This window comes from Papio anubis, chromosome 12 (genome assembly GCF_008728515.1).
Source record: "Papio anubis isolate 15944 chromosome 12, Panubis1.0, whole genome shotgun sequence".
In the NCBI taxonomy this organism is placed as follows: domain Eukaryota; kingdom Metazoa; phylum Chordata; class Mammalia; order Primates; family Cercopithecidae; genus Papio; species Papio anubis.
The window spans coordinates 63,734,122-63,806,210 of record NC_044987.1 but is presented as its reverse complement, the minus strand read 5'-3'; the positions used below and the strand labels follow the sequence as shown (position 1 = coordinate 63,806,210).

Genomic DNA, 72,089 nt, shown 5'->3' with positions numbered 1-72,089 from the left:
TAATACTAACTTGAAAAGTTCTTCTAAAGTCTGGGTGTGATGATTTTTGGAATGTCCCTAATACAGAGCCTGGCAAATTGTAGCTGTTCTTCAGTAATTCCATTTCTTTCCTCTTCAACATCCTATTTCATTTTAATGTCAAAAATAATTTCCGCCTTAGGTTTATTTTGATGTTAAAATGAAATAGAGTGGTGAAGAAGGAAGAAACAGAATTACTGAAGAGTATCTACTATTTGCCAGGGTCTCTGAATGTTTTACAAGAGTAATTATGGAACATGGACGTTTTAATGAATTTCATCATGCAATTAAAACACTGAACAGTTAGAGACTATTACATCAATGTAATAAAAACTGATTCTACAGAACACATGAAAATTACATTGTTAACCCAATATGTAGCTTGTCTATCCCTGACAGGTGAATTTGTCACAGCTTTTCTGAATTCACTTTGCTGTGTAATGTGGTAACCACGGATCATGGCCATAGCAGAAGCTGAGGAACACAGTGTGAGAGGCTACATGATCTTCAAGTGGACAGTGAGCTAATAGCCTGGACTATTAATGCCACCGTTATTACAGTGAGAGAGAAAGTGTCCATGTATATCTTTATGTGTGTTTCTCCAGTTAGTTTATTTATTTATTCAGCTAAAGAATCAGCAATGCTTTTAAAGGTCTGTTAAGCTAGCTGTGCTACTTGACACTGAATTATTATCTGTGTGACAAGAAAGAGTAATCATTGTCTGTATTCTGAAGTCTAGAGAAAAATCAAATATTCATTCAAATCCTATTTTTGTCTTTACTATTTGTCTGATCTTAGAAACGTAAATAATTTTCTCTAAGCTTCTGTTTTCTTATCTACAGCATAATGTTATCAATAGAATATTCATAGGGTTTTTAAGGAGATAAAACCTGCACCAAGTTACTATTCCTTAGCTAAATAAAAAATAACTTATTCATGCAAAAAAAAAAAATGCTTAGCATCTGCTATGTACTGGGGCATGTTCTAAATACTGGATTGACAGAGGCAAACAAAGAAAAGCCCCTACCCTCTTTGAGCTCATATTCTAGTGATGTTAATTGAGAGTGGGAAGATCCCTGCTCTGGAAGTCGGAGGCCTAAATTGGCATATGACCTCTGCCCAGTGACAAGACTCTCCTGAGCCTTCATTTCTTCCTCTGTAGAAGACTGGGCCTTTCCAGCATCACTGCCCTGTGTTCAGCAGGCTCTCCTGGACATGACCTTGTAGTTGGGGATGTGGCCGTGGTTGATGGTGCTTTAGCCTCTTTTGCCACTTAGGTCCACAGCAGTTGGATTCCTGGACTTCTGGGGAATTTTGGTTACTGAGTGACAGGAGGATCAGGGCTTTGATGTCTTACTCTAGCAGTCAGAAATAGCTTCACAGGCCATCATTCACATACTCTCCACCTCTCTCTGGAATTCTGTAAGCTGAACAGCATTTATGAGCTACTTGGACAAGGCTAAGCTTCTATGTCAGGAAGACCAGAGGAGAAGGTGAGTGAAGGGTTGGTCTGTGTCTAGAATTAGGGCTTGTGTGGGCCTGGAGAGTTAATCAAAAACAAAAAAGAGAAAGAAAGTAAAAAACTAAAACTACAGCAAAGAAAGCACAGAAAGATAAGGGAGAAGAAAACAAGGTGAAATGAAAGTTGGAATATTAGTGAGAGGTCTGGTAGAAAAAAGGCATGTGAGGATTTCTTTTTTTTTTTTTCCAGAAAAGATCTACTTGTAAGAGGCAGGCAAAGTTAAATATGGCCAAGAGGAATAATGAGGAAACTCTCACTTCTTAGTCTGAAGGGAGCAGAGAGCAAGGACTACAACTCAAGGAGCATGCTGCTATAAGAGAAAAGTCCCCAACAACAGCTGTGGTCTTCAGTGGCACAACACAGCCACTGCCAACCCATAGTGCTGGCAGAGGGAGCCTGAAATCTCCCTCCTTCCACACCTTTTTTTTTTGTATTTTTAGTAGAGATGGGATTTCACTGTGTTAGCCAGGATGGTCTCGATCTGCTGACCTCATGATCTACCCACCTCGGCCTCCCAAAGTGCTGGGATTACAGCTGTGAGCCACTGCGCCCGGCCTCTGGGTGCATCCCATTGGGTGAGACTAGTAAAAACTCCAGTGGCTAAGAAGACCTGGTTGATACAGAAGTCAGAAAAAAGCAAAAAGTGTGGAACAACTCATTTAGAATCTCCAACTCACCCAATTTGGCTCATCACTTCACAATTCCATGTCTTTGTTTCTTGTTGAAACTATGAGACTAATTTCCTCAAAAAGATATTGAGAGGAAGCCAAGGACCAGAAAGAAATAACCACTAGAAGGAGCTGCACAGTTCTAGGTATATTTGATTCTAGTATTTTTTCTTTAATTTCTACCAGGTGCAATCACTATTACTGTCTCAATTTACTTCAGGATTTTGGAGGGCACCCACCTTCCCCCTTGTCTCCTCACACAATGACCCTGGGATCCCTGGGAAATGGCAGCAGTCACGTTTCTGCTACCTTCTTGCTGAGTGGCATTCCTGGGTTGGAGCACGTGCACATCTGGATCTCCATCCCACTGTGCTTCATGTACCTGGTTTCCATCCTGGGCAACTGCACAATTCTTTTCATCATTAAAACAGAGTGCTCACTCCATGAACCTATGTATCTCTTCTTGTCCATGCTGGCTCTGATTGACCTGGGTCTGTCCCTTTGCACTCTCCCTACAGTCCTCAGCATCTTTTGGGTTGGGGCACGAGAAATTAGCCACGATGCCTGCTTTGCTCAGCTCTTTTTCATTCACTGTTTATCCTTCCTCGAGTCCTCTGTGCTACTGTCTATGGCCTTTGACCGCTTTGTGGCTATCTGCTGCCCCTTGCACTATGCTTCCATTCTCACCAACACAGTCATTGGCAGGATTGGCCTGATCTCTCTGGGTCGTAGTGTAGCACTTATTTTTCCATTGCCTTTTATGCTCAAAAGATTCACCTATTGTGGCTCCCCAGTTCTCTCACATTCTTATTGTCTCCACCAAGAAGTGATGAAATTGGCCTGTGCCAATATGAAGGCCAACAGCATCTATGGCATGTTTGTCATCGTCTCTACAGTGGGTATAGACTCACTGCTCATCCTCTTCTCTTACGCTCTGATCCTGCACACCGTGCTGTCCATCGCCTCCAGGGCTGAGAGACTCAAGGCTCTTAACACCTGTGTTTCCCACATCTGTGCTGTGCTGCTCTTCTACGCTCCCATGATTGGCCTCTCTGTCATCCATCGCTTTGGAAAGCAGGCACCCACCCTGGTCCAGGTGGTCATGGGTTTCATGTATCTTCTCTTTCCTCCTGTGATGAATCCCATTGTCTACAGTGTGAAGACTAAACAGATCCGGGATCGAGTGACCCATGCCTTTTGTTACTAACTGTGTCTAGTGTTAGAGCCACTGTCTCCTGAAACATGCCTTTGTTTACCTATCCTTTATAATTTCTAACATGCATGAAATAAAAGAGACATTTACTTACTCAACAAATATGTATAGGGATGAGTTACAGTCTTTACAGAACGCTCACTCTGTTGTGGCAAGGGCAAGGGGGGATAAAATGTAATATGATATGGTAAATTTTATTTTCTAAAAATAGCCACAAGAATAATTCTAATCCCACATTCTCTTCCAGGAACTTGCTACTCCTCATAAAGAGATAGAGTCTATTTCTTCTCCCCTTGTAACTGGATAGAATTTGTAAATGCCTCATGAATTGAATATTGTGGAAATAGCCCATGTATCTCCTCTCTCTCTCTCTCTGTTCCACCTCAATTCCTCTAGTATTTCTGTCTGTTTCACTCAATGCTTGTTTTTGAAACCCAGCCCCTATACTAAGAGGAAGCCCAGACAATGTGGAGAGGGCCCATGTAAGGTGTTCCATCCAATAGGCTCAACCAAGGTCTCACTCAGCTAAGGCTGAGAACTTAGCGGAGTCAGTGTTAACCACCAGTGGGTGGAGAATCCTCAGATTATTCCATTTGGCAACCTTCCAACCTCTCCAATTGGCATCTGATAAAGCAATCAATTGTTCTCTGACTCAGCCGAAATTGCAGATTTGTAAACAAAATAAATATTTTTAAGACGCTAAATTTTGGGAAGATTCATTACACAATCACATGTTAATTGTATTCTTCAAAGTTAAAAGAAGTCGGTTTGGGAGTCATCTTCCCCTAGCTGGGGGAAGGGAACATCAAAAAAGTTGTCCCTGAATTGACACAGTAATAGCCTTAAGGGAAATGTAGACATTAAGCAGTCAAAAACTGTAAGAGGAAGGAGACAAAAATATGCTCCAGTCCAAAGGAACAGCATGTGCAAACCTGAAGCAGAAGTGAGAGAGACGAAAATGTATTCTGAGAATTATCTGAAGTGTTGTTTTTGTTGCCATTTTTATTCTCTAGAATGTCAGAAAGGTTTAAGAAAAATGAGGTGAAGTGGAAACAGATTGGGGTACTGACTGTATCAGAAAGATTACAAGCCAAGGAACCAAGGATAGTTTGTTATGCTCTTTTATATGTTGTATTGTTATGGTACCCCCAAGACATTCTAGATAAAAGTTATATTTTGAGTAATACATGTCAATATAGTATTTGCAGTTTTGGCTTGGAGGTAACTGTGAGGAAAGCAAGCTTGAATATGATATTGCCAAGGGGAGCTTTGAACACCTAGAGAGAAGCATGAGAATGTCATGTTCCTGCATGGTTTTAGTGCAGGATCAAGAAAGGGTGTGGCTGAACACAGTGTCTTCTACTATGAAGTGTATGTGGAGCCAGTTCTCACCTGAGGCTGGTCTCTTCCAAGGCAATCTAGTACCCCTGACATTTAACATTGGATATGCCTGTCCCTGCTCCCAACACCAGTGTCCCATCCTGTTTGGCATGAGAACACTGTTTCTGCAATGATATCATCAACCCTAAAATAATCAAAAGGATCAGAACCCAGTTTAAAAGAGCTTATTTAGTCACAAAGTTGAGAATGACCATTTGAGTAACAGACCCCAAAGGAATGGGGTCATTGCTCCGAAGCTGAAAAGTTAAGGATTTGCTTATGCACGTGGAAAGCAAATAAATTTAAGAGGACTACAACATTTTCCATACTATGGCTGACTTTTGAGTTATAGCAATTTGAATAGTTATAGCTTTTTTTCTTTTCCAATTTGAAAGAGTATATTTAACATTCCAGTCTAGACAACGTGATAGTCCTGAGGTTTTCATGTAAGAGAAGTTAAGATGTAAGTTAATCTATAATGAAGATCAACAATGGAGGGGGAAAAGGTCTTCTCTAGCATCCTATAGTTTTTTACAACATTTTAAAAAACAACGTAATTAAATAAAAGGAAAACTCTAGCATCCTATAGTTTTTTACAACATTTTAAAAAACAATGTAATTAAAGAAAAGTATTCTCTTACAATAAGAGAAACAAAGGTAACAGCTGCCTAGGTTATAGCTGCCTGTTATGTAACTCAGATCCCATAATCACGTTCTTCTAAGGCTCAATATTCCAACATCGTTCATTGTGAATTTCTCATTTTTACAATGTGTATGTGTGAATTGTGGGTATTAACATGCAGAAGGCCTATGATTAGCTGTACACAGCAAATTGAATACAATATGTCTGTGAGTGTCTTGAGTGGTGTATGTCTTTTATGTTTGTGCATACGGAAAACTTCGGAAGAAAAAATTAAACCACTGAAAATTTTGAGGTATGTTTACAGCTTCATGGCTGGATTCTCTCTGTGATGTGTACTTGTAATTTCAGTCCCCATAAAGGCGTTGTGTTCTCTTATGTCTGATGATAAATTAAAAATTATTCTGATATAGCAGCAAGTAGGGGGTCAGGTATAGAAAGTTCTACTTCCTCTCTGTGTGACTTAGACAAATTATTCTATTTATCTGAGATCAATTTTCTCTTAAACAGAACTAAAAATGTCTACCCCACAAGGCTGTCTATGCAATTTAGATATATCATATATGCAAAACTTTGTAAGCTAATTCTTAGCATGTTCTTTTATTCACAATCAACTTTAGTTACTTTAATTCCTAACATAAAACATAAACATAATAACACAGACAAAAAAACACAATGAAGAATGTGTGGTAAATAAATGAGGGATCCCAGAAACCAGCCTGAGGGGAAGGAGGGCCATAGATGGCTTTCTAGAGGGGTTGCCTCAGTTAAGGCTTAAAGTGCTTATAAGCAGAAGTTAGTTGGGTAAAAAAAGTTGTTGAGTATTCTCCTCTCGCTAAGCATACATTATAGGAATATAGTGAGCAAAAGGATAACAAAACCTGTTCTCTTGACTTACATTTTGGTGGTAGAGACAGACAACAGCACAGTAAATGATTAACTATATCATACACTGCTAAGTACTCTGAAGGAAACATAGTGGGATAATGGGTTTAGAGTGATTGAATGGGTGAGCAGAGAAGGCCTCTATAAAGAGGGGTTTTTCTGAACAAAATTATGACCAATATGATGGAGTTAGATATATGAAAAATAAAAATTGAGGGAAGAACATTGCAGAATTTCAGAACAAGTATAGCATTCCTGAGGTAGAAATGAACCTGAGTGTTCTAGGAATAGCAAGAGGACCAGTGTGACTGGAGCGAAGTAAGCTGGAAGCTACACTAATTGGTGAATTGAAGATGGTTGAGAGAGAGGGGTGCTAGACAAGGCTGACATTTATGCATTTATTCATTATTCAACACTCACTGACAAATTTCTGTAAAAATTAATAGGAATAAATTGATGAACAGGACACATTTCCCACCCTCAAGGATTTGCATAGTGGGGGTGTCTGGCACATTTTGCAACTTCAGATGATCTACTAATTGATTCTTGAAAGTCAGTCAGAAGGTATCCAGGTGAAATTAAGGAAAAATAGCATCCTAAGCAAAGCAAATATTCTTAGAAAAAGCTGAGAGATAACAAAGTCCATTATTTGCTGAAATCATTATGTGTCATTTCTTGATGACAATGACCATTATAAATAATTCTTGTCAAGAATATTCAAGTGGTAAACTGAGAGAAGGAGGGTGTCTTAAAGTGCAGTCAGTAATACACAGAGATCAGAATTTGCAGTGACTGTAGCTTTCATATTTATCCAACCAATATCTATTGAGTACCTCCGGCCTTTAACAGAGAAGACAGCTAAGTTTCAGCAGACACTACAGTTTTTGCTTTAGGCCTGGCACGATTATAGTGGGAGGAAAGGAACTGCCTGAAGGCGTGATTATATGTTGCAATTGGATGTGATTGACATATTATAATTTTAGGACTCTGTCCTCAGGGAAAGCTCAGGATTTTGAGCTCAGGAAATGAGGTTTTTTTAATTCTGTGATGGTCACTCATGCATTTACAAATTGATCAATAGATATTTATTGGGCCCTTCTTTGTCTGAATATGCGCTAAGTACTACAGGCACAGAAAAACTAAGATGTGCAGACATATGTATCCTATGGAGTTTACAATTTGGCAGAGATGTAAGCAATCTTTAAACAATTAAAGGCCCTTATTTATTTTAAATTATGGTGTAGATATCAGTGTATAAGAAAGGGAATAAAATTAAGGTATAAATTTGTTGTACTTGGAGCCAAAAGGTGTCAGCAAAGTTGAATACAGTACATCTAGGTATGTCCTGCTAAATAAATAAACGGATAAAGAGAAGTTGAGGAAATGTATTTATGGTAGGCAGAGTGCACCCTCTCCTAATGATTTCAACATCATAACCTCTGAAACTTGTAAATATATTACTTTACATGGAAAATGATATTATGTAGACTGATTAACATTCAAAACCTTAGCATAGGTAAAATATCCAAGATTATCCAGGGGAACCCAATCTAATTATATGAATCCTTAAAAGTAGAGACTCGTTACTGACCATGGTCAGAGAGAGATGCGACTACAGAATAAAGTCACAGGAAGATGCAATGTTCCTGGCTTTGAAGGTGGAGGGGATCTATAAGGCAAGAATTGTGGGTTACCTCTAGAAGTCAGAAAGTGCATGAAAACAGATTTTCCTCTGTGTCTCCAGAAAGGAATGTAGGCTTGCTAACACCTTGATTTTAGCCCAGTGAAACCCATCTCAGAACTCCAGCTTACAGAATTATAAAACAATACATTTATATTGTTTTGAGCCACTAAGTTTTTAATAATTTGTTATGCAGAAATAGAAAATGAATGCAGTATTTCTGACCAAAAAAGTACACCAAAAGCAGAGGTTTGGATATAAGTAACATAATGTCTTTGTGTTACTCTGTTGAAGTGTAAGACAGAGAATGTTGACAAAGAATGCAGTAGAGAAAAGCAGGTACTGAATGACGGAAAAGGCCTTGTGCATATATAGAATCTTGCTGTTATCTTGTAAGTTACTGCACAGCTACTGAAGCGTTTTAACTGTGGTTAAATTTATATTTTAGAAAGATCTTTCAAATAGCTATGACTGGAGAATCCAGGGGAAGTTTTAAATGTGAACTAAAATAACAGCAGTGGAAAATCATGGGTAAAGAAGCGTATTAGAGAGACTTTAGCAAGGGAGGACCTTCACAGTTTGATAACCAAACTTTGTTTAAAATATGTATTTATTTCCAGGTATCATTGTCTAAGGGGACCAAGGCTGCTTTCCTAGTCATGACGGATAAGCAACATCCCAGTTTCCTTTTTCAAATACTCTGTAGTTGCCTGTTTTTGAATATTCAGTCACCAAAGCCAAATCCTCAAGATAAAATTCAAACCCATCATTCAAGCCCCTAGTTCCTTTGAAAAGCTTTTCTCTTCTGTTTACAGCACTCTTACCTCAGAACCCCAGAGAGATTGCCATGTCAATCTTAATTGTTTGCCCCCTTCAAATTGTATTTTCAATTGTATACTCAATTTTTTTATTTTTCCATCAAATATTTCCTCTGTACATGAGAAAAAAGTGTTTAAAATATAAATTTTAGTGAAAAATATTGCAGTACCAAATGCCGTGTCCTGAGGGAATCTATTTTTAAAAACATGTTAGATGAGTAGATTGCAAACATTTTCTCCCATTCTGTAGGTTGCCTGTTCACTCTGATGGTAGTTTCTGTTGCTGTGGAGAAGCTCTTTAGGTTAATTAGATCCCATTTGTCAATTTTGGCTTTTGTTGCCGTTGCTTTTGGTGTTTTAGACATGAAGTCCTTGCCTATGCCTATGTCCTGAATGGTATTACCTAGGTTTTCTTCTAGGGTTTTTATGGTATTAGGTCTAACATTTAAGTCTCTAATACATCTTGAATTAATTTTCAGATAAGGAGTAAGGAAAGGATCCAGTTTCAGCTTTCTACTTATGGCTAGCTAGTTTTCCCAGCACCATTTATTAAATATTCAAACAAATTTACAAGAAAAAACCAAACAAACCCATCAAAAAGTGGGCAAAGGATATGAACAGATATTTCTCAAAAGAAAACATGCATACAGCCAATATATATGAAAAATGCCTAATAATAATGTACGAGAAATGCAAATCGAAACTACAATGAGATACCATCTCATACCATGCTAGGGATGGCAACTAAAAAGCCAGGAAACAACAGGTGCTGGAGAGGACATGTGGAGAAATAGGAAATACTTTTATAATTGTTATGGACTGTAAACTAGTTCAACTTAATAGAACAGTATGCATTCCTCAAAGATCTAGAACTAGAAAGGCCATGACCTGAGCCATCCATTACTTAGGTATATACCTAAAGGAATGGTAATCATGCTACTTTAGTAAAGACATGCATAATGCATGTTTATTGCATTATCTTACACAGCAAAGACTTGGAATCACCACAAATGTCCATCACAGTGACACCGGATTAAGAAAATGTGGCAATATATGCACTGTGGAATACTATGCAAGCCTACAAAAAGGATGAGCTCTAGGTCCTTTGTAGGGACATGGATGCAGCAGCTGGAAACCAAGGCCATTCTCAGCAAACTATCAAGAATAGAAAACTAAACACTGCATGTTCTCACTCATAGGTGGGAATTGAACAATGATCACTTGACTCTCAAAGGGAACATCACACACTCAAATGGCTATGGGGAGGGAGGGATGGCATTGGGAGCTATACCTGATGTAAATGACAAGTTGATGGAAAATGATGAGCTGATGGGGTGCACACCAACATGGCACAAGCATAAGCATAATGTAAAATTGCATCGCCAGTACATGTACCTCTAGAACTTATAGTGATAATAATAAAAAAAATATATTAGAGGTTTGATTTTTTTTAAGGTGCAAGGAAAGACTAAATCACAGAAAAAATCTAAACAGCAAAATCACGGGGGGTTTTAAATTATCTTTTAGTCACTTAGTTAAATTTGTGAATTTTCCATAAATTACATGTTGGTTTTATAACAGGAAAATAACCTCAGCAGATAAATGATCTTGTTCTCTCCCTGCCTATTCTGAGTCATCACTCCATGGCAGGATTATTGTGCTTTCTCCTGTTAATCTTCCTTCCTCATTTCTCCCAAATTCAATCCATCTTGCTCATGCTTATACAGGCACACTCTTCTTAAAATGAAATTTATCATGTAGCAACTAAATTGGCATTCCACCACCTCCTGAATGTAAACTTCTCAAAGCTTTTCTTAGGTGCTCCAAAAATCTGGTTCACTTATTTTATCCAAACTATCACTTGCTCTCTGTTAAATTACACTTTCTATTGTAATCAGATCAGCATCCTTCATAGCTGCTATGTGCTCTGCTATTTTACCTTTCCTTGATAGTATGAGATTAGACTTGGTATATCATTTGTATTTTTAATAGATACTAATTGAATGACAATCTCAGTCTGCCCCAATTTTATTCATTCTTTATGGGCTGACTCAAATCCAGCTGCTCCATCACATAAGTGTTTTGCTTCAACTTCTCTTAAAATGTTAATTAAATCTCTATATCTTATATATCTCTTGATTATTTTTTCTATCCTATGCAGTTATATTCTCAACTTTATTATAAATTTTGCACTACATAGCTTTTCACTTCCATCATCCAGTCCTTCATTAGTGACTTCTGTGGCATTAAACACATAGCAAATGACAGTAAATGCCTACTGGTTGATAATTTATTACCTAATTGTTCAAGTTCTTATCTCCCACATACATTAAGCAACTTCCCCAAGATCTTCTCCCAGATTTGTCAAGTCTTTACACAGTACACAATGAGATTCATAAGGGACGGCACCAACAAGAACATATCTACAATAAGGATCACAACAAGAGGGCTTTTGTGCTTGGCAAAGCGATGTATGGCAGCCAGGGTGATGATGGGCACATAGAAGGTGAGCACAGCACAGATGTGGAAGACACAGGTATTTAGGGCTTTAAGCCTCTCTGCCAAAGATGCAATGCTGAGTATAGTCTTCAAGATCAGCACATAAGACAAAACAATCAATGCCAAGTCCAGCATAGTACAGAGAGCAACGAAAAAGCCATAGATGACATTGGTCTTGTTGTCAGAGCAGGCCAGCTTCATGGTATCCTGATGAAGACAGTATGTCAAAAGAAGATTCTTTTGACAATATTTTAATCTCCTTAGAGTGAAGGGAAATGGAAGCATTAAGAGAATGCTCCTAATGGCTAAAATAAGTCCCATTTTAGCAAGCCTGTTGCTAGTGAGGATAGAACTGTATCTTAAGGGATTGTAAATGGCAATAAAGCGGTCCAAAGGCATAATTAGAAGTACTGAAGATTCCATGAGAGTGGATCCATGAATGAAGAATTCTTGAACAAAGCAGGCATCAGGTGAAATTCCCATGGCATTGAACAAGAAGATCCTCAACATGGTAGGAAGAGAGGACAGGGACAGGCCCATGTCAGAGACAGCCAACATGGTAAGGAAATAATACATGGGCTCATGAAGCAAGGGCTCTGTCTTTATGATAAAGAGAATGGTGCAGTTGCCCATGATGGCAAGCAGGTACATGAGGCAAATGGGGATGGAGAACCAAATGTGGGCATGTTACAGTCCTGGGATCCCAATCAGAAGGAAAAGCTTGACTTTGGAGTAATTGAGAACAGACATAATAAGGGAGATATGAGCTCGTTAGCCAGATCTGAAACCATATAAATGAAAAGCAGTCATGCTTTTGGTTAAAACTCAGTTTTGTGGGGACAAGGGGTTCATTCATATACTATACTCAAAAGCATATTTGGCTGCTAATCAACTGCACTCTTCAAAATTTACCAGAAGTCCTTAAACAAGTTCATATTCTCCAGCATGGTAAATTCACTTCTAACAACTTGTCCTAAGTTGGTGAATTTTTAATTTTTTTTTTTTTTTTTGAGATGGAGTTTTGCTGTTCTTGCCCAGGCTGGAGTGCAATGGTGCGATCTCAGTTCGCCACAATCTCCGCCACCCGGGTTCAAGCAATTCGCCTGCCTCAGCCTCCTGAGTAGCTGGGATTACAGGTGTGCACTGCTACGCCTGGCTAATTTTTGTATTCTTAGTGGAGATGGGTTTTCACCATGTTGGCCAGGCTGGTCTTGAACTCCTGACCTCAGGTGATCCACCGCCTTGGCCTCCCAAAGTGCTGAGATTACAGGTGTGAGCCACTGCACCTGGCCCTAGTTTTTAAGATTTTTAACCAAACATATAAAACACATCAAAGTGGAGCTGCTTTGAATCAGTAAAAAGATGCTTAGAATCTTTTCCACTCCTTTTTCCATACAGTCTTCAGCAGTACCCCTATTGGCTTTAAAATAAAATCTCTGAACTTTATTTATAAAGTTTGAAAGAAATAGTCTAAGAAAATAATCAGAGATCACTGCAAATATTTGGAAAATATTAAATGCTATAAAGTACTTTTATAGACAATTTACCTCTTATACTTATGAGGTAGGTACTTATGCACATTTTATACATGTTATATCAAGTGTTATATAAAAATAAACAATGATTTGTAAATCAGGAATAATACTACCATGTGAGGATTGAATGAAATAGCAGATATAAAACATCTAGCATAATGTAATAAAAATTAATGCCTATCTCTCTTATTTATCTATTTTCTCTTTTATCCCACTTACTTTTATGTCTGCTTTCCCTACACCTTAGCATTTGGAGGTAAAACAAAGCACTTAATTAATTAATTTTATAACGACATATGCAAAGGCTAATGAGCAATCTTATTGATTGTATCTCTGTATTTTATTTATTCTGTATATTGCACTAACATTGAAATATTTTTAATATTTTATAAAGAGTATTACTTTATTCTATTTTTTTTTAATTTTGTAGAGACAAGGTCTCCCTATATTTCCCAGGCTAGTCTCAAATCCCTGGACTCAAGGGATCATCCTGCCTCAGCTTCCCAAAACACTGGGATTACAAGTATGAGCCACTGTGCCAAGTCAATAACATTATTTAAACTAATGCTTACCACAAGATCTTTTAATAAGATACATTTTATAAATACGGAATTGATCTCATTATATCAAAAATATATTAATGTTGTCTTAATAGAGATTATTTAGTCATTCTCTTTTATCTAAAAGTATTTAATGAAGGCCTACCATGTGGCAGAGGCACACAAAACAATATAGAGATAGAATTGGATTTTCCTTCTTATTATAAACACTTAAATAGATAAGACCGTTTAAAAGAAATGAACCGGAACAAAAGGAAGGAGTATGACTGAGGCAGTGAGGGTGTTCAAAGCGGACCTTTCTGAGGACATGACTTTTGAACAATGACCCAAACATTTGTGGAAAGGGCATTTGAGTTGAGAAGAAAGCAGTATAGTGGTCCTGAGACGGAAAGATGTTGGAATGTTTGAGGAGCTGCTAAAAGGAGTGTGGTTGTAGTATACTAAAGAGGTTTCTAGTGGTCTTCTCCTATTAAGCCTTATCAGTTATGGTAAGAAGTATAGATTTTAATGTAAACATAAAGGGAAATATTGGAAGAATGAAGGATTATATAATTAAACATTGTTTTATCATTTATTAATTCACTTATTTTTATTTTGATAATTAAACCTCTAAACAGAAGTTTATTTGATCCATAGTATATTTTATATAAAACATAAAATAATATGTAGTATGTATATTATACTACCTAGACCATTCTTGCATACAGATGGGGGAAAAAGAAGGGCATTAAACATGACTTTGACAATGGCATATAGAATGGAGTTGAGAGAAAAGCCCAGGGTATCAAGAAGAAAGAGAAAGGAAAGAAGCAGAACTTCGAAATCTTCCAAAGCTAGATGGTTAAATCCAGGCTGGGAAATGATTGATTTTAGCAGAAGAAAACATAAAATGTTATGTGAGTGAAAGGAATTAATCCTAATGTATTAATATAGATGTTAAATTAATATTAATAATGAATCAACATGAGATTCACATTGGAACTGATCTGAACAGCTGAGTAACTAGAAGGCAAATACATCAATGCACTCTGCTCTCTGGTCTATGGGGAAATGACAAAGATCATGCCAAAGCAAGATTCTTGTATCCTCAAATCAGAGAACATCCTCATATAGAAATTATAGATAGCACTTTCTTTGAAAGAGGGAAAGAAGCTTCAGTCACTCACACAGAACAAAAATAATTCTCAAGATCAGTTTAGTCAAATGGAAATCAATTCAGTTTAATAAGATTTAATTAATAATGATTGGATGTGTGCTATTTGCCAGGAACTGTGCTTGGTGCAGAAAATATCAAGATCGGTCTGATACAAACTGGGCTTTTAATGATTCTATTGTCCACTGTGGATGACAGACACATAAATAGCAAGTCACAAGACAATTGAGGTACTGTAACAGAGTTGCAATGCAAATTATAGTAGGGATACATGAACTCTGCTTGGAGTGATTAGAAAGGAAGACTTTAAGGGGCAAGACACTTCTGAGCTGACCTAATTGGAGTTGCTAAAGAATTAATGATACACTGTCCAAAAGAATCTCTGCACACTTTTTCCCTGTGGACTTTAGAGGGGAGAGAGTGGCTAATATCCAGATCATGACAAAACAAAACAACTGATTTATCCTTTTTGGAAGGTAGCCCAGGTCTTCTAGAAGAGGATTTGTCCTTAATGACTCACGAGAGTCTCATTCTGGAGGATAAACTAGTTGAAAAGTTTGTGGTTTTGTTCCTAATTGTCAAGAGTTCTTTTACAGTGCCCTAGCCTCTCAATAAAACTTTTTTTTTAGGCCAAGGAGTAGAGTTGGATATGCTTTATATATCTTGGAGCCTCATTGTCTCTGATGTGCTTAATGTCATAAAGCACATGAAAACTCTCAAATATACATAGTTGATTCAGTTGCCTATGAAAAAGCCCTAGATTTATGGAACAACTATTTATCTTATAATTCCAGGGGGGTAAATGGGCCCAGGCAGTACCAACCCACTTCATCTGTGGCATACTGTGTCTCCAATATTGCTATAGTTTAGTTGACTGAGCCACTCTCTAGCTGTGAAAGTGCGTGTTGAACTTTAGAGAAAGTCCAAGAATCTCTTCTCTCCTCTCATCCTCAAAGATGGAGAGCACCATTATGAATTGGTCATACATAAGGACATTGTATCCACTATCATACGAAAAGGTGGGGTTTTCACTATGCTATAAGAGAGGGTTAATAGTCAATCATACATGACATTTGTTATGTCCTTACTTTGGACTGCTTCCTTTGAAGAACTTGTGAGTAAAAACAGCTTTAGAAGCTCAGAGCCTGGTGATATGGTGTGGATATTTGTCCCACCCAAATCTCATGTTGAAACAGAATTTCCAACATTGGAGATGGGGGTTGGTGGGAGGTATTTACGTCATGGGGACAGATCTCTTATGGCTTGGTACTGTCCTCTTCAGAGCGAGTGGGATCTCACAAAATCTGATGATTTAAAAGTATGTGGTACCTCCCCTCCCTCTCTCACTTTTGTTTTTGCCATGTGACATGCCTGTTCCTGCTTCACCTTCTGTCATGAATAAAAGCTCCCTGAGGCCTCCCTAGAGCCCATCCAGATGCCAGTGCCATGTTCTAAGAGCCTGCGGAACCACAATCCAATTAAACCTCTTTTCTTTGTAAGGTACCCAGCTTCAGGCATTTCTTATAGCAATGCAAGAATACCTTGCCTATCACACCTTGCCTGAACGAATGTTTGCAGCAAATGACTAGAAATTGGAGAAACCATTGATTTTCTTCATTCTTCAAAACTAGTATCTACTTCCTGGAGTTCCCCAGTCTTTTGCCTTTTATTATTATTCTAGTTTCATTCTAGATCAGGGAAGGGGGTCCTACAGTCCATTCTGACTCTATACAATTTGTCATTGAAATGGGGTAATGCAAAGCCTAATAACACAAGAGGAATTTGTTTGAAAGTTGCTGCTGTTTATGTGGGTGTGTTTTCTGAGGATTTAACAAAGATGTATGCAAGTACCCATGTTCCTGGTTCCCCTTGTCAGTTAAGATCTGACTTTATTATAGTCTATTTAGAAGTAATATCTCTCTTTTATTTCTTGAAATAAGTCTTTCACAATTCCTTTTTCTTTATTTCATAGACAAACATGCTGAAAGGAAGGAAATGAATACAGGAGATCCATATCGAGTGTCATTTCAGACCTGAGAATAAAGACTTTTCAATGGACCCATCATGCACCTTCCCAATTCTTCTGAAATTGAGATTACCACCTTCTTTCTGATTGGAATGCCAGGGTTGGAGCATGCTCATGTATGGATCTCTGTCCCCATCTGCCTCATGTATTTGGTAGCCATCCTAGGCAATTGCACAATCCTGTTTGTTATCAGGACTGAGCCCTCACTCCATGCACCCATGTACTATTTCCTTTCCATGTTGGCTGTCTCTGACCTGGGCCTGTCCTTCTCCTCCCTACCCACTATGCTAAGGATCTTTGTATTCAATGCCACGGGAATCTCCCCAAATGCTTGCTTTGCTCAAGAATTCTTTATTCATGGATTCACAGATATGGAGTCCTCAGTGCTTCTGGTCATGTCTTTTGACCGCTTTTTGGCCATACGCAACCCTCTGAGGTACGGCTCTATCCTCACCAGTGCCAGAGTTGCCAAAATGGGGCTGGTGTTTCTCATTAAAAGCATGCTCTTAGTACTCCCATTTCCTTTCACTCTTAAAAGGTTGACATACTGTAGGAAAAGCCTACTCTCTCATTCCTATTGTCTCCATCAGGATGTCAGGAAGCTGGCCTGCTCCGACAACACAGTCAACTTCTTCTATGGTTTCTTTCTTGCCCTCTGTATGATGTCAGAAAGTGTGTTGATTGCTGTGTCTTATGTGTTCATCCTGAAGATGGTCATGGGAATTGGATCCCATAGGCAGCAGCTCAAGGCCCTCAACACCTGTGTCTCCCATATCTGTGCTGTGCTTATCTTCTATGTACCCATCATTGCTTTGGCATCCATGCACCGCTTTGGCAAGCACGAATCCCCAGTGGCCATGATCCTCATTGCTGATGCTTTCTTGCTAGTGCCACCTCTTATGAACCCCATTGTATACTGTGTGAAGACACAGCAAATTCATCAAAAGGTTTTGGAAAAACTGGGTCTACAACAACAGTCTCAGTAAACATGGTACAAGATCAGCCAGGGTCAGGAGAGAAAATACCTTTCTAAGCGAAGTATTATCAATGATTTATCATTATATTTCTTAATTATTCATATACAGATGGCCTTTCTTGCCCATAGGTTTCACATGTGGAGATGAAAAATATTCAGAAAAAAAGTATGATTGATTGCATCTGTGCTGAACATGTAGACAATTTTTTTGTTATTATTCTGTAAACAATACAGTATAACAACTATTTCATAGTAGTTTTGTTGTATTTGGCATTATAAATATTCTAGAGATACTTTAAGGTATATGGGAGGATGTGTGTAGGTAAGATGCATATACTACACCATTTTATATGAGACTGAACATCTTCAGATTTTGGCATCCTTGGGGTCCTGGAACCAATTTCCTATGGATAACAAGGGATGACTATAGTCAGTACAGCATATAACCTCTTTAAGAGCTCTGTGAGTAGGACTGACATGGATGTTGATAAGTATGTATTTGACAGTTTTAGAAAGTTATTGAAATCATGACTCAACACACTGATACAGCATTTTAGTTACACAGTTTATAGGACAAGGATAAGTATATGTGAAAGCAGGGATTGCACTCCCTTGCAGACAAGGAATACCAAGGCACTGAAGATTAAAGGATATCACCCCAATCCAGTTGCTGGTTTTCTTTCAGGTGACTTTCAGACACATGGTATTTGTTGAGGAGCATTCAGTCAAATTTTGTGTGAATCGTTGATTTCCCATTTAAGTGAAAGAAGTCTATTGTCAGGTATGAGTTGGTTAGCAATCCTCTCCCTTTGTGCCTTCCTTAACAGTGAAATAGGTAGAACCAGTAATTATTTTACCTTATCATTTTCACAGCCTTGAATTACAGCAATAAACTATCTCATAACATTCCTTAATAAAAAACAAATTTTTTCTATATTATGGCAAGATTCCATAAGCCACAGTTAGCTAAAAGAAGGATGATTGTGCTCTTGGTAAGAAATAGGAAAAAATATTTTAAAATACAGTGTTTTTATACTGATATTCTTGATTAGCTGTTCTAAAATATATGTTCTAAAATAATGGTTCTTATGGTTGTTTAGGCATTTGATATTTTGAATTACTATCTAATGTTTCAATTTCACTAAAAGCTTAGAAATAATTTTAAGCTAGCATAAAATAAAAATACAATATTCAATATAGCACAATATGCATGGTTATGGTTTCATATTTTTAAAAGACAATAGCCAACTAAAGATATTTAGATACCTCAAATTATTTTCTGTAAAATTCGTTTCTTGTCTATCTTTTATTTGTGGTTACTTAGTAGTAGACAAAGATATAAAACATAAAATTTAGAATAAGTCAAACCTTAACAATTTTCTGCTATGAATTATTAGAAAACTATTATTAATATATATCAATGTTTTACTACCTAAGTTGAGCCCACAAGTAATTACTATTATTTCTGTTTCAAAGAACTATTTTGAAGAAGGTTCAAGTAGTCTTACATATTTCATATGGCAAAATAATCTTATATATTCTATGTTCCCAGGTGAATTTAGGTGAATCCTTATTGATTGATAGTTGATCCTGACTAGATTTTCCACAGCTTCATGGGGAAGGGAGGGACAATCTTGCTTATCTCCTCCCAGACTGCATTATTCAAGTCTTTTCTGTGACCTCAAACATTCTCCATTTATGTCATAATTGTTAGTTGCATGTCTGTTTCTCTTAACTTGTATTTTGTTTCCTCAGAGGAATTGCATTAATCAAATTTATTGGCATGTCTCTAGCGCTTGTACAATGTATAAAAAATTGCATCTGACTAGTAGTCTAACACATTTCCCAATGTTTGAAAAACAAACCAAAAAAACAACAAAAAGTCTTTAACGACTCAGAATATGTTGATAAATTACAAGCACACCAAACATCTGACATGATAGAAAACCTATTGCCAAAATAAATAGGGAGTAACTATAAATTTCAAGTCAATGAAGCTGTCCTGAAAAACAGTTCGTGTTCTGCTCAACCACAAGAAAATGGAAACATATTTTCATGAAATAAACAACAAAGTTTTTAGTTTTTCTCCTAAACTCAGAAATTCAAATCTGTACTTGATGGAAATGACTCAAGTCATAAAATGTCAATAAATATTTCTGGATCAGAAGAGTCAGTTGGCTAAATATTGTCTGTTTCTCTCAATTATCCAGCAGGTTTAATACATTTCTAATTAAGTTTTCAGTAACATTTCTTTTGTAATTAGTAAAATAATTCTAAAAACAGAGATATAAGAGTAAACTGAAGAACATACAGTAAAAATAAGTACATTACAAACTATAATAAAGCTTAATATAATAGTGAGATTTATTAAACAGCTGTAAAATTGTGCAGTTTACTCAACAAATCAATGAGAACAAAAAAATAGAATAATCACACTGTAATATATATCATATAAGATCTGAAAATGTGACCTATAATCAAGAAATATCAGAACTTTATATAAAATTGATTGAGTAGTCAAATAACACAAGGAGGAAAAATGAAAACCTATACAACATTTCGTATTTGTGTGCATGTGATTTTTATCACCCACAAAAATTAAATTAAGAATTAAGTACAAAGATAATTTTAAAATCTACTGAAATATAAGCAAACAAATCATGTATGGATGGGAAAAATTTTCTGATTAAATAACTGCAATGTAACTACAATGGAAAAGTGAAAAGAAAAAAAGCAACAAAGTCTCTTACAAATAATCCTTACGGTTGTGGTTTTATTCTGGGTTTGCCAACAGGCTGTCTGCCTAAAATAAAGTCTTTTGACTTTAATCCTTGTTTGGGGTCAGATGCTAGAAACTAGATATATCTTGGAATTCTTGCACTTTTGAATAATAGTTGTATTTTTTTTCCCTTTGATGAGGGTAGGACCAAAGATATATTTATTTGGCAGCAATACGAGAACAAACAGCATTACATGTATTTATTGAAAAACAATTAGTTATCTGAATAACATTGGAGGTCAAAATTTAGAAGATAGTGACAATAAAATGTACTTAGTGCTGACCAGGTACTAGGCATTGGGCTATATGTTTACCGGAATTAACAGTATTTACTTTTGCAAGAACCTGGAAAGGTAGATTTTATTACTTGCTCTTCTTCTGTGGGTTAGGAAGTTAAACACTTAGGAAGTTTAATGACTTTTCTAAGAATATAGAGCAATAAAGTGTTAGAAACTTAAATCTAAGCCCAGTCTGTATGATTCCAGAGCCCACAGCTTCAGCCACTACAGTTGGCCAACACAAGGAGACCAACAGTTATTTTGCCTCCTTCTAAATTTAATAATTTATATTTCTGGAAATCAATAAAGATAATCAGAGATAGAATCAATATATATTCATAAGAAAATATATCAGGGTTACTGAAGTGTTAAGTAATAGGAAATAGTAGCAAAAACCATCACATACAAAGATGATGACATGTTATTCACCAATGCAACACAGCATCAACAACTAAGTGGTGTTTGCTAAACCCTGTATTGGTTGTTAAAGATTAAGTTAAACATAAGACACAGGCGTACTATCATGGAGTTCAGGTGGTGAAGAAAACAAGTAAATAAGTAATTAAATTAGCAAAATACGGTAATTTTAATCATACACCTAAGGAAGCATATGTAAAAGAATGGCAACAGGCCTATTTTGATGGATAATGAAAGCAAAGCTTCCTAGAAGTAAAATCTAATACAAAATATAATTTAATAGAGAATAATGAATAATAGCAAGGAAATATTTAAGACATACATTTGCATGTAAACCATTATCTTCATATGTATGCCCATGTGTTTGTTTATTAAAAAAAGATTAGGTTATATACAGTCATGAGTCAATAAGGGTTTTTTTTTTTTTTTCTGAGAAATGCATCATTGTGTGACTATCACATAGTGTATTTACATAAACCTAGAGGGTATAGCCTACTACCTACCTGTGAAATAGCCTATTGCTCCTAGACTACAAAACTATGCAGCATTTTACTTTACTAAATACTGAGGTAACTGTAACACAATGGTAAGTATTTGTGTTTGTTTAAACATAGACAAGGTACAGCAAAAATACTGGTATTACAATCTTACGGAACTGCTGTGGCATATGAGGCCCACTGTTGACTGAAAGGTCATTACAGGGCACATGACTATATTATATAATTTCTCCGTAGGATTGCAAATAATTGTTATTAGATTTTAAATATTTTTTTCTATTTCTCAATACATTCACACATTTTAATTATATATATGACACTCATAATCAGAAAAACTCCAAATATATAAAATACATTGTTTAAAATAACAAAACACAAATTCATAGCCTATTGACAATTACCATAGGGATGGAGTACATTGATGAAATTTTTTTGGTGTTGAGTGAAAAGGTTGCATTTTTAGTCAGGTATAAAAACTACATTTTTGAGTAAGAGAAGATTAACACACATATAGCAGACTATTTTATGACTGTCATAAAACTGGAAGAAAATCACACATTTTCACAATTGTTCATCTAAAAACCTCTGGAATTCAATTATATTGTATACTTTAAAAGAGCCACATATCACTTGAGGTATTACCCTGCATTCAAACATAGCAATATTTCTGAAGCGAAAAGTGTGAAATAAATAAATTATGGTCCAAAAAATATGTTCACACAAGTTCCTGTTAGGTTTTTTAGCCAATAAATATTGAAACCAAAAGTAAGAAAGAAAAAAAATTATTGTTTTTCCAGATGTTTGGAAACTTCTCCATTGCGAATAGAAAATTATTGATCTACCAGGGTAAACTTTTAGAAAAGTCTTCAAAAGAAGCAATTGTAAAGCCAGAGACATCTGAAATAACTGACGCAGAAAAGTTCGGATGGTTAGATTAGTGTGTGTCCTGGGACGTCTTCTCTGCCACAAGTCAATTTCAGGGTCAGAGACTCTGCCATAGTATGATACTCTCTGAGGGAAATTGTATGGCATCAGATGTCTAGAAACTAGATATATCTGTGGGTTCTTGCACTTTTGAGTAATAGTTGTATTTTTTTCGTTTTGATGAGGATAGAACCAAAGAGACATTTATTTGGCAGCAATGTGAGAACAAAAACGTGAAAGGTAAAATACTGAATTGTGGTATAATAGAATACAAAGACTTCCCTCTGAGTGCACAAGGCCAAGAAACATTTTAGCTACAATAAGGGACTTGGAGATGGAAAAACTGAATTTTATTTATAATTGCATTACTTTATAGGATGGTCATTCACTTGTTTTTCCTCACCTAAAAAATGTTTGAGTCCTGCCACACGTTTTTATGTAATCTCAATTACCTTAATATAATGCATAAAAGGAAACTCATGCAAATAATTTTAGTTATAAATGATATGTGATTATTGTTGGTAAAGGGAATTGGAGCCCAAGCAAAGCAAAATCACAAAGTTGTCAGTGCTTGAGCTGAACAACGTAGCTTGAAAGAAAACTGAGGTCAAGAAACCAGACTGGGGCTGGTGTTCCCTATCTGCCAAGGAATAGGAAGGTGATATAAGGGGAGGAGACAGGTGGCTCAAATCAGAGTACCTGCTTGGTTCACAATGCTAAGATGTGAGTTATCCTAGGTTGGATGAAATTGTCAAAACTGTAGAAAAAATAATTGAAGAATTATCTCCAGCTCCTTAACAACCCTGCACCTGAGTTTACTTCTTCACAAAACAAATGTTATCAATAAAGGCAATCTAGAAATTCCCTATTAAAAAGCATCAAAGCTACTGTGCAATTCTAAAGTGATGAGTATACCAGAGGGTAGAAGCAGTTAATAGCTAGGTAGACAATTAACAACCCAAGAAACAAGAGCAAATAGAAAAAAGCTGCAGCTCTAAGAGTCAGCAGCGGAGTAACTGTGGGCTCAGGATTAGAACTATATTAGAATATATAGGCAATGAGAAAATAATGAAAGTCAATGTGTAATTTTATATATTGGATGGATTGGAGGTATACAAAGTACTAACTAAAATTGAAAAGTATCACTTCTACTAAGAGGAAGAGGGATTAAAGAAAGATAGAGGTATAGAGAATATATTTGCAAGGATACAGCGCTCTCTAGAAGTGACACCAGGAACTGAAACCGATGTGTAAGATTTTCCTAAAGTTTTTAATTATAACTTTCTACATCTGTGTCTTTGTCAGCATATGTAACTTCTCCTTTTACCAGCTCAAGTAACAACATTTATTGCCTCACTGGAACTGTCACCTCAGGGAAAAAAAAATTGTTCAGCTGGATGTGAAAATAAAATTGTAATTTATTTCTATTCTAAAAACTATTGTTTTAAAGGAGATAATTAAATTGTTCCACTATATTAAAGTGACTTTATTTTGCTTTTATATGCACATGAGTCATGTCATTGTTTAAAATGGTTCAGGGACATATACTCAATTAATTTGCTTTTAAATTATGGTATTAAAAAATCAAACTCTTTGATAAGCTCAGGGGAAAACTACTGTCTTCTTCCCACTCCTAAAATTCAATTGGAATTGACTCAGCAACCAGAATGCCTGTGGATAAGACTGCCCCAAGTCCCTTTCTTTCCTAAGCATAATTCAAGTCCTGACAATTTCCTACCTTCAATCCCATCTTTCTCTAAGACCCCTCACATTAGGACCCCATGAACCCTTGGATTGGAGCAGCTGGAACATAGCCTGGCGGATTGTCTTGGTCTTCAAGCTGTAAATGATGGGGTTCAGCACAGGTGGTAAGAGCAGATAAATATTGGCCAAAGTGCTACAGAGCACCCTTGGGGTAGAGTGGAAGAGACGGTGTGCCAAAGAGAGGCTGATCATTGGCACATAGAAAACAGTGACCGCACAGATGTGACAGACACAAGTGCTGAGAGCTTTTTGTTGCTTCTTTCGGGCCACAATGCTCAGAACAGTACGGAGGATCAGGACATAGGAGAAAAGAATAAACAATACATCAGTGCCGTTCAGGTATAGCTGAAGAAACAATCCCCAAAAACTGCTGATCCAAGGTTTGGAATAGGTGTATTTGATCACTTCTGGGTGGTAGCAAAATGGATGGGAAAGCTCATGACCCCCATGAAAAGATGCAGTGTTTATGGCTACAACAACGGGAAGTAAGAAAACTACTGGTCTAATGCAGATGACCACCCCTATCACCAGGATCATCCTGTCCGTGAGGGTAGCAGCATAGTTCAGTGGGTTACAGATAGCCACGTAGCGGTCAAAGGCCATGGTTACCAGCACCGAGGACTCCAGCAAGGAGAAGGCATGCACAAAGAACATTTGAATGAAGCAAGCTTTAAAGCTGATCTCCCGTGCATGAAACCAGAGAACACCAAGCACAGTGGGAAGGGTCGTAATGGTCAGGCATAGATCAACAGCTGCCAGCATGGAGAGGAAATAATACATGGGCTTGTGGAGTCTCCGCTTAGTAATGATGACAAGAAAAATCATACTGTTTCCCAAGAGGGCAATGGTGTAGAGGCAGCATACTGGAATGGAGATCCAGACATGAGCACGTTCCAGCCCAGGGAATGCAGTGAGGAGGAAAGTTGAGGAAGACGAAGTGGTGTTATTGAATATTGCCATGGTTGGTTGAAGACAGTGAACTATGAGGAAAGAAAAATAATTAAGATTCTTTTTATATATCATACATTTAATTAGTCATTTTACGTACAATTGTAAATTTAAGGTAGTTATTTCTCTTCTGTTTTAAAGACAGGAAATGGACCCAGGAGGGTTAAATAGTATGTCTAGACTAAAATAGTTAAAATACAGATTCAAATTCAAAACCAAATTTACTAACTCCAAAGTCTATTATTTTTTACTAAACTTCTGATGATCAGAAAGGCCAGGCTAATGAGACAATTTGGAGAGCTGAATGTTGTAATTTCCTTCTTTTAAAATACAAAAACTTTTAATGTCCTCTTATATTTGTATATGATGTATAGGAGGGATGGAGATGAGAAATAAGCAAAATAGAGAACTATGTTCTCATGACTCATCTAAAGAAGAATGTTTGTGGAGTCCAAGTGTTTTTAAAATTATGTATAAAAGTCTACATATGTTTGTATTGTTTTTGTCTTCATGTGCTGATGAATGCAAGCGGCATTTGGGGGTGCAAAAGTAACTAAGCGATGAGATGCTTATAAAGCAGATGTCAGTTGTCCTCTGTTCTTTGAATGGTATCTCATAAAGGCAAAGAAGAAATGACACTGGATAACGCAAAGGGGGCAAGAGGAGAGGAGACAGTGGCTCAGTTTGCTGCTGGGGAAATTTTCCCTGTGGAATGGAGACAGAAGAAGCAGCAGAGGGCTTTCTCTCTGTGAGGTCATACACTCTGGAGCCAGTGGTAGGTCAAAGTTCAGTTCCTAAGTTTATCAAGGTTTTCTCAACATTGCCATTTAACCAGAGCAATATGTAAGTGCTTTCTCTCTTCAGGTACAAGTCTCCATCTGACTGGCCAGGAAGAAGGTAGCATCTGCCCATTCATATACAGACGACCAGGTGAAATTGTTTGAATAACACTCACTCAACTCAATAACGGAGTGACCCAAAGATCACCATCCCTATTTTCTGGCATCCGTAATGTTACAGACCCATCCTCATCATTTACCAACCCCTACCTTCTGTTAATTTGTTAACACTGAATTATATTTCCTCCACAATTCAGAATATACCCTGAAAGTTCCATGACATATTAAGCTAAAACTACCCTCTGCTTCAATCTTTGCCCCACATTTTGCTTGGACCTTTCACTTGGTGCTTAATAATGAGGCACAGCTGATATTGGTAATTCATATATGTGAGTATGATGTTCTTATTCTGCCAGAAGTTTGAGTTTCTTGAAAGTTTGGGCAAGCATGCTTTTAATCTCTCAATGCCAGTTACTAAAGCAGGATCAGGAAAAACAGAAAGTTTCATTTACCATCATTGACTGTTTACCAAACAATTATGGCCACAGAAAGGGAGTTTTTGAGTCCTATCATCTTTTGCCTTTGTCTCTTCTTTCTTCTCCTGTCTTCTCTTTCCCTATCTCAATTTCTTCCAGTATCTGTTATACCCCTCTCTTTATTCATCCCATCTTACTTGTAGTTCCCATCAATTTATTGCTTTATCTCCTTCCTCTCTTTATCTTACCATCTCTCATTTTTAAAAAACTCCCTCCCCTTCAGTTTTTTTCCCCCATATTTGCACTCCCGCCTTACCTGGTCACATCAGCAGGAAACACCACCAACTTCTCTTCAGTCCCATAACAGATCAGGGACTAAAACAGCTTCCAAAAGTGAGGGCTTTATAGGCAGCCTAGTAGAGTCCCCAGGCAACAGGGAGCATTCTTGATTAGTAAGCATTCTGGTTCGAGTAAGAGTGATGGAACCCATCTGCAACTCAGACATATCTCCAAGACTTACCTTCAAACCCTGCTCCCAGGCCCAAGCAAACCCCATCCATCAGGGGCTGGGAGAAGAGCCCTAGCCCTGGAGGCTGACAGTAATGGATATCTGCAAAAACTGCCTGCCTGGGTCAAATAACTATAACCATTCCTCTTCACTCAGCCTTAGGCTAACGACTCTCAGCCAGGAAGGCTCTCTGAATGTCAGAGCTGGATTAGGAGAGCAGAAAGACTCATCCCATTGTTCTCTGTTTTCAATATATCCTCTTCCTAAGAGGTCTCATTACTCTCCTGGCCGTTCATACATCCCTCCTCTTACACAGGAACTCCTCCTAAGAACCCTTCCCATTCAAGTCATATCTGGAGCCATCTACCTTCTACGCATAAGTAACCTAACATTTGATGAACACATAATATGTTCCAGAAACTATATCTTTCAAATGCATTGTCTTAATCAACCTTATGAGTTAAGTATTATTATCTATTATTTCACAGCTGAGGAAATTGAAGCTCAGAAAGATTTTTTAATAACTTTGCTGTCTAAAAGTTAGCAAGTTGCAGAAATGGTACTCAAGCCTATTTCAGAAATGGTACTCAAAATTTTGAAATAAGTCTTATTTCAAAGCTTTTCACCTTAACCATCATGCTAGACTACCTTCTAATGTCAACTGTTTCCATTCGGATCTTCAGGAACTATGGTTTAAATTCATCGTCCTTAATCTGTCAGTTTCATAGATTGATTTCCAACTGTGTGCCCACATATGGCTTAAGCTTAGTTTAGTCTGGAATGCAACTATTCACAGTAGACAGTCAATTAATAATCCTGATTATATCTAATCTACCCTGGCTTTTTATACTTTCCCCCACCTTGAGACAGAGTCTCGCTCTGCCACCCAGACTGAGTGCAGTGGCGCGATCTCCACGTCCTGAGTTCAAGCAATTCTCCTGCCTCAGCAGGGATTATAGGCACCTGCCACCACACCTGGCTAATTTTTGTATTTTTACTAAAGACAGGGTTTCACCATGTTGGCCAGGCTGGTCTCAGACTCCTAACCACATGATCCGCCCACGTTGGCTTCCCAAAGTGCTGGGATTACAGGCATGAGTGGCCGTGCCCAGCCCTTTTTGTACTTCTTGAAACATTTTCCAAATATATTCTCACTATATATGTATGAGTCACACTGAGTAAAGATGCTTATCTCAGTATCAAGGAAGATCAAACAACTTTATAAAGTTACACATCAGGTAATGCTCAGATGCATAAGTTAACACCACCCCCTTTTCCTGGTTCCTATTAGTGAAGATGAGTGACTATGAAATTTTCAGATAAGATTTATGAATATTAAATTAGAACAGAAAGAATAGAAAGTATTTCATCAATCTTAATATAGTTCTCATTAATTCATTAATTCAAAAATATATATTAAGTGTCCACCATATTGTCTAAACTACATTACACACTTGGATTGTGATGAAGTGGGATAAAAGAGACCCTGTTCATATGGAGTATATATTAAGCACAAGTCAGAAAAGCCCTCTGAACAGAAGTGAGGCTGAGTTTGAGTTCTAAAGCTTATGTGAAATTTCTTATTTTTCCAACTCACTGAATGCACCATTTTCTCAAACTCTGCACATGCTATTTATTTTTAATATTTTTTCTTTTCTGATTCCAACCCCTTAAATATGTACACCTTATGTTATAAAATAGATAAATAAATAACAAATAAAGGCAAAAGAAAATAAATGTTCTATGTTCATCACTGAATACCAGAGTGATTCTAGTGGAGTAAGAGCAGTCTGGACAGATTTCTCAAAAAAAGTTATTAAAAAATGACATACAACAGAAAACTATTCAGCAATAAACAGGAATAAACTACCAATACATGCAATAACATGGGTGAATCTCAAAAGCATTTTATTAAGAAGCTAGACACAAAAGACTATAATACAAGGTTTCATTTGCATGACATTCTGGAAAAAGAATCATTATAGGGAGTCATTATATCAATGCTTGCCAGTCAATGCTTGCCCTCTGGTGGGTGACAATACAGTGGTTGACCACAAATGGGCAGCATAAAGAAATCTGGGGAAGTGATAAAATTGTTCTGTATCTTTGTTTCAGTGGTGGTAACACAATGCATTTGTCAAAACTTGTAAAACGATATGCCAAAGTGAGTAAATTTTATTGTACATAAATGTTTGAAAATTTCTTATATACAATTTTAAAGTATAAAAGCTTATGTTTTATCAAGCTAAAATAAATTATTGCTCTCATCAAAACCATTATGCAATTTCATTTCACAACCCATTATATTTGTACTGTTCAATACAGCAGCTACTAGTTACATATTACAACTTAAAGTTACACTTAAATCAACTAAAATTAAGTACATTTAAAATTCAGTTCCTCCGCTTGCACTAGCAAAATTTCAAGCAATTAATAGCCATGTACGGCTACTAGTTACTAAACAGCAGAGAAATAGAAAATATCCACTTCTGCAGGAATTTCTATTGGATAGTGCTGTGTTTGATACTCTTCTCTAACTTGATTGCATTTACATGGAAATAGTAGATGCCATTAAGGGCTAACCCTAGCCCCACAAAAGGCCTGGAAAATCCACCATCAGATCTGCTTGGTCGTAATACTGTACACAATGGGATTGAGCACAGGAGGGAGAAGCAGGTAGATATTGGCCATGAATGTGTGTATTGGTGGTGACAAATGCTTCCCATAGCGATGAATTAGGGTCATACCAATCAGAGGCACACAGAAAAGCAGCGCTGCACAGATGTGAGAGAGGCAAGTGTTGAGAGCCTTGAGCCTCTCTTCCTGGGAAGCAATGCTCAATACTGCCTGGAGGATTAGAATGTAAGAGGCCAAAAGTATCAAGGCATCTAGTACAATGATGAAGATCACAGCCAGCAGGCCATAGATGCTATTGACACTGGTGTCAGCACAGGCAAGCCTCATGGCATCCTGATGGAGGCGGTTGCATGGGAGAGGACACTGGAGTGACAGAAAGGTAACCTTTTGATGAGCAAAGGCACAGGGAGCACAGTCCCCACACTCCGTAGCAGGACTGCTGCTGCAATCTTGCTGATGACACTGTGAGTGAGAATGGTAGCATAGTGCAAAGGAAAGCCGATGGCCACAAAGCGATCAAAGGCCATGGCCACGAGAACACCTGATTCTACTCCCCTAAATGTGTGGATGAAGAACATCTGAATAAGGCAGCCACTAAAAGTTATTGAATGCCAGTTGAACCAGTGAACACTGACCATGGTAGGCATGGAAGACAGTGAAAGGCTGAGGTCAGTGGCAGCTAACATGGCTAGAAAATAATACATGGGCTCATGGAGACTTTGCTCAACTTTGAGGACAACAAGGATGGTGACATTTCCCAAGATCGTGGTGCTGTAAAGAAGACAGAGGGGCAAGGCCATCCATAAGTCTTTCTCTGGCATTCCTGGAATCCCAGTCAGTGTGAAGAAGTTCTGGTGGTTCTCAGTAGTTTGGCTGAGTGGTGACATAATGGAATCGAGGTTTGACTAGGGAAAAAGAGAAGAGCTCATTAAGTCAAATAGACTTCAACTGGAATCAGTAACAATAAGTATTGAGATGGTAGCTGTAAGAGGAAGTAACTTAAATATTATTCGTGCACACCCATGTTCAGTTTGATACAGAAACCAATATCCCCTGCTTCATGAAGCAAGAATGCTGCTACTAAGCACAAAATTTTAAAATATTTAGGAGAAAGAGAAACAAAAAACCTCCAGTCAACATCTGCACCTAATAGGGACATATGCAATTCAGAAATATCAAGAAGCCACCTGTCTTGCAGACTGCAATACTAGGGAAGAATTTGGCATTGTGTATTTACATATATAATAAACACTAACACCAATAACCATGAAGAATATAACCACAATCCTAATATGAGGGCGGTTCATAAACACAGATGTGCAGATATAAACATGTGGATGTATATGTGTGCATCTTAGTTGCGATCTTAAATTGTTTTGATTTTCATATGATCATTTCCCTCTTCGGTACTCAATTTCTCAATCCTTTCCCTCTTTGACACTTGTGTGATGTGAGATGGAGGAGGAAAGACACACTTTAAGGAATTTAAAGCTCTGACCTTCTGTATTCCTAAGAGTCTGTGAGTACTAAAGGGATCTGAGCCTGCAGCAAGTGAGGGAGGAAGAAGTCACCTTGGCTCCCAAAGAACTTAAAAAAGACCTACTGTGGTAGGAAGAATAATACCCTCAAAGATGTCCTCATCGGAATCCTTGAAAACTATCGACATGCTACTTTGCATGTCAAAAGGGAATTTCCATATGTAGTTAAAAATTAAGAAACTTGAGATGTAGAGTTTATCCTACATTGTCCAGGTAGGCCAAATCACATCACAGTAGTACTTAGAAATGAATAACCTTTGTCAACTGCAGAGAACCAGAAAGATGGCAGCATGAGCAGGACTGGACCTGAATTATTGACATTGAAGATGAAGGAAGGGAACCAGAAGACAAGGAATATTAGTGGCCTTTAGAAGATGGAAAGGTAAGTGAACAGAATTTTCCCCTAAGTCTACAGAAAATATTGCAGAAAAGAATGCCTTAAATCTTGGTTTTAGCCCAGTGAGACCCATTTTGGACTTCTGATCTAACAAACTGTTAAAAATAAATATATATTATTTTAAGCCACTAAGTTTGTAGTAACTTCTTATGGCAGCAATAGAAAACAGATACCCAGGAGCCACATAAGAGTTGCTTTAGTCCCTTTTCAGAAATATCTAAAATCTTCCCATTGTCATTCTCATTTATTCAGGCCTTTTTCTTCAGAATGTTCTTCCATGCAATTAGATTTCTCTGTCCTAAGGTGCATCTAGAAAGGAATTTTGAGATTTACTTTTCTCTTTATGAAGGAGCAGAATGATCTCCAGTACTTGCAAAGAGTTTTACAACTACTCTATGGTTCAGCCAGATTAAATCCATCCATGGAGAATTTCCCAAAAGACAGGTTCAAACACGGTTCAGATTACTGAAGTCAGTGTCCTGGGTGTTAAAACTCATCTAGAAGTTTTTTCCTGTTTCTCCTTAGAGAAGACCCATTCTCTTCTTTCCATACTCCTATGTGGCCATTCTAATAAACGTCACCTTGAGTTAGCAGCAGCTACATTTCTCACTGTAACTCCAAGTAAGGCCTAGTTAAATCTGTGGGGAATCACAGACATTAATGTCTACTACCTGCAGTGAAAAAGATCAGATTAAAATCTTGGTGCCACACAATCAGTTCTCTTCCATTTCAATTTTTTGGTGTCGTCTTAAGAACATATATCCAAATGTGCAGCTGAGCTAATCACCTTTTCAGGCCAGTCTAGCCACAGCTGACAGAAGGTTCAGGACTAGAAGAAAGAGTAGTGCTATAGTGGCTCTGAAATTTGTATTTATTATAAACTTTCTGAGAATCTCAGAAAGGGTCTCCCAGTTAAGAATGCATACACACACACACACACACACAGACACACACACACTCCTCCCAACACACCACACACACATATATACAAGCAAAGTTCTGCATAAAAAGTAAGTGAATTCAGATATTTTAGAAAACCATCTACGGACCCAGGTTAAGAACTCTTTAAGAAATTATTTTAAATAAATGAAATAGGAGCCTTGGTCATAGAAAGTAACAAAGCCACTAGACAAAATCCAGAGCTACACACAAAAGACAGAGAGCTCTGGATACTTGCGAATGAACAAGACAGAAAAAAGTCACTCCAAATTTCTCAGTCAGTAGTTTAGTGCAGTACTGTCCAATATGGTAGCCCCTAGACACATGCATCTATGTAAATTTAAATTGATTAAATTAAATTACAATTTCACCTTACTTGTACTAACCATATTTTAAATGTCCAATAGCCACATGTGACTAGTGGCTACTGAATTGGATAAAACTGTTGTAGAATATTTTCATCATTGCAAAAAATTTTATTTGAAACTTCAACAACTGGAGCTGCAGACTGCAGACTTAAAGGATACCAACATCCTTGCTGACCCTTGAAAAATAACGGGTCTGATTGGATTAAGGGTCTTTCACTTACATAATAAGTGTCTCTCTTTACCTATATATCTGTCTCTCTTTACCTATATCTCTCTGTCTTTGACTCTGTTTAGGGAAGTTGTAAAGAAAAATCGCTTTAAAAATAAAGGCTCTGGGGTTTGAATCTTAGCTTTATGACTTTTAACAAGTTACTTAATAATCACTGTGCTTAATTCCTCACTTCTTTAAAATAAAGGTAATAGTACCTACCATAGGGTCGTTAAGAGTATGCATTTGGAATATCGATAGAGCACTTAGATAAGCACCAGGAAAATAATAACGACTCAATAAAGTTCAGATATAATAAATGCCCATGTATTACCTATAAACTTGGTAATGTTTGCTTGACTATAAAAATTATCTCTCAAAAGATTTGTCATGAAATCTATTTATATAATTCCAAAGTTATGCACCTACTTTAATATATACTATTTATATATGTTGATCAAAGTCTGTATTACCTAAATCTTTCTATCCCTCAGGCAGTTTATGACAACATTTAATACCAGTGGCTTGCCAGCAGTGGCTGTTGCAGGGTTCAAGACAGTGAATTCGGTGGATCTGTCTCAATGACTTTGCACCTTATCATTAATGCTTACAGTAAAGGATTTGAAAGCAAGCCTCAGATAAACCAAAGATGAAAGGACAATATACTAGTAGAATTCACATGTAGTAAAAATCAGCAAGAAAAAGTAAAGAATAAGAAAATTGATTATGAGTGATGAGCAGCCACAAAAGAAACACTACACTGGCAATCTAAGCACCCTAATCCCAGAGACCAGCACAGACCTTCCAGAATTTGGGACAAGGATAGTAAATGAGGCCCCTGATTACTTAAGATCTCATGAACCAAGGAAAAGTTGATCATGTTTAATTAATTTATTGATAAGTGACTTCAAATTTGTTAAGTTTCTACTAAGTACCAGATGCGTCGTGAGTAATCAGAGGACAAAAAGAAGCATTTTTCTTTTTCCGTCCAAGACCTGTTAGCAAAGAACACATGGAAAGCAAGATGAGACACATGAGTGTACTGTATAGCTGGGGTTGAATGAAGGCATGTTTTACAGGTGGCTCCATATATCCAGCTTGTCTCATCAGCTGACTAGCTTAATTCTGTCTAAATAATAGTGGTAGACCATGGAAAGAGTTGAACCTAAACTTTCCTCACAGCAATAGGACAGGAGCTTCTGTGGCTTCAGAAGAATATGTGGGGGTCAAAGTGGAGAAGGAGTGGGCATTGAGAGTCCTTCCCTTCTATGTAGTATTGAACTTCACTTGCCATACTCTTCCATGCAGGCAGGAAGATGGAAAGGCTGCTCTCTGAGGAACAGGCATGAGCATACTATACTCTTAAAGGATCTGAGCTGCAGAGTAAAAGCTGGCCCTTTGGACTTGTTTCTCGTGGGATCCATAGACTAGTCTCACTAGGATAAGAAACTATCTGCTATTGACCTTGAGCTGGGACTCAGAAGAAGGTGCTCAGGGGTGAGTGGGGGAAGGGGACAATGATCTATATGGCTGTTGTTTTACTGACTAGTTTTTGGTAGAATCACATCTCCCCTTGCCACTTACTTCCCACATCTACAGTTAGAAGTGTTAGTTCTATTTTAATGAAAAGGAGAAGGAAATGAAAAACTAATGCTTGCTGAGCATTGTGATCATTCTAGACTCTTTATTGGTATTTAAAAAACACAAGCAATGTAAAAAGCACAAGCTTTGCGTGTTATCCTAGATAGACAATAAAAGGAATAATGGGCAGACATTTTAAAATTATTTTAGTCCTTTAATAATAAACAATCTAATATTTATTGAGTGCTTGTTCATGTTGCAGGCTCCGTTCTTAGCCCTTTACATGTCCTATCTCATTTAGAGATACAAAAACCTTAGTGGAAAAGTACTATTATTATTGCTAATGAATGCACTAGAAAAACAAGGGTCAGAGAAGTTGATTAACTTGTACCAGATCCCAAAACTAAAGCTTAAATATAGGTTCTCTGATCATTGTGCTTTGAAGTTCTGTTTAGTTCTAAAGGAGAAGATCAACATTTAGTCACAGGGGAGATTTCTGCCATTAAATTCAAATTACAGATAAAAGAGTGAACGGGGCTCAACACACAATCTCCTTCACCTCTACCACTCATTGCTGACCTTTACATTTTTCTACGAACTGTCCATACTGCAGTCTCTGCCATTCTGTGACAAGGTCCTCAAAGAAAGCACTTCTCAGGCCTCAGATTTTTCCCCAACTCACCCAAAGCCTGGTCTAGGAGACAAGAGTCTTTTCTGATGTGTCAACCACAGCAGCACCCTTGCCCAGAATTTCCCCTGGAGTGATTCTGTGGAGACATGAGCATGTGACTTCCTGGAGATGCCCCTGGGGCGGAAGGCTACACAGACCCAGGCTTCTGAGCATGCTAGTCTACTTTTATTCCCAGAGGACCTGGTTTTGCCTAATACAGATCTGTGGTAGCAACCCATCCAAACGCAGAATTATTCTCCGTCCTATATGAATGTGCATCACTAACGATATTGAAATACATTTAAACCCTAGTGCTTAATTTTAATAATTCTCTGTCTAAAAAGAAAAAGCTGAAAGAAAAATTTACCCTTGTTTCACACACCATTGTGTTATTTTCCCATTCTCTTTTCTGTTTCACAGCAAAGCCTCTCAACATTGTGGTCTACAATCCCTGTCCATACTTCCCATTCTCTCCTCAATTCACTTCAGTGAATGTTCTTTTTCACACCACTGAAACAGTATGTGCAGATGTCACCAATAATCTGCTTATTGCTACACTTAGCAAAAATTCATTGTCTTACTCTCCTGTTTGTTCTTCAGGATTCAATACAGTAGAATATTGCTGCAATGTTGAATTATTTTCCTTTATTGGTTTCTCTGAAATCATGTTTGTTTGATGTTTCCTCCTACTTTAATTTATACTCTCTATTATTCTTTGATTATATGTCTTCTTCCTAGAGCACTAAATGCCGGTGTATCTTTTATTTGACCTTTTTTCCTCTATTTTAACTCCACCCTCTCACTTACTGATATCATCAACTACCACTGCTTTAAATATCATCTACATACTGATTAACTACAAGTGTGTATCTTCAGGCTACAATACTGCCTTGATCTCCAGATCAGCTTCCTACTTGATAACTCCACTCTAATACAAATAGGAAACTGAAATTTAACATGGCAAATACTGTGAAATGAAAACAAAAATAAAATGTTTTCTTTTCTTCTGCTTAAGGTTAATTCCAGTAAATCACTAACCAAACCACAATTCACCCAGTAACCCAAACTAAAATTCAGGTCTTTTCTCCCTCTCATACACATATCTAATCCATCACCATGGTACTATTCAGTGATTCGCTGTGCCATTTTGATTTTTCTATTAACACATTATTAGCTATATTTTGAGATATTTTTCTTAGTAATTATTCTAAAAATTATAAAATCCATCTTCACCTTATAACTCTCTAGTTCACGTTAATAGTGTCTTAATCACAGTGAAATATTTCAGCTTTTCCACACTGTAGCTCGATTTTATTTTATCCTTTATGAAATTATTTTAATACATATTCCACCTACATGATATAGACCATATAATTCAGTGTCATTATTTATTTAAACAAGTTGTTTTTAAAAACATATTTTAAAGGTAATACAATATTTACATAAGCAGTCTTTTCTATTACTCAATATCTATCATTTTCAGTGTATTTTCTTTTATTATTATTATTATTATACTTTAAGTTCTAGGGTACATGTGCACAATGTGCAGGTTTGTTACATATGTATATATGTGGCATGTTGGTGTGCTGCACCCATTGTAACTCATCATTTACATTAGGTATATCTCCTAATGCTATCCCTCTCCCTCTCCCCACCTGACAACAGGCCCTGGTGTGTGATGTTCCCCACCCTGTGTCCAAGTGTTCTCATTGTTCAGTTCCCACCTATGAGTGAGAACATGTGGTGTTTGGTTCTCTGTCCTTGCAATAGGTTGCTCACAATGATGGTTTCCAGCTTCATCCATGTCCTTACAAATGACATGAACTCATCCTTTTTTATGGCTGCATAGTATTCCATGGTATATATGTGCCACATTTTCTTAATCCAGTCTGTCATTGGTGGACATTTGAGTTGGTTCCAAGTCTTTGCTATTGTGAATAGTGCCACAATAAACATATGTGTGCATGTGTCTTTATAGCAGAATGATTTATAATCCTTTGTGTATAGACCCAGTAATGGGATGGTTGGGTCAAATGGTATTTCTAGTTCTAGATCCTTGAGGAATCATCACACTGTCTTCCACAATGGTTCAACTAGTTTACAGTCCCACCAACACTGTAAAATTGTTCCTATTTCTTCACATCCTCTCCAGCACCCATTGTTTCCTGACTTTTTAATGATCACCATTCTAACTGGTATGAGATGGTATCTCATTGTGGTTTTGATTTGCATTTCTCTGATGGCCAGTGATAATGAGCATTTTTTCATGTGTCTTTTGGCTGCATAAATGTCTTCTTTTGAGAAGTGTCTATTCATATCCTTCACCTACTTTTTGATGGGGTTGTTTGATTTTTTTCCTGTAAATTTGTTTAAGTTCTTTGTAGATTCTGGATATTAGTCCTTTGTCAGATGGGTAGATTGTAAAAATTGTCTCCCATTCTGTAGGTTGCCTGTTCACTCTGATGGCAGTTCCTTTTGCTGTACAGAAGCTCTTTAGTTTAATTAGATCCCAGTTGTCAATTTTGGTCTTTGTTGCCATTGCTTTTGGTGTTTTAGTCATGAAGTCCTTGCCCATGCCTATATTCAGAATGGTATTGCCTAGGTTTTCTTGTAAGGTTTTTATGGTTTTAGGTCTAACATTTAAGTCTTTAACCCATCTTGAATTAATTTTTGTATAAGGTGTAAGAAAGAGATCCAGTTTCAGCTTTCTACATATGGCTAGCCAGTTTTCCCCACACCATTTATTAAATAGGGAATCCTTTTCTCATTTCTTGTTTTTGTCAGGTTTGTCAAAGATCAGATGGCTGTAGATGTGTGGGATTATTTCTGAGGGCTCTGTTCTGTTCCATTGGTCTATATCTCTGTTTTGGCACAAGTACCATGCTGTTTTGGTTACTGTAGCCTTGTAGTATAGTTTGAAGTCAGGTGGTATGATGCCTACAGCTTTGTTCTTTTGGATTAGGATTGTCTTGGCAATGTGGGCTCTTTTTGGTTCCATATGAACTTTAAAGTAGTCTTTTCCAATTCTGTGAAGAAAGTCATTGGTAGCTTAATGGGGATGGCATTTAATCTATAAATTACCTTGGGCAGTATGGCCATTCTTACGATATTAATTCTTCCCATCCATGAGAATGGAATGTTCTTCCATTTGTTTGTGTACTCTTTCATTTTGTTGAGCAGTGGTTTGTAGTTCTCCTTGAAGAGGTCCTTCACATCCCTTGTAAGTTGGATTCCTAGGTATTTTATTCTCTTTGAAGCAATTGTGAATGGGAGTTCACTCATGATTTGGCTCTCGGTTTGTCTGTTATTAGTGTATAACAATGCTAGTGTCTTTTGTACATTGGTTTTGTAACCTGAGACTTTGCTGAAGTTGCTTATCAGCTTAAGGAGATTTTGGGCTGAGATGATGGGGTATTCTAAATATACAATCATGTCATCTGCAAACAGGGACAATTTGACTTCCTCTTTTCCTAATTGAATACCCTTTATTTCTTTCTAATGCCTGATTGCCCTAGCCAGAACTTCCAACACTATGTTGAATAGGAGTGGTGAGAGAGGGCATCCCTGTCTTGTGCCAGTTTTCAAAGGGAGTCTTCCAGTTTTTGCTCATTCAGTATGATATTGGCTGTGGGTTTGTCATAAATAGCTCTTAGTATTTTAAGATATGCCCCATCAACACCTAGTTTATTGAGAGTTTAGCATGAAGGGCTGTTGAATTTTCTCGAAAGCCTTTTCTGCATCTATTGAGATAATCATGTGGTTTTTGTCTTTGATTCTGTTTATATGATGGATTAGGTTTATTGACTTGAGTATGTTCAACCAGCCTTGCATCCCAGGGATGAAGCCAACTTCATCATGGTGAATAAGCTTTTTGATGTGCTGCTGGATTCAGTTTGCCAGTATTTTATTGAGGATGTTTGCATTGATGTTCATCAGGGATATTGGTCCAAAATTCTCTTTTTTTGTTGTATCTCTGCCAGACTTTGGTATCAGGATGATGCTGGCCTCATTAAATGAGTTAGGGAGGATTTTCTCTTTTTCTATTGATTGGAATAGTTTCAAAAGGAATGGTATAAGTGCTCTTTGTACCTCTGGTAGAATTCAGCTGTAAATCCGTCTGGTCCTGGACTTTTTTTGGTTGGTAGGCTATTAATTATTGCCTTAATTTCAAAGTCTGTTTTTGGTCTATTCAGGGATTCAACTTCTTCCTGGTTTAGTCTTGGGTGGGTGTATATGTCCAGGGATTCATCCATTTCTTCTAGGTTTTCTAGGTCATTTGCATAGAGGTGTTTATAGTATTCTCTGATGGTAGTTTGTATTTCTGTGGGATCGGTAGTGATATCCTCTTTATCATTTTTTATTGCATCTATTTGATTCTTCTCGCTTTTCTTCTTTATTAGTCTTGCTAGCAGTCTATCAATTTTGTTGATATTTTCAAAAAACCAGTTCCTGGATTCACTGATTTTTTGAAGGGTTTTTTGTGTCTCTATCTCCTTCAGTTCCGCTCTGATCTTAGTTATTTCTTGCTTTCTGCTAGTTTTTGAATGTGTTTGCTTTTACTTCTCTAGTTCTTTTAATTGTGATGTTAGGGTGTCAATTTTACATCTTTCATGCTTTCTCTTGTGGGCATTCAGTGCTCTCAATTTCTCTCTACACACTGCTTTAAATGTGTCCCAGAGATTCTGGTATGTTGGGTCTTTGTTCTCATTGGTTTCAAAGAACATCTTTATTTCTGCCTTCATTTCGTTATGTACCCTGTAGTCATTCAGGAGCAGATTGTTCAGTTTCCATGTAGTTGAGTGGTCTTGACTGAGTTTCTTAATCCTGAGTTCTAGTTTGATTGCACTGTGGTCTGTGAGATAGTTTGTTATAGTTTCTGTTCTTTTACATTTGCTAAGGAGTGCTTTACTTCCAACTATGTGGTCAATTTTGGAATAAGTGCTATGAGGTACTGAGAAGAATGTATATTCTGTTGATTTGGGGTGGAGAGTTCTGTAGATGTCTATTAGGTCTGCTTGGTGCAAAGCTGAGTTCAAGTCCTGGATATCCTTGTTAACTTTCTGTCTCGTTGATCTGTCTAATGTTGACAGTGGGGTGTTACTTAGTCTCCCACTATTATTGTGTGGGAGTCTAAGTCTCTTTGTCAGGATCAAATAGACCTTCTTTGTAGGTCTCTAAGGACTTGCTTTATGAATCTGGGTGCTTCTGTATTGGGCGCATATATATTTAGGATAGTTAGCTCTTCTTGTTGAATTGATCCCTTTACCATTATGTAATGGCCTTCTTTGTCTCTTTTGATCTTTGTTGGTTTAAAGTCTGTTTTATCAGAGACTAGGATTGCAACTCCTGCTTTTCTTGTTTTCCATTTGCTTGGTAGATCTTCCTCCATTCCTTTATTTTGAGCCTATGTGTGTCTCTGCACGTGAGATGGGTCTCCTGAAGACAGCAAACTGATGGGTCTTGACTCTTTATCCAGTTTGCCGGTCTGTGTCTTTTAATTGGATCATCTAGCCGATCTACATTTAAGGTTAATATTGTTATGTGTGAATTTGATCCTGTTATTATGATGTTAGCTGGTTATTTTGCTCGTTAGTTGATGCAGTTTCTTCCCAGCATTGATGGTCTTTACAATTTGCGTTTTTTTTTTGTAGTGACTGGTACTGGTTGTTCCTTTCCATGTTTAGTGCTTCCTTCAGGAGCTCTTACAAGTCAGGCCTGGTGGTGACAAAATCTCTCAGCATTTCCTTGTCTGTAAAGGATTTTATTTCTCCTTCACTTATGAAGCTGTGCTAACAGTGAGTGAGGCTCCGTGGGCATGTAACCCTGCAAGCCAGGCACAGGATATAATCTCCTGGTGTTGTTTGCTAAGACTGTTGGAAAAGCACAGTATCAGGGTGGTAGTTTTCCGATTTTCCTGGTACCATCTGTCACGGCTTCCCTTGGCTAGGAAAGGGAATTCCCCAACCCCTTGCTCTTCCTGGGTGAGGTGATGCCCTGCCCTGTTTCAACTCACACTCCATGGGCTACACCCACTGTCCAACAAGCCCCAGTGAGATGAACCCAGTACCTCAGTTGGAAATGCAGAAATCACCTGTCTTCTGCATTGCTCACGCTGGGAGCTGTAGACTGGAGCTGTTCCTATTCAGCCATCCTGGAAACTCCTCCAGTGTTCTTTATTTCTTCCTTGGATTTAATTAATGTCTGGTGTCATTTCTACTCACCATGAAGACATCCCTTAACATTTCTTGATTTCTCATAGGGTAGATTTTCTAGCAATAAAGTCTTTAGGCTTGTATTTATTAGGGAATTTATTTATTCTACCTTTGTTTTTGAAGAATAATTTCACTGAATACAGAATTCTTGAGGGTTTTGTTTCTCTCAGAACTTTATAAATGTCAATCCAATGCCTTCTAGCCTCTGGTTGTTTTTTTTTTTTTTTTTTTTTCCCAGATGAAATATCATGCATTGATTCAATCTTGTTAACCTTGTACTTGGTGAGTCATTTTTCTTTTGCTGTTATCAGTCTTGGTATTTCAGCAGTTTTATTGTGATTTACCTATGTGTTAATATCTTTACATGTATTCCAATTTAGTTTTCTTGAACTTACTTAACCTGTAGACTAATGTATTTGTTATTCAATCTAGAACAGTTTTAAAGTTATATTTGCAAGCATTGATTCTGTCACTTTCATTTTTTCTTCAGGAACTTCAATTACACAAATTTGGTATGCTGATATTGTCCCACAAATGTCTGAAACTCTATTTATTTGTCTTAAATATTTTTCTACATATTATTTGGATTTGATGTTTTCTATTTACTTATCTTCATGTTTATAGATTCTTACTTCTACCATCTTAAATCAGCTATTGAGTCTATCTAGTAATTTTTTAAAAAATTTTTGGTTCATTGTAATTTTCAACTCAAATTTCTATTAGCTTTTTAAATGCATTCTTTTTCTTTATGGATATTATGTATTTGTTCAATCACTATGATCACATTTATTTTAATTATTTTAATATAATTTTTAATGGTCTCAACACATTTATAATACACTATTGGAATTATTTGTTTGCTAAAATCAATATATGGGCCTTTTCCAAGTAAAATTCTACTGATTGTTATACTTGCTTTAATTTTCAACTTTTATTTTAAGTTCAGGGGTATATGTGTAGGATGTGCATGTTTGTTACATAGGTAAATGTGTGCCTTGGTGATTTGCTGCACAGATCACCCTATCACCCAGGTATTAAGCCCAGCATCCATTAGCTATTCTTCCTGATGCTATGCCTCCTCACACACCCTTCCCTCCAACACACCTGAGTGTGTGTTGTTCCCACCATGTGTCCATGTGTTCTCATCATTCAGCTCCCACTTATAAGTAAAAACAAGTGTGTGTGTGTGTGTGTGTTTTTTTTTCCTATTTCTGGGATAGTTTGCTAAGGATAATGTCCTCCTGCTCCATCCATGTCCTTCGAAAGGACATGATTTCATTCCTTTTTATGGCTCCATAGTATTACATGGTGTTTCTATAGCACATTTTCTTTAACCAGTCTATCACTAATAGGTATTTAGGTTGACTTCATGTCTTTGCTATTGTGACTAGTGCTGCAATGAACATGCACATGCATGTGCCTTTACAATAGAACGATTTTTATTCTTTTAGGTATATACTCAGTAATGGGATTTCTTGGTCAAATGGTATTTCTTCCTCTAGGTCTTTGAGTAAATGCCGTAACTTCTTCCACAATGGTTGAACTAATTTATACTCCCACTAAGAGTGTAAAAGTGTTCCTTTTTCTTCCCAACCTTGCCAGCATCTTTTGTTTTTTGACTTTTCAGTAATAACCATACTGATTAGTGTAAGACAGCATCTTGGCCGGGCATGGAGGCTCACATCTGTAATCCCAGAACTTTGGGAGGTCAAGGTGGGGGCAGATCATGAGGTCAGGAGTTCGAAACCAGCTTGGCCAACTACTAAAAATACAAAAATTAGCCAGGCATGATGGCGCACACCTGTAACCCCAGCTACTCAGGAGGCTGAGACAGGAGAATCGCTTGAACCCAGGAGGTGGAGGTTGCAGTGAGCCCAGATCACATCACTGCACTCTAGCTTGGGCAACAGAGCGAGACTCCATTAAAAAAGAAAGAAAGAAAGAAAAAGGACAGCATCTCATTGTGGTTTTGATTTGCAGTCCTCTAATGATCAGTGATGTTGAACTTTTGGTCATATGTTTGTTGATCACATGTATGTCTTCTTTTGAGACATGTCTGTTCATATCCTTTGCTCACTTTTTAATGGGGTTGTTTTTTTCTTGTAAATTTGTTTAAATTCCTTATAGATATTAGATATCAGATGCATAGATTGCAAAAGTTTTGTCCTTTTCTTCATGTTGTCTATTTTCTCTGTTGATAGTTTCTTTTGCTGTGCAGAAGCTCTTTAATTATTTCCCGTTGGTCAATTTTTGGTTTTGTTGCAATTGCTTTTGGCATCTTTGTCATGAAATCGCTCCCCGTGCCTATGTCCTGAATGGTATTGCCTAGGTTTTCTTCTGGGATTTTTAAATTTTGGGTTTTACATTTAAGTCTTTAGTTCATCTTGAGTTGATTTTTGTGTATGGTGTAAGGAAAAAGTCCAGTTTCAGTTTTCTGCCTGTGGCTAGCCAGTTCCCCCAGCACCATTTGTTAAATAGGGAATCATTTCCCCATTACTTATTTTTCCATGTTCTCCCTGTGAAATGTCCTGATGACTCCTGCTTACAAGCTCAGGAGCAAATGTCAAAGATCAGATGGTTGCAGGTGTGTAATCTTCTTTCTGGGTTTTCTGTTCTTTTCCATTGGTCCATATGTCTGTTACTGTACCTGTACCATGTTATTTTGGTTACTGTAGCCTTGTAATATAGTTTGAAGTCAGGTGGCATAATGTCTCCAATTTTTTTCTTTTTGCTTAGGATTGCCTTGGCTATTCAGGCTCTTTTTTGGTTCCATATGAATTTTAAAATAGTTTTTATAATTCTGTGAAGAATGCCAATAGTAGTTTAATGGGAATGGCATTGAATCTATAAATTGCTTTGGGCAGTATGACCATTTTCATGATATTGATTCTTCCAATCCATGAGCATGAAATGTTTTCTCATTTGCTTGTGTTTTCTTGTTTCCTCGAAAGTCTCATAGGTTTTTGTTATCAACAAGGTATCATGGATATAATAGAAACCTTAGATTCTTAATTGCTTTAAGAGATTTGTTGTGTTTTTAAATTTTCTTTTATTTTTAGTAACTTGTATGAATTTAAACTGAAATTTGTCTTCTCAAAATAAATCTCTTGCACTAATTGTTGCCACTGATCATTTCAGATCACTCATATTTCACATTATTACACTAAGTGTAACCACTGATTACTTCCAGATCATTTTATTTGTATTCCACTTTCTTAGCCTGGCTTCCTAGGAATTGCCCATGAGTATACACATCTTGATGGTATGCCAATATTGAGGCAGAAATTGCTGTTGAAACCCTTCAGTCAGAAACATTTGCACTGATTGATTTGAGTGGTGTGTGTAGCATACATTTAATATTCAACCAGTTTTCAAGTCTCTCTTTGCTTTCTCATGCCAGAAAGCTCTCTTGAGTTTCTCTCACATGTTTGAAAACTTTCTCACAAAGCCAGAGATATATGGAGAGCCCTTCCATAACAATAATTTCCAGGTTCTCCCTGTAAAATGTCCCGATGACTACTAAAACTGGATGGTGCTTGTTTACTCTAATTTCTGAGTTTCCAGTCTGGCTAACTAAGGTTTGCTTTTTCTTTTCTGTACCAAGCGAGTTCGCAACCGTTCGGTAGCACAACTGCTGGTTTGTCAACCACTCCCAACCTTGGTAAAGTCCATCGCTGAAACAATTACTTCCTTCTTACCTCCCTCCCGTCAGAGGAGTGAGGAGGAGGAGAAGAAGAAGGCAGCCAGGCTAGGCTAGAAGAAGAAGAAGAAGAAGAAGAAGAAGAAAAGGAAGAAGAAGAAGAAGAAGAAGAAGAAGAAGAAGAAGAAGAAGAAGAAGAAGAAGAAGAAAGGAGAAGGAGAAGGAGAAGGAGGAGAAGGAGGAGAAGAAGAGGAAGAAGAAGAGGAAGAAGAAGAAGAAGAAGAAGAAGAAGAAGAAGAAGAAGAAGAAGAAGAAGAAGAAGAAGAAGGAGGAGGAGGAGGAGGAGGAGGAGGAGGAGGAGGAAGAAGAAGAAGAAGGAGGAGGAGGAGGAGGAAGAGGAGGAGGAGGAGAGGGAAAGGGGTGGGGGAGGCGGAGGAAGAAGAAGAAGGAAAAGAATAATAATTTGACAATGGCAGGAGAGTGGTATTTTGGCCTGAAGTTGTAAAGGCTTTGAAGAATGAATGTTTCTCAACATGTTGCCTGTTTTAGTTAGTTTTCATAGAGTCAATTTTTTTTAAGTTTTTTTTTGGTTCATATATTCCCCCTTTTTGAGCAAAGAGGATTCATTAGTTCTACTTCAGAGGAAATTTCCCTTCCTAATAATTATTTTTCATGCTTTAGAGTGTTTTGCATTAAAATTAAGCAAAGAAATTAGACAAATACTGGCTAATTTCTTTTTCCTAATGAAAAAGGAAACCAGATCTCTGATGCTAGTAGAGATAATCAAGCAGAGGAAAAAATAAAGTGTCATAATTTGGAAGCTATGAAAGAATATGTGAGGCCTCTGGCAATTAATTTATAATTTTATTAATAAATAAATTTAAAATGAGAATAGTCTATGCTTATATGACTTCCATCAGGCCTATTTGGTTGTATAAATGCTGATGGGAAGGAGGAGGAATAGCTGGACTTCACCAGTAGAACTCATTTAATAATAGCTAACAAGGAATGCTGAATGAATGAGTGGTTAAATAACTTTCCCTAAGTCCAACAAGCTGACAAAATTAAAGCTGTAAATTAAAACACGGTATATAAGACTCATGAACTCTGTTCTTTTTATTATATTTAACCATTTTAGATATGGACAGGAAGACCTTTCATGGATTAAGCTCCTGATAATAGGAAATTACTGGGATAATATAGGAGTCTTTCTGAAGTTGACTCTAGCAGTGGCATTAGTTTCTGTGACATGGAGGAGTCAAGGCCTGATACCTTCAGGGAAGTTCAAGCCACCAGTTTAACACTCAGGGGGAGTTGCATCAAGTGTTTTTAGTTCTATCCCCAACAGTATTTCAGACAGAAATATTCACAATTTTTTATTAAAAATGTATTGACACACATTATAAAGCCCTAGCTCTTAATGTTTATAGCATGCATTGTCTCTTTTCAGTTGTAGTACACAGTGGGGAAGAAATGGGTTTAGAAATTAAAAATAAATGAATAGCCTTCGGCCATATAATCTCAATCATGCCTAAACTAAAGCATCACCACAAGAACTGTTTATATGGGACTTTTGTTTTCTGTTGTGATTATGTGAATATGCCTGTGATGGAAAATAAATGAGATCAAAAGGGCATAAAGATGTGATAGAAAAGATCTGTGAACAATTTAAGGCCTGACCACACAGAGCCACAGACTAGAGAAACCAGCTGTTCCTGTATTTTTAAGAATTACCTCATTAATGCAAAACATCCTTACAGAGAAATACATTAAATTAAATGCAAGAAATTATACATGAGGTATTGGAATAACAATTCAGAAAACCAAAGAAGTTTAGCAAATTCAAAGAACATTTTTTTAGATGCTCCTGATAGGCAGAGTCCAGACAATCATTCTATCCATTCCAAACAACAGTAAACTCCAGCTCTGTTTCATGGCAAATTGCAACACTATGTCATCATTGAGACTGAGACTGGCTTTGGAGTGAGAAGACCTCCACTGAAATTGGGCTGGAACTGTAAATCTTACTTAGTGATTAAACATGATTCAAATCAGTGTGTGTTTGCGCATGCATACACATGCAATTGTGTGCATGTACGTGAGTTCACACCTGGCTAAGACTATGCAAATAAAATTAAAATGAAGAAAAATTTTGCATAAATGTTGACTGAATAGAGGACAGTTTGACAGATAAAGGAAGGGTTTAGAATCCTTAGGGAAATTAGGAAGGTATAGCTCAAGTGGCACTACATAACACCCTTCATGGGAGTTCTTTCAGAGAAGTTGTGAAATTCTTGGAGAATCTTGATGACTCTAGACATCAACAGAGGTTTGAGCAGTCTTATAAGGGCCTCTACATGCTAGTCTCAGGAAAGGAAAGAAACCAAATTAATTCTGAACCATAGCACCAGGTTGATAAAGGTAATAAATTAATCTTAAAAGATTTTTTCCATGTCCTCTACATAGCAAGCTCTGTGTAAGATTATTTAGGACATTTTTAAATTAAATCCTCACAAAGATTCTAGAGAGGAATGTGATAAGGACAGATGAGAATAGTGTATAGAGTGTCATGTGGTGGTAGAAAGCAAAGATGGAAAGAAAAGGTAAAATGCAGGTGTTGTTATTAGGAGTGAAAGAAGAAGACATACACTATGGGGAGGACGTAGTGCAAGGCTAGGCATAAAATAAAGATGGAATGGAAGAATGTATAAGAATTTCATTGGGAGATAGAGAAAGGAGGTGTCTGGAAATTAAAGAAGATTAAAAGAAAGAATATGAAGAATGGAGACAAGAATGAAAAAAAGAAGATGAGGGTGAAACACTGATTCAGGTAAGGAAAATCAGAGTCAAAAACAGTAAAACATCAGGGATAAACAAGAATCAACTATTTGCATGGAAGAACAGCATTTCAGCAGGTCCTCAGGACTTCAGGAATGTTAAAGATTTTTCAAGTAGGTCCCAAGAAAAACCACTAGTAGGGATGAACCAGCTGGTCGTTCCCACCTGAAAACCACAAGAATGGCTGTGGATACAGAACAGCAGGCCCAAACAAGTGAAGGCTCTCATTTAACATTTAAAGTAAAACAAAACCCCTCCTCAGAGTGCAGGCAGAAGGTTAGGCAGGCATCACAAAGTGCTTTGTTTAGATCTCACCATTGTGATTTCTGGGAGGGAGGGGCCCAAATTTTGTTAGAAAGACACAACACAACAAGTATGAGTGGACTACACTACCTTTCAAAAATTCTTCTGTATCTAAGATACCCAAATCTGTAAAATAACTTATTAGCAGTCACGTTTTTCTAACAGAAAATCCTCATCCTAGAGCAAAGAAACGAGGCAGAAAAGGTAGGGAAACTACTTGTTCTTACATGCCTGATCTCATTCCTACTTCAGAGCTCCCAGATGAGATTTTGAAATGTTTTTTGCTCTTCTCGCAAGTACCTAGGCGAGAACAAAGACACCATAGTACCTCTCACAGACTCCCAATTTTAAGTTTTTGTCTGTGGTCTCAGAAAAATAGATTTTTCTCTTTGTTGAAGATTTTTAATTCATCTGCAGGAGATCAGAACAGAGTTTGAGGGATTATAAGACTTCTCTTCTGAAAGAAGATTGACGTTCAGTCATCCATATTCACCCATTCATTGTTTTATGTCTTAATTGCACTAATATGGAAAAAATTAACAATGCCTTGCATATGCTCAATGAGGTGATGAACCATAAAACACTCCTTTACTTCAGGAAATTTTAACTTCTAGTAGGAGAGATGGACATTAAACAAATACATACACAATGTTTAACTATACTCACTGATAAGAAGGAAGAGCCCAAAAATATGAAAACAACATATGAGGAAACCTTAAGCTACTATGGGTATTTGGAATCGGCATAATTGGGAAGGATAGCTAGGCTTTGCTTAGGCAAAGAAGAGCTTCACGAGGGGTGAAGAAAAACATAAAAACCTGGAAAGAATTCATGGAGAAACGCTATATCAGGAAGTATCTCACTGGGACCCAGGAACTTAAAAACTGCAAATTTGGCTGGATTAAAGAGACTGAAGGGGAGAGTAAATGGTGTGAGTCGGTGCTAGAGAGGTAGGTAGGGGTTGAATCTCGCTTTACATTGAGGGCTAAGATAAGGATTTAGAGCTTTGTTCTAAGTACATTGGGAACCCTTAAAGGAGTTTTATTTGAAATAAATAAATGAGATTTATATTTGTTCTAAAAAAGTCTAGTCTAACTGCCGAATGAAGAATGTATTAGAAAAGGGCACTCATGGATACAGAAAGATCAGTTAGGGAGCCTGAAAGAACTGGGCTAAGTATTACCTTATACCTTATATGTGGTTGTTTATGAGCCAATAAGCTTTATTTTCTTCTAGCTATCTTAAAATGAGACTATGGAAAATTATAAATTGTTTAAATTTCTAAAGATTAAATGTTAAATAGAATAATTTCATCCAATAATGTGTCTATTTGCATATGTAATTCATTACAATTATCCTTACAATAGATATCCAGGATACATACTCTCTCTCTCTCTCTCTATATATATATATATATACACACACACACGAACATATTAGATTTAAAAAAGGCAAAAACTGCAATTACTTTTGCACCAACCTAGTATATTTATGTGTATGTGTATATAGAAGTATGTATGTGTATACTTGGAAGCTGTATGTATCTATATGTATATATGTATGTATCTGTATGTATCTATACATATATATACATATATATAAAATATCCTCATACATCCTCATACACATGGATTTATGTGGATGTAGGTTGTGATGACAGTGGGATTGTATATAGTCATGTGTGTGTTGTGATGGTATTGTGAGGTTTTTTAGTGGGGTTTTTAAAAATTATTTAGCAATATGCTCTATGTTATTAAGACCTTGGTTATGTCTATTTCTTTTCTGCTAAACCTTGAAAACTATATGAGGAGGATATATCAAAGGAGACAGCAAAATTCTTTACGGTCTAAACACTGGATGTTTACTCTTGTTTCCATTTTTCAAATAAAGAAATTTATTCCAAAAGAAGGGAGGTAATCACATGTGACTGTGTAGGAAGGAAAAAGACAAAGTGTTAGAAGTATCATCTAAAAGTTGTTTTTTAACTTTATTCTTTCCTCTGCTATTCTACCTATGTATTCATAAAGCCATTGTTCTGTCCATATGAGAATATATATTCTATTTAGGAGCTGCGAACCAAGTGGAAGAGTCTAGCCCCACCGATGGTGAGAACAACATGATGAACTTGAATGCATCATATGCCAACCGCCATAGTTTCATCTTGACAGGTATCCCAGGAATGCCAGACAAGAACTCATGATTGGCCTTTCCCCTGGGATTTCTCTACACACTCACACTCCTGGGAAATGGTACCATCCTAGCTATCATCAAGGTGGAGCCGAGTCTCCATGAGCCCATGTACTACTTCCTCTCTATCTTGGCTCTCACTGACGTTAGTCTCTCCATGTCCACCTTGTCCTCCATGCTCAGCATATTCTGGTTTAATGCCCCTGAGATTGTTTTTGATGCATGCATCATGCAGATGTTCTTCATCCATGTATTTGGAATAGCAGAATCAGGAGTCCCAGTGTCCACGGCCTTTGACAGATTTGTGGCCATCTGAAACCCATTACACTATGCTTCCATCCTCACTCACAGTGTTATTGGAAAGATTGGAATAGCTGTCCTCATCCGGGCAATCTGTGTGGTCTTCCCTGTGCCCTTCCTTATAAAGCATCTACCCTTCTGCCATTCCAATGTCTTGTCTCATTCATATCATCTTCACCAAGATATGATGTGGCTAGCTTGTGCCAGCACCCATGTCAACAGCCTCTATGGCTTCATGTCGTCATCTTCACACTGGGGCTCGATGCCCTCCTCATTCTAATGTCTTATGTACTCATCCTGAAGACTGTGCTGGGCATTGCCTCCAGAGGTGAAAGGCTCACAACCCTCAGCACCTGCCTCTCTCACATGTCTGCCATGTTCCTCTTCTATGTTCCTTTTATTGGTGCCTCCATGATTCACAGATATGGGGAACATTTATCACCAGTAGTGCACATGCTCATGGCCAATATATACCTACTGCTCCCCGCTGTGCTAAACCCCATTGCCTACAGTGTGAAGACCAAGCAGATTCGAAGAAGGATCATTCAAGTGTTCCAGAGGAGAAAAAATAGGGTCTAGTAGAATAGAATCATGTGTAAGAAGTAGAGTAAGTATCCACCGGAAGAATTAATTATTTAATTTTCCACAGTTACGGTGCATCAAATTTTGTACATCTGGGGAAATGCAGGAATGGGTAAGGCTTGTGGGTGAAGATACATAACAGGTCATTTTTGTTCTGTATATACCGTATTTTGGAATGTGTGCATTTTGACATATGGTATCACAAAATCTAAATCTAATTCATTAAGTAGCTTCACACTTTTCTTTGACACTGGAGATGAGCATCAGTGAGAACAAATTATCACATTCATCCAGATAACACTTATGTATGCTTATTCATAAAATATTAAGTTATATTTTACCCTTGGTTATCAATTTAATAATAATTACAGTAAGAAAGATTCAAGAAGTCCTATAGCAAGACCAAAGGTCTTGGTATCTGATATATATTTTTTTCTTAGAGTAAGGAAAAGTGTTATAGGATCAAAAATTTATCTTTATGTTTAGGCAGTTATTGGTTATGGATATCTGTGATGAAATAAAAGTGGGCATATCTGTGGTTCCTTGATGCATACTTTTTTCCCTTTCTATGGCATCACTTTTTTACATATTTATCATAGTTCTAGTTTCTTGCCACATACTTAGTAGACTAATAGGTGTTCTGCCTTTACTCTTTTGACTCAGCATAAGTGACATTAATTTTGCTGTGTACTAGAGGATGCAGTAAAATGTTACTGAGTAAAGTTATTCCTGGGTTTTGTGTAAGGCAAGTGAAGATTCTCAGCATAGAGAAATTTAAAAATTGAAGGTACACAAATGTGGGTATATGTGCAATATGTCTGTGCAGTGAGTCTAGTACATGCTTTAGGAATTGTGTTAATCATTATACAACAAAGTTGCTAGAGTGATTACTTATTCATTCAATAGATATTCATTGAACACTGATGAAATGCCAGTCATGATGCTAGACCATGGAGATACAGGGGAAAATACAGCAATTTTCTGCTCAAACTTTGGATGATTTTTCTGCAGAAAAAGATGCATACAGACAATTACAAGGCAATTACCTATTACACTGTAATATCACATTTAATTTGTTAATATGAAAATATGCTAGCAGATTTTATAGAGCATATCAGTAAATTTCCCCAACAACTTTGGGAAAAAGCATTAATCAACATTTACATGTGAGGGAAATGGGACTTAGAGTCATTGAGTAACTATTCAAGGTCATACAGTTTCCAAGTGACAGAGCTAGATTCAAAATATGTGATTGTATTGTTTGGCCCAAATGAATTGCATTTCTAATTTTTTACAAGTCTATCTCTCCGTACAAAATCGTAAGGACCGAGTTCAGTGTTAGGCTTTGTGTCTTCTCCATGCCCTGCATGGGTGCTCAATATGTTCTTCCTGCTCAAAAAAAAAAAAAAAAAATCCTACTTTTGAGAAAAATCCTACTTTTGAGTAGAACGTTTTCTGTGTTTCAGACCCCTTTTCAATAGATCTGTGCACTCAAGTACCCCTGCCAAGGAGGAATTTATAAATATACAGGCTTCCTTGTGTACACATAAATGCTTTCTCTGTGTTGGGATGTAGGCACGCCTGATCATTGATTGCTCCCTTATTCTGAGAAGAGAGGAAATAGAGACAAACTTGATGGAGTAAGGAAGGGCAGAAACTTCTCTAGTCACACACTGAGGAAAGGCCTGAGCTGGGACTCCTGGGAGATGCCAGGTCTCCTGCTTCTGCAGTGCTTCTCCTCCTTTGCTACACCTAAGGCAATCTCAGCCCTGTTGTCCAGGAACCTTGCGAAAAGGATAATACCTCAGGGCTAATTTCTTCTGTAGCTGCTACTAGACGAGTTGCCATTGCCGATGAGCCAACTGCTCAGTGAGAGCGAGAGCTCCCAGAGAAGCAATACTGGGGCTTACTCACTTTTAAAAATGCTATCTGAGACCTCTTTAGAACACAATATTCATCATTCACGTATTTCTTCATGTAACAAATGAACTTGTCCTATTAATACTTATGCCATTACAGGCCACTAAGTGCTGGGCATGCAGTAGTAAGAGTGATTTAGTGGACACATTTAAAACAACTTCAATTAATTATGAAATTTTTTTAAAAATATGGCTGTTGAGGGCTAGTAAAACAGAAGACACATTAAAGAGTTCCTTGAAGTTCCTGAAGAAATGAATGAATGGATGAATTTTCCCCATGCCTTGTGCTATTCAATAAAACTATCTTCATAAAGTTGATAACTCAAACCACCATCCCAGTTGGTCCACAGCCTATGTGACCACATGTTAGGCTTCTCTATTCCTTTCCCAGAGCAACATTTACCCCTCCTGGAACAGACTTTCCCTTCCTAATGTCTTGTCCATACCTTCCTGCTGCAGAGACCGTGCGCTATGATTGCCCTGTTTCTGGTGCCAAGAGAACTCCTGCTGCAAATCTGGCTTAAACATCCACTGAGCCCTTTCCACTCAGTCAGGAAACCAATTAACATGGGGAGATAGAGTGAGAAGGCATCCTGCTTCTCTTTCTTCCCTGTAGGCCTTGGTCCTTTTTTCAAAGCATGAGATTTCAAATGGAGCTGGCACATTCAAGAAGCAGAAATTGGCACAAGTAAAATTTATCTTTTATTCTCTCCCTGCGGAACAGTTTTCTACAACTTCAGGGGCATCATTAAATTGAATGACAATGTGAATTCCTCCTCAGAGTTATGTAGTCCACAACCTTTTGCTTACACATTTCTTTAAGACTTTTACCTGATTTCTTAGAGAGACTCAATTCCCACCTAGTGGCTCTGTTTATTTACTTATGTGTTTACTGTTTTCCCACCTTTTGAGTTTTTCTATTTTCTGGCTCAGAAAGAAACCCAAAGTTGCTACTTGGATTCCTTGGTTTCTGTTTCCTCATCTACAAGGGATATTTGGATGAGTTCATTTACATATTATACATGTCTTCCATGATGGCCACACTTAGGATAGACACGTGGAGAACTGAAAACCACAAACTGAGAGCCCAGCCTCATCTGGGGTAGAGACGAAGTAAAGGGAAGGGCCATGCTCTGCAAAATCAGGCAGCACATTGCCTGGGCCTTTCTTTCCTTCCCTCTCTGGCTTTCAAACCTCTGACCTCAGTAGACAGAGTAGGAAGAGCCAGTGACTTCAGGATTTGTAGGCCAAAATTAAACATTAAAATTTTTAATGTCAAGGTGGGATAACAGGACCTCACACTCCTGCTGCCTTCAGCCTAGTCATTTTCTTGGGGAGATTTGGGCCATAGGCCTACCCACACAGCATAAACACCAACAATAATATAAAGCAAACATTATCTGAGACAAGTCTTAATTAATTTAGAAGTTTATTTTGCCAAGGTTAAGGACATGTCAATGACACAGCCTCAGGAGGCCTTATTGACCTGTCCCAAGGTGATCAGGCTACAACTTGGTGTTATACATTTTGGGGAGACATAAGACATCAATCAATACATGTAAGGTGTACGTTGGTTCAGTCTGGAAAGGCAGGGCAACTGAAAGTGGGGGCTTCCAGGTCACAGGCAGATTCATAGATTTTCTGATTGGCAATTGATTATTATCTAATGACCTGGAATCAATAGAATATATTGTCTGGGTTAATATAAGGAGTTGTAGAGACCAAGGTTTTATCACACAGATGAAACCTCCAGGTATCTGGTTTCAGAGAGGACAAATTGGAAATGTTTCATATCAGACTTAAAGAGTCTGTTCTACCAGTCTTAAGGTCTGTGTTGATGTTAATGGTAATGAGGCATGCCTGACTTCACCTTCTCATCATGGCTTGAACTAGATTGACAGGTTAACTTTAGAATGCCCTTAGTTGAGAGGAGGGATCCATTCAGATGGTTTGGGGGCCTAGGATTTTATTTTTGTCTTAAAATACTTAACATGCAGAGTATTGAAAGTATGTGTTTTAGGTCTTTACTGGCATGTGCCTATCACCTCCCTTGAATAGAAAGATATTGCTTCCCACATACTTATTGATGCCTCCTCTGTGTTAGGATTTGCCAACATCTGAGGTAAATAAAGCAACATTTTTCTTCATGGTGGATAAGACATAGAGGCACACACAGAGCCAGATCATTAGGATATAAAGAAGTCAGTAAGTATGATGAGAGTAGAATGGAACAGGCACTGTAGGAGGGCAGAGGTAGGGTTCTAAGGAAGACCTGTAAACTTTATCTCTACATCCCAGGCACCACGCATTGCACTGGGTACACAGCCACTGGTCAAAAAATGCTTGTTGATTTGAGTATGAAATGTCAGCATCCTAATAGTACTGTGCTTGGTTCTGTGCAGAGTAGACATCACTGAGGAGGCATTGCCCTTTGGAAAATACTCTAGAACTGAACCCTGACATCACAGTATGATTCTGAGTAATGTTTAAAAACCACAGTAAGCTGACTTACTGGAGTCCACCTTTGAGATGTTCTATCTGGCCTCTCTTAGTCACTATGATCATAGATTTGTGTTATTTGAGGGAAGAGAGGCACTGTGGTGACGCTGCCCATTAACACATGGAAAATGGAGTCCCTCACTCAATGTACTCACTTGAGAGCTTTTGTGAATGAGTATAGACACACTCTAGGTTAGTTACATATTTCATGTCATGGACACTGGGAATCTTCAAGTTGTAAGGAAGAGAATTGTCTATTTTCATTGATTCAGAATACCTAAGGTAGCTTACAATCATGATAGTACAACACATCTTAAATAATAGTTTCAATATTGGAGCTAAAACTGTAGAAATTCAGTATTTTGATTTTGGGTAGAAATCACACAAACTAGATGCTATGTTTGTCAGTTTCTTTCATTCCTGATTCTATCCCCATTCTCCAGCAAAATGCTGGGTGCAGAGTAATTGCTTAATATATTGCTTGAATAGGAATTTAAAATGTTACAAACATTTTAATTTTTATAGAAAGAGGTGAGTCAGAGACAATTTGCTATTTTATAACAAACCTATCTTATTTGACAATGTGTTAGTCCATTCTCGTAATGCTGTGAAGAAATACCTGAGATTGGATAATTCATTTTGAAAAAGAGATTTAATTGGCTCACAGTTCTGCAGGCTGTGGAAGCATAACAGTTTCTGCTTCTGGGGAGGCCTTAGGAAACTTACAATCATGACAGAAGGTAAAGAGAAAGTAGGTACATCTTACATGGCCAGAGAGGAAGAAAGAGTAAGAGGGGAGGTGCTACACAGTGTTAAATGACCAGATCTCATGAAAACTCACTCACTATTGCAACCAAAGGGGATGGTTCTATATCATTCATGAGAAACAGCCCCCGTGATCCAATCATTTCCCAGCTGGCTCCACCTCCAACGTTGGGGATTACAATTTGACATGAGATTTGGGTGGGGGCAAAGATTCAAACCAAATCACACAGCCTCCTTCAAAATGTTACTTCAGTGCAGACAATGAAAGGAGTCCTTAAGACTGAAAGTTCTGGCACTATAGTCAGTTTTGGGGGAGTGAGGCATGAGTATATTTGCAAATGCCAACTTTTGGACAGTACTGGAATTGTTGGGGCAATGTATCAAATCAGAAACATTCAAATTCGTCCATTCACGTGCCTTTCTTTTTTTTTCTTTTTCTTCTTTTTTTTCATGTGTGTGCTAGGTTTTAGAATAAATGAGTGAGAAACAGCACTACTCTCTTATGAAAATTATATTCAAGTCATAGGGACAGATGATAGATAAATAATAAAAATTTGAGATTGTGGTAAGTGATAAGTTGGAAACAGGATACGTGAATTGACAGAAAAGTTGCATGGCTCAGGAGCTGGTGAAGACAAGTGGGTGAGGAAACCTCTAGGAGAAGGTGGCATTAGTTGAGATCTGAAGGATAATAATGGGAGCCATAACGCCCTCTAGAAGAACAACTGGGGCCACTGGAGAAATAAGAGCAAAGACTTAAGACAGACGAGCCATTAATGTGTTTCGAAGTATAAAAATAGTAGAAGGGCTAGAGCAAAGAAGAGAAGCATCACTATATTAGTAAAGGCATGTTGAAAATATGGAATATACTGCTCAGCAAAATCAGGAAATGTACTAATATGCACAACAGCTTGAGTGAAACTTTATACACATGAAAGATGACAGACTCAAAATAATAAATCATCTATTCTTCTATTGATGTACAGTCCTAGGGCCATAAGAATTAATCTATAGTGAAAAAATCATATGAAAGTTTCCCTGGTTGAGGTGGAAGGGGGCTGACTAACTACAGTGGGGAAGGAGAAATCTTTATTAAATGATTGCAATGTTCTTCATCTTGATTGAGGAACTGGTGGCTGCACAGGTGTTAGAACTCATCAAAATGTGTATAGAAACATTAAAATGTTATCGTTGCAAGTTATACAGTAAGAAAGCTAATTTTAAAAAGAGAAAGAGAAAGAGAAATTTTCTCATTCACTAATTTACAGATAGAGAGAAATTGTCCTTTTAACTCTGAAATTTGGGAAGGATGAAAATGCTCCTCAGAACACCCATTCTTTTGGGGGAATATCTTCAGACTTCAACATAATCTGTTTTTTTTCTGGAAGAGGCAAACCTGCTCCTGAATCCACTCAAAGCACCTTAATCTAATTTTGGCTTTAGAAACATAAGACCGTGAATTCTAGAACCTTCTTCATTGGCTTTCTCAGAAAGAGCTGTGAAAGGTTGACAGTTCAAGTCCAATGAATTGAAAGCAAGCATGCTTTTAAAAATGGTTTAAAATGTTAATTAAAAAGAAATTACCATGAAAATATGTTATTAAAATTTCTAATAGCTTTCCTATCACCTTAAACCATACAATATATTCCATTCAGAAGAGAAGATCTTCCTCATTCTTTCCAAAAACTTCTGCTTCATTCTGAAATCCGTTGTCCTAGGGGAATAAGAAAATGTTGGAAAAGAGAGACCAACACTTCAGCTCACCCCATTGTTAGTTAGCAGCCTGAAGAAGCTGTGATCCAGCAGCAATTTTACATCTGGATCCCTGAGCTTCAATGGCTCTCATCTATGCCACTGTCTGTCATCCTCTCAGATTGTCCATCCTATCTCACTAAACTTTGGCACTGAATTAATCCCTTACCTGTGTTTCTGTTGTTATTTTCATGACTTTTTCCCATACTAAAATTAAACATTCTCAATTGAAGATATTTTTAAAAAATACACTAAGGCCCAAAAAGAAAATGAAAATATTACAAGCCTCACTACTCCGAATAGTTTTTACTTTGATTTGGATGTATTTCTTGAATCTCTTTTTGTGTATATGCATTCCATTTTAGAATTGGCATCAAGTCTTAAAGACAATTCTTTATCTTTTTTCTAAACATAGCATATCTTCATCACTTACTACATCTTTAGATACTTGTTGCAAATGTCAGATATTAAAAGGCATCTAATATTCAATTGCACATTGATTCATCTGGTTTCTTACAGGACAATATATATATGTTTTAATTATACTTTAAGTTCTAGGGTACATGTGCACAACATGCAGGTTTGTTACATATGTATACATGTGCCATGTTGGTGTGCTGAACCCATTAACTCATCATTTGCATTAGGTATATCTTCTAATGCTATCCCTCACCCCTCACCGCTCCCCCCTCCCCCCCCATAGGACCTGGTGTGTGATGTTCCCTTTCCTGTGTCCAAGTGATCTCATTGTTCAATTCCCACCTGTGAGTGAGAATATGCGGCATTTGGTTTTCCGTTCTTGTGATAGTTTGCTGAGAATTATGGTTTCCAGCTGCATCCATGTCCCTACAAAGGACACGAACTCATCGTTTTTTATGGCTGCATAGTATTCCATGGTGTGTATGTGCCACATTTTCTTAATCCATTCTGTCACTGATGGACATTTGGGTTGATTCCAAGTCTTTGCTATTGTGAATAGTGCTGCAATAAACATATGTGTGCATATGTCTTTATAGCAGCATGACTTATATTCCTTTGGGTATATACCCAGTAATGGAATGTGTAGGAAGAATCAATACTGTGAAAATGGCCATACTGCCCAAGGCAATTTATAGATTCAGTGCCATCCCCATTAAGCTACCAATGACTTTCTTCACAGAATTGGAAAAAACAGGACAATATTTGACTGGTTTTCTGTTGGGTTTTTATGCATAATGATTTTATGCATTACTTTGTACAGGTTTTTGCTTCCAAAATTTTGATTCTCAGAGGGGAAATTGCATATATAGATATAGATACATAGATACACATAGAGAGAATACTTTTTAACTATTTTATTTACATTTCTAAATTTCTTTTAAACGAAGTGTACTAAGTTGTACTCCTACCAGTAGTGTAAATAATGTTTTTACCTTAATCATCTGTGAAAGGTGACATTTTTTTAAAAAACATTCACTGACTTAATAGGTGAAAATATTCTTATTATTTTCTTGTGATGATGAACTGAGGCCAACAAAGTTTTTATGGCATGTCTCAGAAATCTCTTGCCCCGGGCATCCTGAAATTGTTGCTTTTGTTTCTGGAGGATAGCTGACTCACTTATGGTAAGTAATAGTCTGAAAAATATTCGTTTATGTCCCTAGATCAGTGGTGCAATTTAAGTGGTGGTCATTTTGTGACCCTTGACTCAAGGGACATTTCCACAACATCCTTGGGTAACTCTGTCCCTGATCTGTTTGGTTCTAACTCTGTAAATGATGGGGTTGAGCATGGGAGGTACCAGTAGATAGAGATTAGCAAACAGGATATGTACCACTCAGGGCACATGATGACCAAAGCGGTGGGTGAGGAAAGAAAAAAGGGCTGGGATATGAAAAGCCAAGATGACACAGATATGGGAGGCACATGTGCTAAAAGCTTTGAGGCGGGCTTCACCTGAAGGCAACTGAAGCACAGCCTTAAAAATCATCATGGCGACATACCTATGACATCACATCAAAAGCCAGCCACAGAAGGCACAAAGAGTCTAAGTACCCACAATTCTGCTTTGTATCAGCACACACAACTTCAGCACAGCCATGTGTCACAGTATATTCGGGTTGGCTTGCGCTGGCAGAAGGGCATCCAGGACACCATGAAGCAGAAGAGGCTCACCCACAGCCCTCTCAGCATCACGACGGTCCCCAGTAAAATCACGACCGATGGCACCATGAGGCTAGAGTGTCGGAGTGGGAAGCAGATGGCCACATGGCGATCCAGGACCATAGCCATGAGCACCCCCAGACTCCATAAAGAAAAGGGCATGGATGAAGAACAACACCTGGATGAGGCAGTGCATGGTACTCTCAATCTCATGAGCATGTGAAAACCAGAATGGCGACCAACATTCCTGAAGCTGGGGCGGAGGAGGAGAGGACCAGGTCAGCGATAGCCAGCATGGCCAGAAAGAGGCTACGGGCTTGTGCAGGTATCAATTCTGACGCGTGGAGGAGAGTGATATTTCCAACAACAGCCACAGCATGCATGGCAGAGAACGGAAAGGCAATCCAAAACTGGAAACTCTCCAGGCCTGGGATTCCAAGCAGGGTGAAGGACGCAGGATGAGAAGAGCTGTTCCCTGAAGCCAGCACCATGGGCTGGTTAATATGTTCTCCATTGGGAAAGTGATCTACTCTCTGCAAATAGGAATCAAAACAAGTGTTATTATTGATATGCCTTTGGATGGGACAATTGGGTAATAGGGCAATTGAGTTTAAAGATAAGGTGGGATAATTTCAACCTTTTTATTTATAAATAAAATCTTGCAACATAAAATGATACTATTCTTTATTTTATATATATATATATCATTCAAAATAGGGTAAAACAAAATGTGATCGCTGCAAGTACAGTTGTTTTTCAAGCATCAATGTTTTCTTGAAAGTAGAATCTATTAAGGAAAAAAGTCATGACAAATAACGTCATAGTAATTCTTTTCCTTCTATTCTTTAAAACTGACAGCTGATATTATCAACTTTTCGCACAGGTCTTATTTATCCCTCTGTTAAGCTGCTCGGACAACTTGTCAGGCTAGGAAGCCAGTGTGGCTTCAATGCTTATAGAAATTTATGTATTGATGTTGAGTTAGCTTAAGGGCAGTTACCATAAGGGCTTGGGCTGAAGGATAAATTACTGATCAATTACGTACCTGTAATTCAATATTTTATCCTTAGTGTAGGCCCCCCCTAAATTAGTGGTTAGCAAAGTTTTTCTGTAAAAAGTCAGATCATAAAAATTTGAGGAATTTTGAGCTACACAGTCTTAGTTACAACATATCAATTTAGCTACGGTGGTGTAAAACCATCCATAGTCAATATATAAATGAGTGAGTATGGTTGAATTCCAATAAAAGTTTACTTACAAAAATAAACTCCAAAGAGGATTTAGTCTACAGGCTTTAGTTTGCCAGCCTCTATCCTAGATAGCAAATTTTTCATGAACTCTGCCCTGAACCCTACACTACACATAGTATCTTTGTGCTTGGTACAGGGCAGGAGTTTAATTTTTAAAATCCTTAGAGAAAATAACAAATAAATATCATTATTCAATAGACTCATGATTGGATTAACAATATCCTAAATGTTCTGATAAAATCCAATTGACCTTACCTTGATGCTGTGTCCAAAAGAAAGTAATGTTCATTTCTCCTTCTAAATGTTGCACTGCTGTGTGAATGCCACCCTCTGGTGTGCACTTGCTTTACCTGGGTTACTTCTACCCACTGATTCTTGTGGTGACTACTTTCTACCTCAGAATTGATGGCACAAAGCTCACTTGGTTCTTATCCACTACCTTTTCACTATTTAAACTCAGTTGTTCTGTGTTTTGATTGAAATCCTTAGTTCTTACCTCCTTCAAAGGAAGAGGCAAGAAGAGTATCCCTTCCAATGCTCCTTAACAAATTGCCTTTGGGAACTTACAGATGTTTCATTCCCTAGACCAAATGGTTCCTTAAAAGGGCCTCATAATGCCAAAGAGGGCTTGCTTCTTTCTAATTTTCCCAAGATTTATAACAGCATGAGATAAATGGGACTCTGACTTGCTAAGTTTTGCTCTAAACCTGAAGCTTGACCATCCTATTAAGATAATAGCTGTAGGTTTGCTCAAGGCAAATACTTCTATGTAAGCTATGGTGAAAATTGAAAGCCACATATTACATAGGGTCCAGGCACTCTGTTCTATCCCTTCTGTCTGGTCTGGTCTTCCCAAACTTCTTTATATATTCTGTTTGAGCCAGGGAATTTCCTTCCACCTGCCCTTTTCCTCTTGTGTGTCACCGTCTACTTGTGAGAACACACTTCCGCAGGCTCGGGGCACTTGGAGAAACACACTCAGACCATTCTCATTGTTGCACCAGGCAATGTAAGAGGTGCTGGTTAAAGGTGCAATTTATCAAAGTGTACGATTATCTCTGAGTCATTGTACAAGGAATGACTATGTTTCAAGATACAGCACTGCAGGCTTTTAAGTTTTATTGTATCTAACGTACACAAAACCTCTGTATCTTCACTTTACAATGAGAAAAATAGGCTTCAGTGACATAATTTGCCCAAGGCCACACAATGAGTTAGTGTCTGGATGCACAACTGCACAGCCAGTGCTCTTAGTGGTACTCATGCCACCTGTGCTAGAAAATGATTAATTGGGGCACACACCCGAGTTGGGGAAAGCAGAGATTGCTGCCCTATCATGACAAAGAGACATGAAGAAGGCATTCCCAACTGCATGCTGAATTAGAGGCAGATCTGAATTTGCACCCAGGACCCCTGCTACTTCACTGGACTGGAGCCTCTAGCACAGTCTCCAATTTGGCCTCCTGGCATCTCTGGGTGTGTGCTGCTTTCTCTGGGATGATGTCTTTATTAGCTTCTGCTCATGAGACTAAATGGAGAATTCTCCTGTTCTATGCCCGCTTTAGAGGCTGGTGAGTCTTTCAACTACTTGCAAACTACAGCCCTTGCAAAAACCAGTTACTGTCTTCTGCTTTACTCTTTCCCCAGTCTCCTTAATGGCCTTTTCATAGAGCCCCATGAAGTGATGCCTCTCAGCCTTCCTCATTTCATTCTGCTGACTCTGAATTTCTGCTCTCAAATTTTCTTTTCTTGGTGGACAATGGACGAGCAGAAGTGCCCTGTGACTCAAGACCAAATTGGGAGATGGGGACCCTTGCCAAGCACCTCCCTTTTCTTTCTCCACTTTTCTCTGCTGACCCATGGAATCTAATGCCTTCACTGTTAAAAGTTCCCTTGTCTTTCTTTTCTCATAGACTTGCAGACTTAATAGAGTTAATGCTACAAGTCATGTGGAGTGGACAGAGAGCTAACCAATCCTTGGCCATTTTTGTCTAGTGTGTGGGGTTTTTAAATATGGGAAGCACAGGTAATGAGCCTACTGCTGCTTTGAGAAATTGAAATGTACATTCTCTAAAAGGTAGGAAAAGATGAACAATATAATTTCCCTTCTTGCCCAACTCTCCTTCCTCCCCTACAGTGCTATTTTTTTTTTTTTTTATTTTTGACAGGCTAGAAATCTTATGAGCCTAATGCATACTGAGAGCTGAAATGCCTTGTCCTTTTCAAATATTGTAGCCCCACTGATCACACTTTGGACTTCAGATTCAAGCTTGCTGTTTTCTAAAATAAAATCAACTTGTAAATCTTTGTGTACCTTTTGTTTAAGAAATTGGTTCTAAGAACCATCTTCTCTCACAGAGTAGAGTTCAACTTTTACCTGTGATAATGAGTTCGAGTCCCAAGAAAGTACTCACAGTCTCTGTTGGACTTCAATTACTGCACCCATTATGTGGAACTAAATACAGGCATCTGTCAGGGTGTTGCTCAAGTCAGAGAAGGGATAAAGGATAAAATAAATTGAGATCTGCTTAGAAATAGCTTCAGGGAAATTCGAACTCTGTTTTCTCACTGAGGTATCTGAAACTAAAACCAGTAATACTGGATCAGGGTAACGCTCAAAACCAACCTCCTTCTTGGAGTATTTTTGTGTGGAGGCAGTATTCCTACCTTTCTAGGCTTACCCTGGAGGACACAGTGGGAGCACCGAGTCTTCTCCCATTCTCAGAATGAAGCTCAATGGCCATTGATCTCTAGACCTGAAGCTCCCAGTGAGTCAGGCCATTCTGCACAGTTTCTCGCCTTCCTGCTTCTTAGTGTTCCATAAGTCATACTGCTTTCTGGGAAGTGAAGAGGTGGCTGAGGCACAGGGATCCACTTGCCCTGAGTTCTACTGTATCTTTGACCAAGTACAGCATGCTCATAAGCAGTTCTAAAAAGTTTCTTGGATTCAGCCTATGTCAGAGACCTCAGATCAGGACCTATTCAAAGAACTAGGTCTGTCCTTTCACTTCCCCCAAGCATCAGATCTACCACTCCCCCTGAGCCTGCTGCCTCATATTTACACCAGCCTCCTCTGAGAATGAAGACTAAAGCTAGAAGTGTTAACCCTTACATTTCCTCTCTCCTCTGCATGCACAAATGAAAAGGCAGGATATTTGAATGCTCAGAAATGTGCAAGAAATTTTAATACTACATGAGTGTGAGTTTGTCTATATATGCATGTATTTTTAGTGCAAGTATGTATATTTACAATTGAAGGGATATTTTGTGCAATATGAAAGTGTGCTGATATATCATGTAAATTGTGTGTGTCTGACAGGTATGTGCATCAGGGACTGGATTTGCATGTGAGTGTGAGCATGTGTATGAATAAGCATGTCTGTGTACAAAAGTATGAATAGTCATTTGCTATCAATATGCATAATTAGTGTGCTACCATCATACTGTGCATTCAAGGTCACTAAGTGTGCAGGTTTTGTGAAGGCACATGCCCAGCTACATACCTGATGTGTGAGGTTGAACATCATGTGTATACATATTAGTATGCCTAGTTAATGAATGTGGGGTTCATAAGGATGTGCAGCATTTCTTGGTGCATCAGGGTTTACTGAGGTAGCAATTGTTCCAAGGCCCCTCAAATCTGAGTGGGTCATTATACAAACAGGCAACGGTAATTCCAATGGAGATCATGCCACAGTCAGTTCTGAAAATTTGTGAGGCTGGAAGGCTCTCTTTGCTCAGTCTGAACAGTTGAAGCTTATATAGAGCTTTCTCTGTCTCAATCACCAAATAGGGTCCTGTTGGTATTAAAATATTTAATTTTTGTCAACACTTTCTGATTTCATTTAAATCTCATGATTGATTAGATGTCTAAAAATTTGATAAAGGAGTATTTAAAACCCTTATTTGAAAAAGGGGCAAAGCAGTCAGACTTCAGAATATGCAGCTCACAAAATACAAAACCCAACATACATCTAAAGAGAGAAAAATATACAAAAACTACCAAGGTTATCAGCTTTACATTAATGTTTTTGTGGTAGGATTGTGATCATCATAGTCACAAAGTTAATGATACATTTTCATATATCAGCCTACAAAATCTGGAATACAATTGTTCTTGCTAGAGAGTCCAGGTTACAGGGAATAGTCAAGATTTTATTATTTTAGAGATCTGGATGGCATTGATCATAGAAATTTTTGGTTTATCTCTGGTTGCAAATTATTTTTCTGTAGTTGTTTTTGACTTCTATTTATGAAATCCTCAGTATAATGAAAGCAGAACCAAGTTCAGGTCCTTTTACTTTCTTTCTTTCTTCCTCATTTCTTTTAGAGTGACTTTTCCCCCAAAACAGAATGTGACCTGTAAGACCTGCATTTCCTCATCTGACCCTTCCCCTCTTTCAAATGGAACAGTGACTCCAAGCAGACATGACATTCAGGCTCTTTGGAAAGTACTTCTCAGTTCAAGCACACTGCTTTTCAAGTTCAGTAGGGAAAGGCAGGCTAAAAAAGAGTGTGTAGTAGAAAGGTCAATCTTCCTGATTGGCCCTTCTAGAAGCCCCTCATCATTTGAGTCTTTCCAAAGCTGGTACCTCTGCAAGATGCTTTGGGGACTAGGAATCTGACTCACAGCCCTGTGCTGAAGCCCAGTCTCCATTGGGATGTACAAGGAATTCTGAGAAGTATTGAGAGTCCCAGTAAAGGTTGGTTACAATAAACTTAAAGTCTCTTCAGTCTGTAATTGTAGGGTTACAAGAGCAGGACAAGAAGGATATTTAGAAAAGACGTTTCAATGAAAGAATAGGTTGTTGAGGATGTTAACATGAGAATTCTGGAACACTTCAATAAATATATGTAGAAACCTGGGCCGCAGCCTCGGAGTTCTTATATCCTCACTTTTTTTGACCTCCATCTGCAAAATACATTAGTCAATCATGTATGGACATGGCATGGACCTTGCCAAAGCTTAGAGATACTTTTTGAGCATCTTTTCATTTAACAACAGCATCCATTTTTCTAGTTCTTTTATTCATCCCATGTTATTCCACATAATCCATTACTTACATATGTATATCAATTTACATATGATATACAACATTAAGTTTATTATATTTCATAGACTTATATAATATAGGTATTATGTACAAAGAATTAAATATAACATGTATGTGTGTGTGTGTGTATATATAGATATATATCCTTCAATCTTCTTTTCTCTTAAAATCCTTCATATAAAATTAGTACTTATAGTCAATCATTCCAGTCATACTAATATAAATAACCTTGATATCTATTTTTCTATCACAACTACCATACAAAATGTTATACTTTGGTATCCCTGTACCACTGAGCAACTGCTAGAAATAATAACACAAAATATCAGGTTGTTACTGCTCCAAGTTCATGGTAACCAACCTCATGTGGGTTTTCAAAATACCTCACAATATGTTTGCATTTATCTTTCTTTATTGAGGAGGGACACAATAATATACTGACCTCCCTGGATGAGTGTACTTGTCCCCTAAGATAAAGGAAGGATATTTTGTTGCTTCTGTGTCTCATCAGGAAGCAGAATTCCCAGGTCTGATATAGAAGATTAAGCCTCCTCAGTTTTGATCTGTGCATGTGTAAAATGAGATGACTTTTGCTTGCCTCATTTCTTCTTAACTTGCCTAAGTATGGTGCCCTCATCATCATTTTCTCCACCATCTAGGCTGAGTTACCACATTTATGTAGGGAAACCAAATCTGGTTAGAGGGGAAATATCTAGGTCTATGCCCTGCCTTTCACTAATTTCAAAGAGAATCTTGTTGATGTCAACATTGTAGTGAAGGTCTTAGTCATTGCCAGCAAACAAAAGTAAAATTTACATGTCCTGATTAGACAGTTATCCTCTTCCCCAACCCCTCCAAATTTATATGTTGATGCCCTAAGCCTCAGTTCCTCAGAGTATGACCTTACTTAGGGTCATTGCAGATATAATTAGTTAAATTAAAAAGAGGTGATACTGGAGTATAGTGAGATCCTAATCCAACATTCTTTATACAAGAATCCAAGTTCTTGTATAAAGGGGAAATTTGATCACAGATATACACACACATGTGGATGTCATGTGGACAAGGCAGAGATCAAGATGATGCATCTATAAGCCAAGGTTTCCAGCAAACCACCAGAAGGTAAGTGAGAGGTGTAAAACAGATTCTCTATCACAGCTGACAATAGGAGCCAAATGTGCAGATACCTTGACAGTGGGCTTCTAGCCTCTAGAACTGTGACACAATAAATTCTGGTTGTTAAATACACTGCTTGTAATACTCTATTATGGTAGTCCTAACAAACTAATTGCATTTTGTCATGTAACATAACATATTCACAGTTTCCAAATTAAGTCATGAATCTCTGAAAGGCTGTTATTCTATCTACCACAGGCCCTGATTTTTAAAGTGAAAAGTGAGCATCAGGGAGCTAAGGTAGAAGCCAGTCTGAAAGACTTCAGTTAATGTGGAAGCTACTTCTTGATGTTTTTCACCACTGCAAGGACCAAAACTCTGGTTATGGAATATTGTATAAAAGAGTCACGGTCTATGCCAGATGTGGTGGCTCATGCCTGTAATCCCAACACTTTGGAAGGCCAAGGCATTGGAGCCCAGGAGACCATCCTGGGCAATATAGTAAGACACTTGATCTGTGCCAAGATGACTGAATAGGAACAGCTCCAGCCTCCAGCTCCCAGTGTGAGCGACACAGCAGATGGGTGATTTCTCCATTTCCAACTGAAGTATTGGGTTCATCTCACTGGGGTGTGTTGGACAGTGGGGGCAGGACAGTGGGTGCAGCCCATTGAGAGCCAAAGCAGGGCAAGGCATCACCTCACCCGGGAAGTGCAAGGGGGAAGGGAATTCCCTTTCCTAGCCAAGGGAAACTGTGACACACAACACCTGGAAAATCGGATCACTCCCACTCTAATACTGCACTTTACCAAGGGTCTTAGTAAATGGCACAGCAGGAGATTATATCCCGCGCCTGGCTCAGAGGGTCCCATGCCCACAAAGCCTCCCTCATTGCTAGCACAGCAGTCTGAGATCTAACAGCAGGGCAGCAGCGAGGCTGGGGGAGGGGTGCCTGCCATTACTGAGGCTTAAGTAGGTAAACAAAGTGGCCGGGAAGCTCCAACTGGGTGGAGCCCACCGAAGCTCAAGGAGGCCTGCCTGCCTCTGTATACTCCACCTCTGGGGACAGGACATAGCCAAACAAAAGACAGCAGAAACCTCTGCAGATGTAAATGTCCATGTCTGACAGCTTTGAAGAGAATAGTGGTTTTCCCAGCATGGAGTTTGAGATCTGAGACCAGACAAATTGTCTGCTCAAGTGGGTCCCTGACCCCCAAGTAGCCTAACTGGGAGACATCCCCCACTAGGGGCACACTGATATATCACACTTCACACGGCTGGGCACACCTCTAAGAGGAAGCTTCAAGAGGAACAATCAGAGAGCAACATTTGCTGTTCAGCAATGTTCACTCTTCCACAGCTTCTGCTGCTGATACTCAGGCAAACAGGGTCTGCAGTGGATCTCAAGCAAACTCCAACAGAGCTGCAGCTAGGGGTCCTGACTGTTAGAAGGAAAACTAACAAACATAGAGGACATCCACACCAAAACCCCGTCTGTATGTCACTAACATCAAAGACCGAAGGTAGATAAAACCACAAAGAGGGGAAAAAGCAGTACAGAAAAGCTGGAAATTCTAAAAATCAGAGTACCTCTCCCCCTCCAAAGGAATGCAGCTCCTTGCCAGCAATGGAACAAAGCTGGACAGAGAATGACTTTGATGAGTTGAGAGAGGAAGACTTCAGACAATCAAACTTCTCCAAGCTAAAGGAGGAACTACAAACCCAGTGCAAAGAAGCTAAAAACCTTGAAAAAAGATTTGACGAATGGCTAACTAGAATAACCAATGTAGAGAAGTCCATAAACAAACTGATAGAGATGAAAACCATAACACGAGAACTATGTGACAAATGCGCAAGCTTCAGTAACCGACTTGATCAACTGGAAGAAAGGGTATCAGTGATTGAAGATCAAATGAATTAAATGAAGCAAGAAGAGAAGTTTAGAGAAAAGAGAGTAAAAAGAAATGAACAAAGCCTCCAAGAAATGTAGAACTATGTGAAAAGACCAAATCTATGTCTGATTGGTGTACCTGAAAGTGACAGGGAGAATGGAACCAAGTTGGAAAACACTCTGCAGGATATTATCCAGGAGAACTCCCCTAACCTAGCAAGGCAGGCCAACATTCAAATTCAGGAAGAACAGAGAACGCCACAAAGATACTCCTCAAGAAGAGCAACTCCAAGACATAATTGTCAGATTCACCAAAGTTGAAATGAAGGAAAAAATCTTAAGGGCAGCCAGAGAGAAAGGTGGGGTTACCCACAAAGGGAAGCCCATCAGACTAACAGCGGATCTCTTGGCAGAAACTCTCCAAGCCAGAAGAGAGTGGGGCCCAATATTCAACATTCTTAAAGAAAAGAATTTTAAACCCAGAATTTCATATCCTGCCAAACTAAGCTTCATAAGTGAAGGAGAAATAAAATCCTTTACAGACAAGCAAATGTTGAGAGAGTTTGTCACCACCAGGACTACCCTACAAGAACTCTTGAAGGAAGTACTAAACATCAAATGGAAAAACCAGTACCCGTCACTGCAAAACCATACAAAAATGTAAAGACCATCAATGCTAGGAAGAAACTGTTTCAACGAACAAGCAAAATAACCAGCTAACATCATAATGACAGGATCAAGTTCACACATAACAATATCAACCTTAAATGTAAATGGGCTAAATGCTCCAATTAAAAGACACAGGCTGGCAAATTAGATGAAGAGTCAAGACCCATCAATTTGCTGTAGCCAGGAGACCCATCTCACATGCAGAGACACACATAGGCTCAAAATAAAGGGATGAAGGAAGATCTACCAAGCAGATGGAAAACAAAAAAAGCAGGGGTTGCAATCCAAGTCTCTGATAAAACAGACTTTAAACCATCAAAAATGGTCCCATTTACATAATGGTAAAGGGATCAATTCAACAAGAAGAGCTAAATATCTTAAATATATATGCACCCAATACATGAGCACCCAGATTCATAAAGCAAGTCTTTAGAAACTTACAAAGAGACTTAGACTCCACACAATAACCATGGGAGACTGTAACACCCCACTGTCAACATTAGACAGATCAATGAGACAAAAAGTTAACAAGGATATCCAGGAGTTGAACTCAACTCTGCACCAAGCAGACCTAATAGACATCTACAGAACTTTCCACCCCAAATCGACAGAATATACATTCCTCTCAGCACCACATCACACTTATTCCAAAATTGACCACATAGTTGGAAGTAAAGCACTCCTCAGCAAATGTGAAAGAACAGAAACTATAACAAACTGTCTCTCAGACCACAGTGCAATCAAACTAAGGATTAAGAAACTCAATCAAAACCACTCAACTACATGGAAACAGAACAACCTGCTCCTGAATGACTACTGGGTACATAACAAAATGAAGGCAGAAATAAAGATGTTTTTAGAAACCAATGAGAACAAAGACCCAACATACCAGAATCTCTGGGACACATTTAAAGCAGTGTGTAGAGGGAAACTGATAGCACTAAATGCCCACAAGAGAAAGCAGGAAAGATCTAAAATTGACACCCTAACATCACAATTAAAAGAACTAGAGAAGCAAAAGCAAACACATTCAAAAGCTAGCAGAAGGCAAGAAATAACTAAGATCAGAGCAGAACTGAAGGAGATAGAGACACAAAAAACCCTTCAAAAAACCAATGAATCCAGGAGCTGGTTTTTTGAAACGATCAACAAAATTGATAGACTGCTAGCAAGACTAATAAAGAAGAAAAGAGAGAAGAATCAAATACACACAATAAAAAATGCTAAAGGGGATATCACCACTGACCCCACAGAAATACAAACTACCATCAGAGAATACTATAAACACCTCTACACAAATAAACTAGAAAACCTAGAGGAAATGGATAAATTCCTTGACACATACACTCTCCCAAGACTAAACCAGGAAGAAGTGGAATCCCTGAATAGACCAATAACAGGCTCTGAAATTGAGGCAATATTAATAGCCTACCAATCAAAAAAAGTCCAGGACCAGACGGATTCACAGCCAAATTCTACCAGAGGTACCAGGAGGAGCTGGTACCATTCCTTCTGAAATTATTCCAATCAATAAAAAAAGAGAGAATCCTCCCTAACTCATTTTATGAGGCCAACATCATCCTGATACCAAAGCCTAGCAGAGACACAACAAAAAAAGAGAATTTTAG

At 37.9% G+C, this 72,089-nt stretch overlaps 5 protein-coding genes and 2 pseudogenes across 5 annotated transcripts; 3 read left to right on the top strand and 4 right to left on the bottom strand.

Annotated features, from left to right (window-relative positions):
* Positions 1-2,470: 2,470 nt before the first annotated feature.
* OR51G2 (olfactory receptor, family 51, subfamily G, member 2) lies at positions 2,471-3,415 on the top strand. Its single transcript, NM_001168832.1, is given in 1 exon segment — positions 2,471-3,415. A coding segment is annotated over 1 exon segment (945 nt).
* A 7,774-nt stretch (positions 3,416-11,189) lies between these two features.
* OR51A7 (olfactory receptor, family 51, subfamily A, member 7) lies at positions 11,190-11,975 on the bottom strand. The gene is given in 1 exon segment (NM_001168831.1): positions 11,190-11,975. A coding segment is annotated over 1 exon segment (786 nt).
* Positions 11,976-16,636: 4,661 nt separating this feature from the next.
* On the top strand, positions 16,637-17,584 carry OLFR575 (olfactory receptor 575). The gene has a single exon (NM_001168830.1). It carries the CDS (start codon positions 16,637-16,639, stop codon positions 17,582-17,584), a length of 948 nt encoding a protein of 315 aa, NP_001162301.1.
* Positions 17,585-24,209: 6,625 nt separating this feature from the next.
* Positions 24,210-25,193, bottom strand: OR51T1 (olfactory receptor, family 51, subfamily T, member 1). The gene has a single exon (NM_001168829.1). The coding sequence runs from the start codon at positions 25,191-25,193 to the stop codon at positions 24,210-24,212; it is 984 nt and encodes a 327-aa protein (NP_001162300.1).
* Positions 25,194-28,384: 3,191 nt separating this feature from the next.
* LOC103877710 (olfactory receptor 51H1-like) lies at positions 28,385-36,830 on the bottom strand. Its single transcript, XM_021926198.1, is given in 2 exon segments — positions 28,385-29,985; positions 29,988-36,830. Coding segments are annotated over 2 exon segments (906 nt in total). The 5' UTR covers positions 30,529-36,830; the 3' UTR covers positions 28,385-29,620.
* An 8,878-nt stretch (positions 36,831-45,708) lies between these two features.
* LOC103877713 lies at positions 45,709-56,409 on the top strand (annotated as a pseudogene).
* A 3,084-nt stretch (positions 56,410-59,493) lies between these two features.
* LOC110741235 lies at positions 59,494-68,410 on the bottom strand (annotated as a pseudogene).
* Between the last annotated feature and the right edge of the window lie 3,679 nt (positions 68,411-72,089).

Coding starts and splice junctions, on each gene's coding strand:
- OR51T1 (NM_001168829.1), bottom strand. CDS start 25,193: ATGGCAATATTCAATAACACCACTTCGTCTTCCTCAACTTTCCTCCTC.
- OLFR575 (NM_001168830.1), top strand. CDS start 16,637: ATGCACCTTCCCAATTCTTCTGAAATTGAGATTACCACCTTCTTTCTG.